This window comes from Miscanthus floridulus, chromosome 9 (assembly GCF_019320115.1).
Source record: "Miscanthus floridulus cultivar M001 chromosome 9, ASM1932011v1, whole genome shotgun sequence".
NCBI classification, from domain to species: Eukaryota; Viridiplantae; Streptophyta; class Magnoliopsida; order Poales; family Poaceae; genus Miscanthus; species Miscanthus floridulus.
Window position 1 is genome coordinate 20,160,209 of NC_089588.1, and position 70,391 is coordinate 20,230,599.

Sequence of the window (70,391 nt, forward strand, 5' to 3'; positions counted from 1 at the left end):
TCCTCCGCTATGAGCTCCAGCACCCGCCCGCACACCTCCCTCACCGCAGCCGTGTACTCCTCCAATGCCGCTTTGCATGCTCATGCATCCAGTCCGCTGAGTGAGTCGACCCAGGTGTGTGTGCATGGCGAAGACGAAGCAAGATCAACAGCTAGCTAGCTTACCGGAGCGAGGGAGGCAGGGAGGAGACCTTGACAGTGTTGGCGCTGACGGAGAGGAGGAGGTACTCCAGCCACCCGACGTCGCCGTTGGAGCCGATGCTCTTGCTGTCGTACCCCATGGGGCGGCCGGCGCCGGACATGTCCAGCTTCTCCTGCGTAGGCAGCGCGAAGAACGCCATCGCGCGGGCCTCCAACGCCTCGGTGACAGGCGCCTTGAAGAAGCCCACGCTGCGGCACGCGTCGGCCACCACCGCGGCCGCGCCCGGCGCTGACAGGTCCAGATGGCCGCAGCGCCCGCCTGCTGGATTTACTGTTCTACCCTTGATTAAAAAAAATAACTACGAAAAAGGAATTGTCACTCTTTTATTTGAAGTCATAATCCTCTTAACTTTGGAGGTGTTGGGAGGCGTTACGGCGCATATGGGCCCACCGACCATAGACACATCCAACGTCTCCCTCATTGACGCATCTCAACGCCTTCCCTCATATAGGCCCACCAATCATTGACACAGCTAACACTTCCTGACGCCTCCGCAACCATAGTAAAAAAGTTCATTTTTTATATATAATTAGTCAAACTTAAGACATTTTATTGTATTTTCCAGATGAAGGGAGTACCTTACTAGGAGAAAATGAACTGCTTGTCCTAGTCTCTAGGACTCTCTCTGTCCTGGAAAAAATACAACTCCGATTGCATTCTCAATTTAAGTGTTTAAAGTTTGACCAAATATATAGATAAAAATATCAATATTTTTTATATGATTAAATAAATATATTATGAAAAGTATATCTGATAACAAATCTAATGATATTTATTTGATATCATAATTATCTATATTGTTTTATATATAATTGGTGAAACTTTACATACTAAAATATAAAATGTACGAGAATTGCAGTATTTCTAGGACCGAAGGAGTACGTACTAATGCAGAGCACGGATCTTGATTGATCCACTCAGTTCATATATTATCTCGGAAGTATATATATAATATGGTCCTATATCGTCATCCCATTTGTCGTATTCGCGAGACGAGACCGCGTCTCGGTTGCCTTGACTCCTAGTCAACCCCCCAACAGGCCCACACGTCTGGGTTTATTTATTGGCCTTTTCATAGTTTGGCATGCATGCAGAACCGCGTTAAGCAAAACGTCCCAACCTTTTTCTCGATCACCATCACATAACTAAACTCGTCCTTCTTATAAGTACATCCAAGACTAAGCGGCCGGATACATAGATCTCAAACGAAGTCACAATGGTGTCTTGTTATTGACATTGACACACACGTCGTTGTCTATTACTGAAATAACAATACAAATAAATCCTAAAACAAATTCAAAAAATTACGAGCAGCATTCACTTTAAATCAAGAAGTTAACATTGATAGACCACATTCCATCATAAGCAATCTAACCAACAATTAAGCTACACTTATTTCGCCAAATGGTCGCTATTTAATAATCATCGCTGAGCATGGACAGATTAGTTTTGGCATAATGAAAGCCATACCATAGTACATCTACCTTATACTTTTATTATTAGTTAAAGATAAGAGAAATTCCACGTTAACTCTCACGAAGAAAGATAAACCTCAAAAAATCCTCACAATAGTAAAAGGCATATGTCTTTTGATTTGGTAGACTTTGATATCATCTCGTCAACAATAACTAGATCTTTTCAAACAAAAACTAATATTTCAATAATAGCGCATGACAGTGAAAATTAATACAAACATGCCATATATATTGGTGTGACTAAATAGACGTGTTGGCATTGTCACCGTGACCACTCGCCTTGAATTATTATTGTGAGTCAGATTATTTTCGATGGTGTAAAAATTTCTTTCTTGTTGATTCAAACGAAGTATCTTGGGACCTCCAAAGATCTTGAAATTTTCTACACTGATACTAAAATCAACGGCGACCCATTTTGTTTCGATTTGGTATCATAGATTTTATAGTTTTGAAACTAAAATTGTTTCTGAAATGCTATATTTTACCTTTCGGTGAAGCTATTTTTTTGTTGATCCAGCATGAAGGACCTAGGGACATCCAAAAATCCTATATTTTTCTCAATTAGATGCTAAAAGTCAAGTACGGCCTCATTCTGCTTAGATCCTGTGACATAGATTTTGTAGTTCGAAACTAAAATCCATTTTGGAATGCTATATTTGAGTTTTCAGTTAAATTGTTTTGGCCTAAAATGGTTTTAAAAATCACTACTACACAAACTTTACTGGAGGCGGGCGTTTTCGGTTTTCCGTGGCGGGCAAAGCCGTCCGCCGCGGCCTAGAGGCCACGGTAAATCGTGGCTTAACCGCGGCGGGCGGCTTTGCCCAACGCGGTTAACCGATTTACCGCGGCGGGCGGTGTAACGTGCCCGCTGCGGTAAATATACTTTTACCACGGCGGGCACGTTACACCGCCCGCCGCGGTAAATTATTTTACCGCGGCGGACACCTTTTGTGGCCCGCCGCGGTTATGTTCATTAGCCGTGGCGGGCTTTATTATTTGCCCGCCTCGGTAAATTATTTCCTGAATTAAAAAAATACAGCAGGCATATAAATTCAAATTCAAATCACATCCAGATTTCACAGATTAAACTTAAAAAGTATGCAGGCATTACACAAGAGATAATATACATATATATATACATTCACTTAGTCGTTCTTGTCATCGTTAATTCATTACATTTACATATTAAAGTCGTTATACATGCGCTAAGGTGTAATCCTGCGGACGCATCATCGTGGGCCATTTCCTCAGCCTCTCGTACTTCGATAAAATCGTTAGTGGGCTGTTCTCATTGAAGAACATGGCCCTTCAAGCACGCATTTGTCTAAGACAAACTTACATATGTCCGCCTTTGTCTGCTTGAAGCTGCTCTGCACGTCTCTCGACCAGTTCAATCCATTCTTGAGCATCCTCCAACTGCTGTTGTACTGCTTGCACACCCTCAAGAACTCACAGGCGTAGAAGCCACAGGTTTGTGATCCTACCGGTTGTTTGGCACACTGCATGATCGATACACAAGCATTACAACACAGGCATTAGAACGCATATGAACGGAAAGCACAATTAAACCTTTCAAATACTTACCGGAAAGTTGCGTCTGATTTTGATGCGGTTCTTATGCTTAGCCTTAAAATTCTCTGTTCTTCGATCATAGCATTCAGGATCCTTCATATACTCCTTATAAGCGCTATACAAAATGTACTAGTATTAGGCAGGGCATTAGAACGCGTATGAGAAGACAATTCAGTCACTTACACTCTAAGGCAATCTTCAAAGGCCTTATACCCTTTTAAGTTTGGCACTGTCAACGAATCAAATACGCAGGCCCTACCATCCTGAGGGTAGATGATAAATGCAACCCAGTGACCCTCGAGGCCTTGGCTGCGCCATTGAAACAAAATACAGGTTACGACGATAAATAATAATACTAGCTAGCTACCCACTTATCTCTACAGGCATGTCTTCGACTTACCCAAAGTGGTAGGCAGCTAGGATACACCCATTTCCCCTGATCTTCTTCATTGCTCCTAGTATGTACCTTGAAATGTTCAACTTCTCATTGTCCATCAGTTTCTTCCTGTGCGCCTCTCTCTGTCGCTTGGTCAAGTCTTTCATGGTTGGATGATTGTCATCTAGGTGGTAACCAATTATGATTCTTTGAGAAATATGCATTGGAGATAGATAGATAACATCAAGTTTTAGTTCCTTGGATATATAGGCCATCAACCTGCAAGGACAAGCCATTGTGGCATATATAACTAGTCTTGACCGATTCAAAGGCAGGTGATATATGAAACTCACAATTCATCACTTACATAGAGAACAAGGTGACTTGGGTGATGTCAAGGTCTTGTTCCCACGGTAGTCTGTACATGTCGTGAAAGTCCACGAGGAGTTCTACATCGTTGCCGGGCAAGTGGAAGTACTCCACCACAACCTTGACTAGAAAACCATGAAGGCCATCTTTTGCCGCTTCCATGTACTAGAGATGAAACCTCCTTGTCTCCCACCTTTCCTCGTCGACGAGTTAGGCCTTGGTTATCATGAACTTCCCATGCTCGTAATGGCCGGGGCAGTCATCCGATTCAGGAAATAGATGGAAAGGTGATCTCGGCCTGGGATAGAAATGTTAGTACCATATTATGGCAAAGAAAAGTTATTAGCAAATTATGCTCGCCGCTACCATACCTTTCAAACTCAAGTGAGTATGTGAGCTACCCTTGGTCGCCTTTAGTCTTCGCCGGCGGTGGAGGACAGTGGCTTGTGCTCGCAATGGCAGCAGGCGGTGTCTTTGCCCCCGGTTCCTCCATGCCTCCCGGTCCTTTGCTCGTGCCCTTAGACAGACTGTCGGGAGCTGGAGGTGGACTTGTTGTTGGAGGAGGAGAACGAGGGTGAGGGCTTGTGCCTCCTGGTCCTTTGCTCGTGCCCTTAGACGAACTATTGGGAGGTGGAGGTGGACTTGTTGTTGGAGGAGGAGAACGAGGGTGAGGGCTTGTGCCTCCCGGTCCTTTGCTCGTGCCCTTAGATGGACTACCGGGAGGTGGAGGTGGACTTGTTGTTGGAGGAGGAGAACGAGGGTGAGGGCTTGTGCCTCGGGGTGAGTTCCTTCCCTTGTCATCCCCGCCATTGCCTTCGTCATCGCCATCGCCGTGATCCGGATCATCGGGGGGACAAGATCCGGCAACGGATGGTTGTGATGCTGGTGTCGCCGTCAGCATAGAAGTCGGCGTCGAGAGAATGATCTCTATGTCGTCCTTGTTCCACAGGACTTTGGAACCCATGGCAGCTCTAAGGATCGTTACCCCTTCTGCAGTTGGATATTCCATTTCAAATTCTTCGTATTCGGTCGCATACCATGTAAGTATCACGGCAGCATAGTTGGCAGGGATCTGGTTTTGGTTGAAATCTTTGATATCTTCTTTGGGGTGCATGTAACCCTCACCCATGATCAACTTTTTCACCCTGTCGAACGGGATCGTGAGGTGGACGCGCATGGGTTCCCGGATGTCGTCGACGGGGTGCCTTGGGCGATCCTCGATCATCGGCAGTGGCTGCCCTTATGTCTGCCCTTATGGAACTTGAGGCACGGCCATGCCAGCCTGGCGAAGCATCTGTGACCTCATCGACACCATATCTGGGTCATTGCTCGTGAAGGCTTCTTTTATGGACCGACTGATCATTTCGGCCACGCCTTGATCATAGCCCTTCTAAAAGATTCCCTCCTTGTACCTCTGCCTTGATCGGTATGTGGCAGCGTCGGATTGCCATGACTCCACGGACGCGGCCGTGGTGCTTGGGGGTTCCCAGCGCCAGGGTCAGCAAGTCCTGGCCCCTGCGAACCTCGAAGCTATCCTTGGATTTAGCGGCCTCGATGAGAGCCCTCTCCACCTCCTCGAACTTGGGCTCGTTGAACTTGCTCGCGCCCTCCTTGAGCTTCTTTGGCTTGTGGGCATAGATGAAGTCCTTAGCCCTCAAGTCTACACCGTTGTACGGATCGGGAAGCCTGGCGACAGCTCTAGCCCTTTCTTCCTCCCGCCACTGGGGCCTCTTACCAGCAAACCCAGTCATGCCCAAGTGGTGGGGGTGCAGGTTCTTCTTCGCGAGTGCGCTGAACTTGGCGCTCTTTGCCTTTGCTTCTTCTGTTGTTCTTTGTTTGCAGAACTCTTTCCAGTGATGTTCCTTCACCATAGTGTATTTGACACAGGGTGACTTGCCTAGCTTTAGGTAGTACTGGTCAGCATGGACTTAAAGTTTCTAAAGGCTCTTCTTGCCACGTGCATGACCCACTCCCTGCACTTGTTCAGATCGGCGTCCTCGGGATAATGGAAGCTCTTCGTCACCTCACCCCAGATATGTGTCTTGTAGTCAACTGGGACATTGTTCCACTCCTCCCAAGTGATCTCCACCTTGTCCTTGACTATACATGCCACCTGGTTGCTGAACTTGGCAAGGACTGTGGGTGGCGACAATGGGTTTCCCTCTGGTCCCACCTCATGGATCACATGGACTTCATCGTGGGTTTCCCTCCGGTGCCTCCCATGTTCCCCCTTCTTAGCTTTGTCCTCTGACCCCTAGAGTTGCCTGAAGTGGTTGGAGATGGAGCGGGGGGTTCTTTATCCCTGACTTGTTCCTCCTCGAAATTTAATTCTTGAGGCTCCACCGGCATCTGTTCAGGGTTTGGAGACCGCGCACTTTCAACTTCGTCGTCCCTCGGTTGGTAGGTCAGATCATCTTCGTCCTCTGTACGACGTTTCTTTGTTGGCCTTGGGGTCACGGACACTTGGCTCTCGAGGCTAGTTGATGATGATGCACTAGGGGTAGGGTCGCTCCATTCGCTTATCGGTTCCTCCACCATTGGAAAGCTACAATGAATACATAATTCAGTTGTATAGACACGGTTATAGAGTAGTAAAGTAGAGTAGTACTAGAGTAGTAAAGTAGAGTAGTACTAGAGTAGTAAAGTAGTAGTAGTTGGCTTAGATTTGCCCCATTGTCATCACATCGCTTTTAAACTGGTTGCTTGTATCTGGTATACAAGCCATCCTAGTTTAGCGGGGGCACTCGATCATCATCGCCGCTGCCTCAGCATAAAAGGGTTCACATCATTGCATATGCCACTGCCTCAGCTTAGAAGTGTGAAAAGAATCATCATTGCAAATACCAAACAAAAGCCATCAAGATAGTTTCAAAATTCGACCCCAAAGGGCTAAGTCCTTCGGCCATCAAGATAGAGTAGAAGACTAGAGGAGGTGAGAGTAGAGTAGAGTAGAGTAAGAGGAGTAGAGTAAGAGCTGTACAGCTCAAAAGTTTGTTTGGCAACATAGGCAGCAATAAACCCCCATCACAGCTCAATCAAATTTAGTCGGTAAGAGTAAGAGTAGTAGAGGAACTACTCAATTTAGTCAGCAAGAGCATAGTAGAGGAGTAGGCAGTAGAGGAGGAGGGAGTAGAGGAGTAGGCAGTAGAGGAGGAGGGAGTAGAGGAGGAGGGAGTAGTAGTAGGCAGTAGTAGTAGTATACTAGTAGTAGTATACTACTAGAAAGTAGTAGGCAGTAGTAGTATACTACTAGAAAGTAGTATACTAGTAGTAGTATACAATAGTAGTATAGCAGTAGTATAGGAGTAGTATAGGAGGACAGTAGTAGCAGACAGTATAGGAATAGATTAAGTAGAGGAGGAGGGAGTAGAGGAGTAGGCAGTAGAGGAGGAGGGAGTAGAGGAGGAGGGAGTAGTAGTAGGTAGTAGTAGTAGTATACTAGTAGTAGTATACTAGTAGTAGTATACTACTAGAAAGTAGTAGGCAGTAGTAGTAGTAGTATACTACTAGAAAGTAGTATACTAGTAGTAGTATACTAGTAGTAGTATACAACAGTAGTATAGCAGTAGTATAGGAGTAGTATAGGAGGATAGTAGTAGCAGACAGTATAGGAATAGATTAAGTAGAGAAATAGGTAGCACCACCACCAAAATTATATCAAATTTGGCAAAATTGCAGTAGAGTGACCAATTCATCTCAAAATTCTCACAAATTTAGCATGTGATCAGTTTAAAGGCAAGGTGCATCATAGGCAGTGGCATATGCTTAGAATTTTGTCACAAATTTCTTTGGCATCATAGGCAGCAAAAAGAATTGAATTCAAATGCTACGGTTCACCAAAAGCATCATAGATCAGTAGTATAGCGGTTCAAAATTCACCAAGTGTAGTATAGCAGTTCAGTTGAATTCAGAGTAGCAGCAGCAGTAGTAAGACAACAGTGGTAGAGAGAAATAGGTAGTAGGTAATACAAGTATGCCTGATAATAATAGCAGGGGCGACGGCGGCCCTCGGTGTCGGCGGCCGGCGCTAGGGTTCCGGGGATGGGGCCCAGCGCGGAGGAGCTCGGCGGCCGGAGCGAGGGTTCCGGGGATGGGGCCCAGCGCGGAGGAGCTCGGTGGTGGCGCGAGACTTCTCAGTGGTCGGCGCTAGGGTTCTAGGGACGGGGCGCGTGGAGGAGCATGGGGGCAGGGCGCGGGCAAGGGAGAGGAGGACGGGGGCGGGGCACGGGCATGGGGGAGGAGGACGAGGGCGGAGTAGCGGCACATATATAGGCACAGATTAACCGCGGCGGCAATATAAGCCGCCCACAGCGGTAAATGTTTACTGCAGCAGGCACCTTAGACTGCCTGCCGCGATTAATCGATTAACCGCGGCGGGCGCTATTACGTGCCCACCACGGTTAATATTTCTAATCCAACACTGATATTTGTTATTAATCTAAAACTGATATTATCAATCTAAAACTTATTAATCTAAAATTTATTATTAATCTAAAACTTTTATACTGCAGCAGCCACTGATATTTATTATTAGTAGAGAGTAGTAGTGTGTAAGTAGAGAGTAGTGTTGTGTAGTAGTAGAGTACATGTGAGTAGTAGAGAGTAGTATTAGTACAATAGACAGTAGTAGTATTCTATAGTAGTAGTAGGTTGAGTAGTACTAGTAGAGTAGTATTGTATAGTAGTAGTAGTAGATTTAGTAGTACTAGTAGAGTAGTATGGTTCCATGATATTAATAATAAGTTACAAAACTTGTCTTCAATAGATTGAGCTCTATATTATTACATATATGTCTCTAGGATACATATATCATTTTGGTGTAGGTGCTTTCACCGTCCTCTTCTCACCATCGGGGTGGGCCCACGGCATCATCCTGGACTTGTTGAATCGGTCCTCAACGGCCTTGATCTTCTTTGGATGATCGATAAAAAGCTCGAGCTCTGCGTAGTTGTTGTATTGTTCGGGACTCTGCACCCCATCAGCTCCCACAATTCGCTGCTTTCCGGACACAACCACATGCCTTTTTGGGTCCTCTACATATATATAGTAGGCCACTTGCGCAACATTGGTTGCTAGTACCCATGGTTCATCTTTGTAGCCAATACTTTTTAGGTCCACGGTGGTTAGCCCATAATTGTCCACTGCAACCGCATTCGGTTTGACCCACTGGCAACGGAAGACGGTTATGCGTAGGTTTTGGCCATAGTCAAGTTCCCACATTTCTTCGACTTGCCCATAGTATTGCCTCCTCTGGCCCATGGACTCTTCTTCGCCCTCGTATCGACACCACAGTTCTGTGCCGAGCTCTTCTTGTCCTTGTCTTTCGTGTGGAACCTATAGCCCTGGATGTCATACCCTTGCCACGTGGTGATTTGGCTGGATGGGCCTAACATAAGCCTCTTAATGGTCTTCGTATCTTCATCAGGGCATCCTTTAAGGGGTATGTGTTGCTCTTTGAGCCACTCTATGAAATTGCTCTTGTGATGGTTCTGGACCCATGCCTCCGTGCGCTGTCCGTCATTAGCGGCGCGGATCTCTTCCAGGTGCTTTTCAATGTATTTCTCCATGCTCACTAAATGATGAAGGATGCTATAATGAGCTTCTTGCACCATTCGGTTTGCCACATCGGTGCGTACTTTTTGGCCTATGCACCCCATCCCTGAGGTTTTGCCTTTGTGGTGATGGACAGGCAGCCCAATCACCCTCCCATCTCTTATGTACCTCATACACCAGTTCATGGCCTCCTCCGTTGTGTATACCTCGATCATAGAGCCCTCCGGGTAAGCGCGGTTATGGACGTATCTGTTGAGGGTGGACATGAACCACTCGTACGTCCACATCTGGTGTAGGTACATGGGGCCCAGTTGATGGATCTGATCAACCATATGCATCATTAGGTGTGGCATAATATCAAAGTAAGATGGTGGAAAGCACATCTCGAGCTGGCAAAGGGTCTCCGCGATGAACTCCTTCAGGGTAGGCAGCTCAGCCTTATCAATGACCTTCTGGGTGATGTGGTTAAAGAAGTATGACATCCGTGTGATGACCATCTTCATGTACTCTGGACGGATAACCCTAATCGCAATTGGTAGGAACACCGTCAGCATGACGTGGCAGTCATGTGAGTTGTAGCCGGTCATTATGAGGTCTTTCATGGAGACCAGGCTCTTGATGTTGGAAGAGAAACCAGTCGGCACCTTGATACCCCTAAGCAACTTAAGAAAAGTCATCCTCTCGTCTTGCGTTAGGTTGTAGGCCACACCCGGGATATCGACTTTACCGTTCTGAAGCGGTCCCGGGTGAAGGTCCGGCCTAATGCCCAGATTGATAAGATCCGTCCGTGACTTGATACCATCCTTTGTCTTGCCCTTGATGTCCAGCAGGACACCGATCGTGCTTTCGAAGACATTTTTCTCTAGGTGCATGCAGTCAATGGCATGGGTTGTATTCAGTGTTTTCCAATACGTCAGGTACTTGAAGAAAATTGACTTCTTCTTGAAAGGAACGGCGGTGGGGACTTCCTCCGTCTGGTCCCGCTTTCGCTTCCTTGTCTGCTTGGTCCCCTCTTCAGACGGCTTCTTCTTCTTTCCAAACTCCACCTGATCCATGTCCTTGACCATCTCATACACCTTTGTCCCCCAACTAGTCTGCGTCGGTTGATCACGCTGCGGCTCGTCCTGATTGTCAAAGTATTTGTTCATAATACTTCTTCTATACCTATGATTTTTGGTGAGGAACCATTTGTGCCTCGTGTACACCATCTTATTGGATCCCTTAAGGTAAGTGTAGTAGGTCCCGTCGATGCAAATTACGTAGCCGGTCTTCCCTTTGATCTGCCCCGACAGTGAGAAGAGACCGGGGTAATCGGTGATGGTGACAAAGATGATTGCTTTTAGTGTGAACTTCTCCTTGCGGGATGCATCCACCATCTGGACCCCAACATCAAATAGTATCTTCATTTCCTCCATGAATGGCTCTAGGAACACATCTATATCGTTGCCGGGCTGCTTCGGTCTGGAGATAAGCATGGTTAGCATAAGGTACCTACGTGAAAGGTCCTAATATGGCTAGAGGGGGGTGAATAGCCTATTTAAAAATCTATAAATCAACTAGAGCAATTTGATTAGTATGACAAATAGCGTAATGCAAACTTGCTCTAGCTCTACAAGGGTTGCAAGCCACCTATCCAACAATTCTAGTTGCAATGAATACTTAGGCACACAAACTAGCTATGTAATTACTCACTAAGAGCTCTCAACCTTGCTACTCTAAAGAGCTCAACTAGATGAATGTAAATAATAAAGCAAGCTCTCAATTCTAATTACACTAAAGAGCTTGTATCAACTAGTTTGCAAGAATGTAAATGAGTGAGTAGAGTGATTATACCGACATGTAGGGGATGAACCAATCACAAGATGAATATATAGCCAATCACCGGGAGAATGCCAAAGAAGAGAGACAATCGATTTTCTCCCGAGGTTCACGTGCTTGCCAACACGCTACGTCCCCGTTGTGTCGACCAACACTTGGTGGTTCGGCGGCTAAGAGGTGTTTCACAAACCTCGTCCACACGATTGGACACCGCAAGAACCGACCCACAAGTGAGGTAACTCAATGACACGAGCAATTTACTAGAGTTACCTTTCGGCGCTCCACCGGGGAAGGTACAACTCCCCTCACAATCACCGAAGGCGGCCACGAACAATCACCAACTCGTGCCGATCCTTCACCACTGCTCCAACCGTCTAGGTGGTGGCAACCACCAACAGAAACAAGCGAAATCCGCAGCGCAACACGAATACCAAGTGCCACTAGATGCAATCACTCAAGCAATGCACTTGGATTCTCTCCCAATCTCACAAAGATGATGGATCAATGATGGAGATGAGTGGGAGGGCTTTGGCTAAGCTCACAAGGTTGCTATGTCAATGAAAATGTGCAAGAGTGCTCCCTTGAGCCGGCCATGGGGCTATAAATAGAGCCCCAATCAAATAGAGCCGTTATACCCCTTCACTGGGCAAAACGCGCTCTGACCGGACGCTCCGGTCATATTGACCGGACACTGGCCCTCAGCGTCCGGTCGCCCGATGGACGCCACGTGTCACCAGCTTCAAATGTTGTTCGTCAGATTTCAACGGCTACGAAGCTGACCGGACGCTCCGGTAAAACTGACCAGACGCTGAAGCCCCAGCGTCCGGTCGTTTCCAGTAAGCTCCCCGAGGCATATTTTTTCGACCGGACGCGTCCGGTCCACCTTGACCGGACACAGACCAGCGTCCGGTGCTCAACCCTAGCCACTGTGCTGTCTGACAGCTCGACCGGACGCAGCCTTTCAGCGTCCGGTCGCTGAGTGACCCAGCATCCGGTCAGAAGAACGACGCCAGCATCATTTCGACCAACTCCATTTCAACTCTAACTTCTTCACCCTTGCTCCAATGTGCCAACCACAAGAATGTGCATCCGGCGCAATAGAAAATAGGCATTTCATTTTCCCAAAAGCGTCGAACCCATCTCAACCCTGCAAACACCACCTCCTTTGTAGATATGCCAACACCACCAAGTGTATCACCTTGTGCACAAGTGTTAGCATGTTTTCACAAACATTTTCAAGGGTGTTAGCACTCCACTAGATCCTAAATGCATATGCAATGAGTTAGAGCATCTAGTGGCACTTTGATAACCGCATTCCGATACGAGTTTCACTCCTCTTAATAGTACGGCTATCTATCCTAAATGTGATCACACTCACTAAGTGTCTTGATCACTAAAACAAAATGGCTCCTACATTTTATACCTTTGCCTTGAGCCTTTTGTTTTTCTCTTTCTTCTTTTCCAAGTTTAAGCATTTGACCATCACCATTGTCATGATCTTCGTCATTGCTTCATCACTTGGAGTAGTGCTACCTATCTCATAATCATCTTGATACACTAGGTTAGCACTTAGGGTTTCATCAATTAACCAAAACCAAACTAGAGCTTTCAATACCTACGCTTCTGACATAGATGGGGAGGTAGGTTGTACATGGTGAGCATGACGGGCCAAGTGCTGTGCGAGCTGCTAAGCTCACCGAACGGGTTCATCCCGTCGGTACTCAGCGCGAACCTAACATGCCTGGGCTCCTTGCCAAACTCTGGGTAGGCCTCGTCGAAATCCTTCCACTGCTTGCCATCGGATGGGTGTCGTAGCTTGCCATCGTCTTTCAGGCGGTCAGCTGATGCATGCCAGGACATGAGCTTGGCATCATCTAGGTTCCCGAATATTGCACGTAGGCGATCGGTCACGGGCAGGTACCACACCGATAGTGTTGGACTTTTCCTGTGCGTGTAACCCTCTTCTTCATCGTCCTGCTGAGCCGAGATCTGTTTGGCCGCACTGCTCTTCTTTGCCCCCTTCTTGTTCTTCTTCCGACCACCCCGCAAGCCTCCCTCGTCTTCTGCATCCACGCGACAACCAGCATTTTTCTTGTACCGACTAAAGCCACAGTGCGAACAACTCGTCAAATTCTCATACTCATTGCCCCGATACAGGATGTAGTGGTTAGGGCATGCATCAAACTTTCTAAGCTTCATCGCCACTGGCCGGATCAGCTTCTTGGCCCGATAAGTATTGGCGGGCACCTTGTTAGCCGGTGGGTACATGGTGGCAAGGTAGCTTAACAACTCATTGAAGCTAGTGTCAGACCAACCATGATGAGCCTTCAACATCAACATATGGAGGTTAAAACAGAGCGCCATGCACTCCTTCGGACAATCGCCGCCGTCCTTATAGAGAGGATCAACTGCCGCCTGCTTCAACTCTCTAAAATTCTCCAACCACTTTGGGCAACCCAACACAACGTCATCTTCATCAAAGTGTTTGACTAGATCTTCAACAAGTTGCACATCCTCGGGTTGGCTCATAGTATCCTGACCATCCCCACCGTCGCCGGCTTCGTCGGCCATGTCTTGCATTAGATCATCCACCATGATGTAATCACGACAACTGTTGTCACTGTCGGCTAGCATAGCTGCTGCTGAAGATGATGAGGAGCCGGGTGCTCCTAAAGGATCTTTATTCACTGGTGGTGCTGTCGTCGGCGGCGTCGAAGAGCTCACTCCAGATGCACCGCCACTCGCACTAACTCTTTTGCCATGAAATGTCCAGACTGTGTAGCCCTCGACGAAACCATACATGATTAAATGAGTTTGCACCTCGCTGTCTCGGTGGGCTTTCAGGTTCTTGCAACGAGAACATGGACATATGGTTGTCATCTGCTTCAGTCTCTCATGGTGAGCTTTACCAGCAGCAATAAACTTCCTTAATTCAAAGAGGTATCACGGATCATTCACTCTATCGATCCGGTACATCCATTCCGACCTATCCATCATACCTATGAACATTATCCGTCACAATCAACATTAAATAAAGAAGAATTAGGAGAAATTGATGATTTTTACGTCCAAAATCATGAAAAAGAGAGGAAATGACGATGTGAAAGATGAAGCATGCATCTATGATGAATCTAAAGTTAAAGAAATACATGACATCATTTTTTCCATTAAAATTGATCTAGATCTAGATCTAGATCTAGAGAGAACTCTAGGTGATGGAAATAGAGAGAGAGGATGGAAGGAGAGAGGGAGAGCCTTTATGAACCGCTTATGATGTCCTCCTCCCTCAAATCCAAGCCCTTCAACTCAAATCAAAAGTTTCCTCAAATTTTAGGGCAAAGCCTCCCCCCATGAGTTTGAGAGAGGAAGACCCGTGGAGAAGATGAAGGGGTGGTGCTGTGTATTTGTACAGGCTTTACCGCGGCGGGCAAGATAAAGTGCCCGCCTCGGTAAATCAACTCTTTACCACGGCGGGCAGTTTAAAGAGCCCGCCACGGTAAATCGTATTAACCGCGGCGGGTGATTCATACCGCCCGCCGCGGTAAATAACGATTTCCTGCGGCGGGCAAGTAAGGTGGCCCACCGTGGTAAACCCTTTTCCCGCAGCGGACGCCTCGGTGGCCGGCCTCGCTGGCCGACCACCGGTTAACCGTGGCGGGCAAAAGAGGTGCCCGCCACAGAGCCCATTTTATCCACGCTGCTCAAATTGATTCCTGTAGTAGTGAATTCTGAAACAAATCGTCCAAATTCTTGGTATGAAATTTAGTATTTTGTCATATAATTTCTCAGCATATGTGCTCAAGCGAAATAATCCAAAATTGCTTAACAAAGCACGTGCTCCAATTAGATTTTAGTCTAAAATCAAATTTAGCATTCACAACACGCTCTAGATTTTTTATGTGGGACCACTTGATTATTAAAAGTCCTAGTTCGGTTTTGGTAATTGAGTGACAACTAGTGAACTAACTTGTGTGCTTAAGTGTTGATAAGCTAGGTCTAGTCCACACCAAGTGTTGAGCAAGAGGAGGCCACCATGGACGAGATGATGATGACCCAAGTGGATCAAGTGCTCAACATTGAAAGATGAAAACAAGCCCGAAGACAAAGGTATATGCTAGGGGGTTTTATTTCTACAGCTAAGGTACAATAGAATGGATGATCAGGTTTAAAATAGATAGGCATACTATTAAGAGGGGAACTCTAAAGCAAATGCAGTTGTCTACTGCCACTAGTTCTTGATTAACTTGCATATGCATTGGACCTAGCGACATGGTGAGAAGCAAACGAAAATGTTTTTGAAAACACTTTGAAAAATGCTAACTTAGTGCTTCAATGTTTAGAAAAACATGTTGAAGATAGCACCCGTGCAAGCTGGGTGAGAAGAGCTTCTATGTTGAGTTTTTACACTCACCAAACTCACTAAAATTGTCCGATGGGGCCACCAGAGAGATCCTACAGAGAGCTTTGCACTGCTATGTGGGGGCCAATGGAACTATTTGTGGGGTCATCGAAGCCCCCACTGAAGCTTCAGTTGACCGAGGTAACTATAGAAAATCTCTTGTCTACCACCTTAACGTCAGGTGCTCACTAGAGGTGATGCATCAGAGATGTGCACACTGAACAACTTGAACACAATATTTTCAAAAGGGGTCACTAGATCTATCTAGTGGGGGCTAGGATTGCTTGTCTAGCTAGGCAGCACCGGCTAAACACACCCCCACCGTCTCACCTCTCCCTCTAAGTATATAGGACGTCAAGTGGCCACACCAAAGGTCTGTGAAAGCAATATGTTTGGTTTTGTTAATTGAGACAATAGGTGGACTAACCTCTACTCTAGTGTTATGATTGAGATAGGTTAGGTCAACACCAAGGGTGAGCAAAGAAGGCACTCATGGAGGAGATGGTGGTGACATAAATGGTGATCAAGTGCTCAATTCTTTGAAAAAAAGAGAAAAACAAAACCCTATAGGCTCAAGGCAAAGGTATAAGTGTTTATTTTGCCTATCAAGACGCAAGTATGTGATCAGGTTTAGGATAGATAGTCGTACAATTAAGAGGAGAACTTAAAGTTCAAAATGGTTATCTAAGTGCCACTATAGGTGGATTGACTCCTTGCATGTGCATTAGACTTAGTGGGGACATGAAAAAACCTTTGAAAATGATTGTAAAAATGCTAACTCACTTGCACTAGTGGATGAAAGCTTAGTTTGGTTTTGGTGAATTGATGAAACCCTAAGTGCTAACCTAGTTTATCAAGTGATCATGAGATAGGTAGCACATTCCAAGTGGTGAAGAAAATGAAGATCATGACATGATGATGGTGATGCCATGGTGATGATCAAGTGCTTGGACTTGAAAAGAAGAAAGAGAAAAACAAAAGGCTCAAGGCAAAGGTATAAATGGTAGGAGCCATTTTGTTTTGGTGATATAGACACTTAGCGAGTGTGATCACATTTAGGTTCGATAGCCGTACTATTAAGAGGGGTGAAACTCGTATCGAAATGCAGTTATCAAAGTGCCACTAGATGCTCTAACTCATTGCATATGCATTTAGGATCTAGTGGAGTGCTAACACCCTTGAAAAATGTTTGTGAAAATATGCTAACACATGTGCATAAGGTGATATACTTGGTGGTTGGCACATTTGAGCAAGGGTTAGGAACTTCACCGGTGGAGTGTCCGCCCGTAGAGTGTGGACGTGGCAGTGGACAGAGGAGTCGCCGAGTGACCGGACGCTGGGTGTGTCCGGTCGAGCTTGACCGGACATGTCCGATCATGAAAAGTCATCTCTGGATGCTTACTGGAAATGACCGGACACTAGGGTTCAACGTCCGGTCACTTTGAGCTGCTACGTCTGGTCGTCACTTGACCGTTGAGATCGGGCGATCAACATTTAAAGAGAGGGGACACGTGGCACGCATCGCGTGACCGGACGCTGAGGTCCAGCGTCCGATCGATATGACCGTAGCGTCCGGTCACCCCGTGTTGTGCCCAGTGAAGGGGTACAACGGCTCTATTTCATGGGGGCTTCTATTTAAGCCCCATAGCTAGCTCAAGCTCACCCTCTTGGCCATTTGCATTGACATAGCAACCTTGTGAGCTTAGCCAAAGCCCTCCCACTCATCTCCATCATTGATTCATCATCTTTGTGAGATTGGGAGAGAATCCAATTGCATTGCTTGAGTGTTTGCATCTAGAGGCACTTGGTGTTCGTGTTTCGCTGCGGGATTCACTTGTTACGATTGGTGGTTGCCGCCACCTAGATGGCTTGGAGCAGCGAGGATCATCGAGCGGAGGGTGGTGATTGTCTCCGGCTCCAATCGTGGTGATTATGAGGGGTTCTTGACCTTTCCCCGGCAGAGAGCCAAAAGGTACTCTAGTGGATTACTCGTGGCTTGTGTGATCCTCATCTTGTGTTGGTTGTGCGGCACCCTATTGAGGGTTTGACGTGTGATGCCAATTAGCTCGTGAACCTCCAAGTGAGTGAATCGCCACAACGAGGAGTAGCTTGCCGGCAAGCAAGTTAACCTCGGTAAAAAATCTTTGTGTTCATCATTTGATTCTGAGGTGATTGGTCTTCATTTGTATTCATTCTTGTGATTGATTGGCTCCTTCTTTGACACGGCGGTATAAATAAATTGCCCACTCTCTTTACATTACCGCAAACTAGTTGTCAAGCTCTTTAGTGTAGCTAGTTGTGAGAGCTTGTTAGTTTGGTTAGTGTGGCTCTTTAGTTAGCTTTTGAGAGCACACTAACTTAGTGTAGTGTCAGAGCTATTGTGTGGATAGAAACTATATAAACTAGAATTGTGGTAGGTGGCTTGTATTTTTAGTAGGCTAGCGCAACACTTACTTCGTCTCATAATTGTCTAACCGGTTTGTTAAGTGTTGTTGTAGAAATTTTTAATAGGCTATTCACCCCCCTCTAGCCCTTAGGACCTTTCAGTGGAGAAACACTTTTGGAGTTAGCACTTGCGAAGAAGGGTGGAAGAATCGAGCTAAGGACGACCACTAGGGGCCGTCGGACCCTAACAGAGGCGTCAGAGCAGCATAGGCTGAGTCCAACGACTAACCCTAGCTAAGCGCATTCAGGTCACACTAGACCATGGACTTTGGTCCATCGGTTCCGGCTAGCCACATCGGACAGTGCGTTAGCGCTTTTGCTCAGCCTAGCCCACTTTTAGCGCTAGGGTGTGCTTTAGAGAGGGTCATCGGATCCTAGTCCGGCGAAAGGCATCGGATCAGTCCTGTGCCCAAAACACGTTCCTAGAACCTTTCTATTTCTCACCGGACCGTGGTCGCCGTCGATCCGATGGGCATCAGACCTAGGGGTAGTGGACCATGTGACATAGTGAACATTGGGTGCCAATGGATCTTTTTAAACAGTAACATCCACATGGCAGTAGCACAGAGCATTGGACCCATCGCCATTGGTTCGACCAGTGTCATAGGACGGTCCGACACCCCAAAATTCCTGCAGTGAGTGGGTAACGGCTAGTGTGGCTCTTTGGGGGTTATAAATAGACTTTGGTTGGCTCATGACCGGCTCTCTTGGCACCCTAACCTGTTGAACACCCTTGTGAGCCTAAGAAAATACCTCCCACTCATCTCTTTGTCCATTGCTTGATCCAAGTTGAGATTGGGAGTGATTCTAGTGTATTTGCATTGAGTTGTTGCATCTAGTTGCACTAGTGATCGAGTTTAGCTACAGAATTATTGTGGTTGCCGCCACCTAGACGGCTTGGAGGCAGAGGAGGTAACACTTCACCGCAAGGGAAGCCGACCATTAACGGAGGTGGCAGTCTAATGTGCCCTCCTCCGTTAATGCTTGGGCACTGTCTTGCGAAATATTTTCTATAGTAGTGTGCTGGCGGTAAATATTGTCACTAATCTAATGGTGTTTGGGCTGCATGGAGTCGGTGCGTGTTGCAAATATGACATGTAACTAAGTTATCATCATCAAACATAATGGCCATTATATTATATTGCCTCTTGTATCTCTTTCTACCTCGGCAAGGTCCGATCTAGCGTCAGCGAAGGACATGAGAGTTTGTTTGTTGGTTCTTTTCGGTTCTATTCTACGGCTAAGTTTGGCTTCTTGAACACTCTATTTTGGTGGTAAAGGATTGTAACTCTAAGACGCGTTGGCTGCCGAGGGGTTGCGCAATGGCTGGGCGAGCGCTGCGGCTAGCGCGAATGGCCGAGTGAGAGTCACGGTGGGGAAGAAGATGAGAGAGAGAGAGAGAGAGAGAGAGAGAGAGAAGAAATGAACCATTTTCTTTGTAACCAGTGGCATGGTGGTAATTTTGGTCAACTCAGGAATCCATGAGTTTTCACTTTTCAGAGTACCCCTTGAGGTGCTCCATGAAACCCATGGATCTCGACCCCAGATCTAAATTCCATGGAGGAGATGTGTTTGGGTAAAAAAATGATATCAGGAGCTGTTTTTGTTGTAGCTGGAGCACTTGGAGCTTTGCCAAACAAGACCTTAAATCAAGAAAAGCTATGTTTTCATGTCTTCAGTTTGTGGACGAAAACAATTTCGACTCCACCGTTTTAGCTCAACTTTAATTTTAGAGTAATGCTATCCAACAACCGAATGTTGGAACACTCAATTTCTCCTCGCCCGCGCACCCTCTCTCTCCGATCTCTCCTTCTCTTCTTCTCCAAATCCGACGGTTTTAGAAGTGGAAATCGGGGGAGGCCGGCCGGCCAGGCGGTGGGGACGGCGGGAGGGAGGTGTTCGGGTTTCATTGGAGCTCCGCGGCTGTGGAGCTTCAGCGAAACCCTAGCGTGGCCGTGGCGAGCGGTGGGTGGGGGAAGAAGCGGAGATGAAGAACAGTTAGAGAAAAGAAATCGAGTGTTCAGCCCCTCTGCAAGAGGGACTCTAATGTTATAAGTTGTTTTTGTGGGTGCACGTTTGAAGAGTTTTTTATAACCACTATCCAGAAGACCTAAAAGCCGGCCGGTCCTCTTTTTTTTTTTTTTGTCCTTGTACACTATAGTGGCCACGTATCGGCAACCCTTGAAAACGCAAGACTGTCTGATACGTATTGTATATATTTCCATCTGGCTGCGTACGTAGTGCTAGTACACTAGAGACCCAAAACAAGAATGCCGGCGAGAAGCAAATTAGAGTAGATCGAGTCGTCGTTCTCCCATTTTATTCTCTCTCGGTCCAGGTCCACGTCAACGCGGAAACACGGCCATGGCTACGTGTTGTAATTTTCTTCATCAATCTTCTCTCTGAATCGTACTTGTACGTGATGGAGAGCTACCTAAGCAAGCAACAGGTACCAAACTGCTGGCTCGACCGGCCGCTCTATAAATGCTGCTCTCTCCCAGCCGTGCTCGCTCCGTCTCCTCATCAGGAACTATTTAGTTAGCAGCAATCCATCGATCGTCAGCGTGCGAACGGACCACGACAGGAGCGGCGATAATGGAAAGTGGTGGTACGGGTGGCAGCAGTGATCCATTGCTGGCGCCGGGATTCCGGTTCTACCCGACGGAGGAGGAGCTGCTGACGTTCTACCTTCGGCACCGGCTCGCCGGCACCAGGCCCGTCGTCGACCACCTTATCCCCGTCGTCGACATCTACAGCTACCACCCTTCCGAGCTCCAGGCGCTGGCCGGCGCGGCGAACGTGGGCGACACGGAGCAGTGGTTCTTCTTCCGCCCGCGCGCGGAGCGGGAGCTCCACGGCGGCCGGCCCGCGCGCACCACGCCGTCGGGATACTGGAAGGCCACGGGGTCGCCGTCGTACGTCTACTCCTCCTCCTCACCCACCAATAATAACCGGGTCATCGGGGAGAAGCGCACCATGGTCTTCTACGAGGGCCGCGCGCCCACCGGCAAAAAGACCGGGTGGAAGATGAACGAGTACAAGGCCGTCGTCGCCGACGACGCACCTGCAGGGGCGCCCATCATGGTACGTCCTTCCGTTTCGTCCTTGTGCATGGGATCTAGCTAGTACCACACTGTAGTTAATTGGACTATGTATATTTTGCATTTAATGATGACTTTGATCGTGTCGTACAGCAAGTATTAATGATGCAACTGCTAGTATTCAGTAGTATCTGCCATGTCTGCATGCAGCTGCGGAACGAGTTCAGCGTCTGCCGGGTGTACATCAGCACCGGCACGCTGAGGTCCTTCGACCGCCGGCCGCTCAACCCGCCGGGTGGCCTCGCCGCCGCCGCTCAACAAGCCGTCCACTGCGGCTACCAACAGCAACAGCTACAACAGCCACTACTGCCACTACCGCCGGCGGTGAAGACGACGAGCCACCAGCAGCAGCAGCAGATGCTTGCCGCGGTCGTCGACGACGCCGCGGCCGACAACAACGGACGACGACATGGGGCAGCGGCGGCGGAGAACTCTCACGAAAGCTCGTCGTCGGGGTCGCGAGGCGGCGGCGGGGTCGTGGACGGAGGGGAAGACGCCGCCACGGCCATCGACTGGGACTCGCTCATCCCTCCCGTGGATGATCTCGCCTTCAGCGGCGTCGATGACTTGATCCGTGTCATTTGGCCCCATAATTGACGGCAGTCGCATCTCCTGCCGTGTGCTTATTACAGTCAATTATTCCTGAGAATGTAAGATGATTAGTGCTTACCAGATTAGTGGCGTAGCTGACAAGGTATGTAGTAGAGCAGGTACGTGATAAGCTGCAAGGAAATGAGGTAGAAATTCACTATAGCTAGCAGGTCGGTGCTGGTGCTATATATTTTACCATGCGTTGATTAGTCTAGTCTAGACAAGAAAGCACACAGTAATTAGCCTGTTTTCAGCATGGGTTCAAATCAGCAGGAGGTACAATTATAGGATACATAATTATTAGAAAGTTTGTACTTACGACTAATCATAATCACTTTCTTTGTGCTGTCTTTTGTTTTTTTACATATAGTTTTTTCTATCTATATCGATTATAAGGACTTATTAGTTATCACTCGATATATTTTTTTATCTATATACATATAGTTTTTTTTCCTCGTCTAGTAAAAATCACGGTAATTTTCTTGCCGTCCTTTTGGAAAAAGTATCTTCGACAAACGTTAATTAGTTTAAGTTATAGAGGCTCATATTGCAACCTATGTCTCGTGGTATCATAAATCTAGATTTTGACTTCCAAATTTTCATTGAATTAGTTGCTACAGCTATATTTTCATTAAAAAAAGTGGGTCATGTTTTAAGAAACAAATTTGACTCAATTGGTATTATTATCACCAGTGATTACAGTCCACAGTGATGATGGCTAGACCTTTCTAATATTTATGAGAATTTTAAGAATTTAACTTTCTTTCTAACTTGTGACTTGTGAGAATTAACGTGAACTTTCCATTAATAATAATAATAATAATAAAATTAAAAATGAATAAGACTAAGATGCTGAACCAACCGATGCTCAAAGGAAATACAATTTCATATGTTTTCTTTGAGAGGAAGAATTCTTAAGTTATTAGAAACACGAACTTTGGGGACTACGCGATTTTGGGCTCTTATTGCAGTGTGATGGGCCGTTCAAGCTGACTCCTGCGGGCCGGTGGCTCGGCTACGCCTGACTGGAGCCCACGTTCATGTCATTACTGCTTCTGTACTAAGGCCCACCCAACCCCTCAATTGATCTGCCACAGTTCTTGTTTAGAGGCGCAATAAAGAAGGCATTTTAACTTTTTACCACTTTCAAATTACTTTAATGTTTTACCGTCCGTCACTTCAAAAGTTTGCTCACCCAATTACTACATCCGTCGGTCCAAAATTACGCGGATCAAACTTTAAGTTTAACTAGCTATGTAAAACATTTATATCTTCAAATAAATTTATTACAAAAATATATTTAACAATTTATCTCACAGTACCGATTGTACACCACAAGTTAATATTCTCTATATATTTTTGGTTAAAATTAAAAATATCTGACTCCTCAGAAACGGCACTCTTTATGTGTCAGTATTTTTGGTCTTATTAGAAGATTGACCAAAACCATAGCCACCAAAACAACAAAATAAAGTTAAGAAGACGACCCGATGAGTTAGACTAGAGTTTTCAATATCAGAAATTTTCTTTGACACCTCTAAAATTACCGAAACTTAGCTGAAACTACCCAAATTTTTCGAGACTAAACATGTTGTATGATTCTCTAAAAAGTTTAGATCTTAACAAAATATTAGCATCATTTATAGCTACACATCAATTCAGCAAAAGAACATGCAACATATACATTAGTGTAATATGAAATTTTGAAATTTTCTTTTGGTCACCATAGATTACCAGAAATTCGCAAAACATTGACGAAGTTTTAAACCCGAGACTAGGCAATAATAGGCATCCACTACTACACAAATCCTTTGCGCAGCGTTTGCAAATAGGTCTCGAAGATGGGCAGGCTTTTAAACCGTCTGGGTTAATGCTTGGATTAACCGAGGCGGTTATTTTTTATTAACTGAGGTGGTTAACCTAAAATCTATTAACCATGGTGGGCCTTATAAGATGCTCGCCTGGGAAAACCAGATCATTTTCCTAGACGGGCCTCTTATAAGGCCCGCCTCGGTTAATATGGCCAAGCACACTCTGAATTAGAAAAGCCCAGCTCAGCCCGCTTTATCCCACAGAGTATATATATGGGACTCTAGGGTTTCACTCCCTCATTCACTCTCATCCTCTCCTCCCTCTCCCTCAGCCCGTTAGTGGACCGCACCCCTCCTCGCTCCCACTGATCGACGCCTCTCTCTCACACACACACCAGTCACACCTCCCTCTCCCTCCAACAACGCCGGCGCCCCTCCTCGCTCCCACCATGACGGCGCCACTCCTCCCTCCCACCATGCCGCCGCCCCTCCTCCCTCTCCCTCCCACCACGGCGGCGAGCGAGGCCCGTCTCACCCGGCGGCACGCGGGGGGGGGGGGGGGCACGGATCCGCCCCCCTCCTCCTCCCCGACGGCAGATCCGGCCCCCACCTCCTCCTCGGCGGCATATGCGGCCCCCACCTCGTCCCCCGCATCGGATCCGGCCCCCACCTCGTCCCCAGCGGTGGATTTTGCCCCCACCTTGTCCCCGGTGGCGGATTCGGTCCCCCACTGTGGATCCGGGCCCCTCCTCATCCCCTGCGGCGGATTTGGCATCCTCCTCCTCCCCGACGGCGGATCCGGCCCCACCTCCTCCCTAGCAGTGGATCCGGCACCCTCCTCCCCGACGGCGCTCCCGGTGCCCAGATGTGGTTGAGGAGGCGAGCGGCGTGGATCCGACGGCGGCAGATCCCAACGAGCGAGATCCAACGATGTGGATGGGCTCATTGGGCTTGTCCATGGTTTTGTTTTTTTGTTTTTTTATTTGATTAACCGAGGCGGGCATTCGAACTGTCTCGGTATAGCCACTATTAACCATGACCTTTCCACCAAGGCGGTTCGAAAAACTGCCCGGATAATACTATTTGCCCGTCATGGTTAAATTTTTCGGTAGTAGTGATCAACAATGGCAGTTGCTTACTTGCTTTTCGGTTATTTCAGGGGCACGAAAGGTGATTCTGTTAGTCGGATTAACTGAAATTAAAGGACGTTTGCCAGCTGAATTGAGGGCTGTTTAGCAACACGGTCTTTCGTCCTGTTCGCTTAAACTTATCAGCCCACTTTATCAGTTATAATATAGTGTTTTTCTCACAATAAAATAATATCAACCAACTTATCCGCCGTAAAAACCATCCGCGTGAGGTGCTAGGCGTGCTGGAGCTCAGCTCATTTATACCCCTACAAGTACAATGGAGATCATCGGACACTGGATAACGATGCCTTGCTCAGACAAAGCTGCATGGCAAGACTCCAGCCAAATATAGGCTGACCATTGAGAGAACACGTCGCCAAGGTTACACTGACTAATCACATCATTGCTTCGTAAATCCTAAGCCAAGTTGAGAGATCAACTGAAACGTCTTGTTGTACTAGAAAATGAAATATATAAAGTAAAAAAAAAAGAAAATGAAATATATGAGAAACTCATGTATTACTCTTGGAAGAGACATTATATTAATACTGTCTTAAATCTTGCTTGCTGGTAGTATAAAAACAAAGAATTGTTTAATTCCTTCAGTTACATATTGCAGCAAAGAATACTAAAGAAAAAACAGAAAACATTTCCTCGAAATCTGAAATCCTTGGGGGCGCTTCTGAAGCTGAACCTGAACCTGACCAAAATGCATTTGCATGCAAAGCCTTCTTCCTGCCTCTACCTAGTAGTAGAGCAAATAAACCAATGGATTCAAAGAAGAGATCACGAAGCTGATTAGTTCGCCGCCGACAAGAAAAAACAATGGAGTCACCACCATCACCACCTCACCAGTGCCGTGCATGCCCCGCTGGCCGCCTCTGCCTAACACTGCTCGCCGCCGGGGCTGGCGGCGGCGTGCATGTGCTTGAGCTTGGTGAGCTCCTTCCTCCGCTTCCTCGCCTCCGCCGCCGTGGCCGCCTTGTCCCTGTCGCTCTGCGCTCCCGCGCCGCCGCCGCCGCCGGGCCCCGCGGGGAAGATGCTGACGGGCGCGCTCAGCTTGTCGACGACGTCGAGGCCGAGCGTGAGCGAGCAGGGGTCGTGGTCCGTGTCCTCCTCGGCCGTCGCACCGCCACCGCCGGCCGGGCTGCCCACGGGCTCAGCCGCTGCAACGGCGCCGCGCGGGTCCTGGAATGCCCCCGCCGGCTGCGGCTGCTGCTGCTGCGCGTACGCGGGCGCGGCGGACGACGGCGACCCGCGCGGGTCCGCCGCCACGACCGGGTAGTACCACGCGCAGGGCTGCAGGCAGAGCGCCGGCGGGCCCGGCGGGTTGCCGTGGTGGTGGTGCTCATACCCGGCGGGGTCGGGGGCGGCGCCCGGCGGCCAGGAGCTCCATACGTAAGGCACCGGCACCACCGGCGCCGGCGCCGCCGCGGTGTACAGGAACCCCGGCCGCGGCGGCGTCGCCGGCGGGGACGCCGTAGACGCCGCCGCCAGGGATTCCGCCTGCTGTTGCTGCGCCGGCATCGCCGCGGTCACCGCCGCCGGCGCCTTCCTCGTCGCCACCTGCGCGCAGAAAATTGAATGAGCACACGTCCGTCTCAGCGTGACGCCAAGACCCGTAGTAACTCCGCGAAGACGACGACAGAATCCGCCGACGTGGTCACGCACGCAGGCACGCGCGACCGAACAACGAGACACCAGGAGCTCGGAATTGCACGGGTGGTAGTAGGCTAGCTGCTGAACCGACTGGAAGAAATGGGCACCATGCGCGGAGGATCGGACTGATCCCAATCCCATCCCCGATGCAGCCAGCGTCGGCATTGCACTTGCACCGAGCAAGCCTGCCGGCAAGCCTGCTGATTTTAATTTGGCGTAAGAGAAAAATACTATTAATCGAAGCTGAAACTCACGAACAGGCTGATTATCCAAAGAGGAGGACATCTCTGTCGGCGTGGCATGCGTACAAGAACACGACATGAGTAGTAGTACACCGTAGTAGAAGTGGGCAGAAAAGTGCAGTGCAGGGTCATGCATATGTATCCTGGTTTGAGGGGAACAAGTGGAGGCTTTGGAACGTCCTAGATTCCTATCTGCCTAACAATAATGGCAACGTCATCATTTATTGGATAACACTCGTACTTAAATCAGAGGTGATGCTACGTCATCTGTCCGAGTGAAGTACAGGATCACGTAGAGATTTTAGTTGACGAACGAAAAGGGAGGAACGAAAGCGATGGGTGGTGATCTGCCTGTTCTTTGAGCTGCTTGTTGGCCTCCTTGAGCAACAGGTACTCCTGCATCACCATGTCCTTCTCCTGCACCAACAGGCAACCGGTGTGTCGTCGTCGGCTCATCAGTCATCACTAATAAACTCAAGAGTGTGACGACGACACATAGCAGACGTCAGTTGACGCCGGCGAGCTAGTATGTCAGGCGGCACGAAACGAGTACGTACCTTCTTCATGTTCTCGTTCTGCGACGAGAGGTCGGCGACCTTCCTGGAGAGCTCGTCCCGGATGGCCTGGCGGCGGAGGATGGTCTGGCGGGCGGACTCCCGGTTGGCCAGCACGCGCCGCAGCCGCTTCGCCTCCTTCTCGGCCTGCCACGTCACGCACGCTGGTGAAGACGGGTCACGCTCACGGAATCGCGAGCGCGGAGCACGAGTAGGTTACCTCGGTGAGCGCGTGCCGGGGCCGTGGCCCGGAGCCGGTCGCCGGCGCCGCCGCCGTGGCGGGCACCGGCTGCTGCTGGTACGCCTGGTGGTGGTGCGCATGATGCGGCGGGTGCCCGCCGCCGCCGGCGCTGGAGCTGCTGGAGCACGGGGACGCCTGGATGCCCACCTTCCCCAGCTCCAGGCTCAGCCGCGTGCTCGCCAGCTCCTCCTCGTCCTCCTATCGTCGTCGTCGTCGATCATGAAGAAATAATTGTTAGTATATGAGAGCGAATCAGCGCAGCAACGGCGGTTGTAATCATTCACCTGAGTAGTAGGAGGAGGGGGAGGAGGAGGCGCGTGCCGCACCGGCGGCGGCTGCTGCTCGCCGGCCGGCCCGACCCCGGCCATGTCGGCGAGCGCCATGGCGGCGTCGAGCTCCACGTCGACGGTGACGCCCCGGCGGCATTGCCGCTGCCCGTCGCTATCGTCAGACATGGCGCGCGCGGCGAGCGGAGTGGAGAGCCGGACGGAGCGACCTGCTAGATGCCGGAGCCTCGCATGGATGGATCACGGGGAGAAACAAATAGAGGTGTGGGAGAAGAGAAGAAGAGGGTTCGACTTCGTCTTCGAGTTCTTCGACGGCGGCGGGGCGGTGCCAAGCGAAAGCGAGCAGGAAGGAGTAGGCCCCCCGGCCGGATTAAATATCTCGCTCGCCGCCTCGCGGGCAGGCGGCCACCCCGGGAGCGCCCGGTGGAGCCCCGTCTCGCCCGTCCCCCGGCCGCCACGTGTCGGAACTGCTCGCCCCGCTCGGGCTCACCTCCACGCAGCAGGCGCTCGGTGGACACGCGGAGGCCGGGCGACCCGGGACCAGCATGCAGGCTGCCGAGAGCGGGCGGGCTCGTGGCCCGAGGCGGCGGGACAGGGGGGCCCGCCTAGTCAGTGAGTCACAGTGTCGGGACGAAGGCGGTGTGGGCTGTGGGCGCCATCCGTTTGAGTTTGTTTAGAGTCGATAACCATGACTGAAAGAATTGTGAGGACGTTGTTCGTTTGAGTTTGTTTATAGTTGATAATTTATGACTAAAAATATTATTGACTGATTTGATACGAGAAAAAATATTATTTATTAATAGATAAATCATGGTTTATAAGTTAAATACCATAAAACGAACAGGATTGGTGGGTTGGATGGACTTTGGAGAGGCGGAGGAGTCTGCGGCGGCGGCCCGCATGTCAGCCCGCGCGACGACGTGCCGCGCCCGCGCCACAGCCGGGTGGCCGCGGATGGACGCCGCCACGCCGGAAGGAAGCGTCTGGAAAACTGGATGGAACACCACGCCGCTCCGCGCAGCGCGCAACCAATCCGGCTCGGCGATGGTGCATGCTTCTGTGTCTGTTGCAGCAGGCAGCAGGGTGATCTCTATCTGATTGGACCTAACCTGATGGTGATGGAGTGACGGGGGAGGGAGAAGCGTGTGTTGACCGCAGATCGCCGAGCTTGTCCGCGTGCTCTGCTCGATCACTGCTCGCCCCCAGGGTGCTCGACCATTGCCAAGCTCAGGCAGGCGGCAGTAGCGGGGATGCCGAGGCGGGCAAGCAAACGAGACTCAACTGCCTGTCGCCTCTCTGCTGTACTGTAGCACTGGATCTGGCATTTCTTTTTTCCTTGAGTATGTGGTGCTCGTCCAACCGGCGAGTATATGCTCCTCGTGCCCTCTCTCCAAAATACAACACCTATTTTAAGTTTGATATCGCTACAAGCAAAGAGTTAATATTTTTATATATTCTCCGCTCATGGATTTGACCCAGATCGGCTGGCACGTTGATCGAAATTGTGGGTCAGTTCATAGATTTGGCCTAACTTTACACTCAAAAACAAGAATATTATTTTTTGAATCATTCAAATTGAATATTCGATGCACCCGCAGTTCAAACCTACATTTTCCGAAAAAATTCCACAAATCGAAATAAAGTGAAAAAATATAGCAAAATGTACTAAAAATATGCCAAATTTGAACATGTTGATCATGGTACTGTAGGAATGCTTCACAACAAAACTGACGGCCAAAATAAAAAAAAACATTTGCCGAGTGCTAGGGCTGGCACTCGGCAAAGAGGTCCTTTGCCGAGTGCCGACCACATGGCACTCGGCAAAGGCGAGCCGGCCTGGTGGCCCCTGAGCCGGCCACGTGGCGGCCCACCACAAAACTGACTGCGCACGGCCACACACACCACTCCACACACACGAGCACGCCCGCCGCCGCCGCCGCCGCACGCACCGCCTCGCCCCGGCCCTTTCCGACGCGCCGCCTCGGCCCCGTCCCGGCGCCGCCCCGGTCCGGCCCCGCCGCGCCACCGCCACACCGCGCCCCGGCCATGCCCCGCCGCGCCGCCGCCACACCGCGCCCCGGCCGTGCCCCGCCGCGCCCGCCGACCCCGGCTGCGCCCGCCGCCCGGCCCCGGCCCCGGCCGTGCCCCGCCGCGCCGCCCGGCCCTGCCCCAGCGCGCCGCCTCAGCCTCGTCCCGGCGCCGCCGCGCCGTCGCGTCGCCACCCCGGTCCGACCTCGCCGCGCCACCGCCCCCGGCCCCCGCCCCTTGCCGCCGTCCCGGGCCCCGGCCCCTTGCCCCGACCGGTCGAAGAAGAGGAGGAAGGAGAGGAAGAAGGAAGAGGGGGAAGAAGGAGAAGGAGAAGGAGAAGGAGAGGAGGAGGAGGAAAAGGAGGAGGAGGAGGAGGAGGAAGCGCCGCCAACCAACCCATCCCCGACGCCCAGCCATCCTCGCACATCGTCGACCACACCTCGCTCGGCGGCCCACCAGTCCGTCCACGCCGTCCTAGGTACACTCTCTTTTCTCCTTTTTCCTTTCTCGTAGTAGTGTAGCCGTGTGTTGTGTTGTGTTGTGTTGTGTTGTGGTGGTGATGGTGGTGGAGGTGGTGGTGTGGTTGTGGTGGAGTAAATGGAGGTGTTTGTGGAGGTGGAAGTGGTGGTGGGGTTGTGGTGGTAGTGGTGATGGAGGTGGATGTAGAGTTGGAGGTGGAGGAGGTTTTACGGCTTCATAATTAAAGTATATGGTTGTGATGTATGCTTGTGGTGTTAAATGTGTACTTGTGGATGTTTGTGTGGTTGCCGGCCATCGTGCCGATGATTTTTTGCAGGTTTTGGGAACATCACCGTGCAAGGGAGGTTCTGCCGATTTTTTTTGGAAATGACAGTATTTTCTTGTTTTGCAGAGAAGAGCGGATCCAGAGTAGCCCCGCGCCGTGCCGGTCTGCCTACATAGCGTCGCCTCACCACAGCACCGCCACCCTAGGTATAACCCCTGTACCCGTACCTTGGTCGTAGATCTCGTCACCTAGTTAGGCGTCTCCTCAGGTTCGAGCAAGGTCTACTCGCGCGGGCCCTTGTCCCTCCCTTCAGCGCCGCTCGCGCCTTCCCGCCGCCCGGTGATTCGACCCTGCGGTGACAAGTAAGTAACCATTGATGTTTTCACTACTTGTTCATATGACATGTTGAAAATCGTACTTCAGACTAACAATTCTTCTTAATGATTGGTGCAGTAACTGGACGATTGTGAGCGAAGGGGGCAATGCACGCCATGTCAATGGCATCCAGAGCCTCCTGCTTCGGAAGCACTACCCTGGCAGGGTCACCCACGCCGGGGTGACAGGGCCGCCCTGGTCGTGGGAGCACTTTGCCAGCGTCGTGGACCCCAACCACGGCACCCTTGCGACGAGGATCAAGAGGGAGTTCTGGGTGAGTCTTCATCGCACCGCATTGCTCAGTACTACGCATTCGTTGGACGTTCTTGAAATAATGAAATGATACATGATGTCTGTATGTAGGACTACTTCACGTGCGAGGATAGGAAATAGGCCGAGGCGGCGCGAGTGTAGGACAAGGTCTGCAGAGAGCGACTCAAGGACCTGTACCACGAGGGGCGTATCCAGTGCATCATCACCTACAACGCCGACGTGCTTGGCCGGGTGGTGAGGAAGAGGGAAGCCAGGCAGATGATGCTCCAGAGGGAGACCAACCTCACCAGGGAGCAGTACCTCCAGGTAAGTAGGAAACATTCATTCTGATTCCTTCCATGAAAAATAAGTAGGCTTCAATTCATCTTCTGACATGTCAAATACTTGATGTCATGTAGATGTGTCCTGCTTGGTGCTCCAAGTACAAAGACTACTGGGTGGACATCGTGAACAAGTGGGTCTCGGAGGACACGTACACTCAGCGTAGAAGCCGTCGGAGGTGCCGCCTGGAGATGCAAGGGCCGTCACACCACCAAGGGAACCGGCCCCTCCCAGTCTACATGGAAAGATGGGTACGCTTCTGTTGATCTATTTATTTATTTATTCTAGCGCTCAATTGTCATTACTTGTAATCATCTTTGTGTTTTCCTCGCAGTCCCAGTCGCATGGTGGCTAGGAAATCAACGAGTTCATGGGGTACGCCCTGGCTCACAAGGGCCCAGCGACAGCGGCGGACAACGTCTACAACCCGGAGGACGGGGCCGACGCGTACACCAACACGAGCGTCTACCCCAAGCTTGTCGAGTACACCTCGGCGGCTCGCACGCGCCATGGGGAGGACTTCGATCCGGCCACCCAGCCCCTGGATACAGACCTCGTGATGAGGTTGGGAGGAGGGAAGCAGCACAGCCGGTACTCGATGGCCAACAGCGCAATCGAGCCGTCCTCTGTTCCTAGACTGAGCCAGATTCGACAAACCAGCACGAGCTCCTCCGACATCCCCATAGCACCTCGGCAGCCGAGCTCCACGCAGATGATGGCGGCATTTCAGGTAAGTATAGTTTTATTCGTCGTTCACTGGTTTTACACATGTACCTGGCCTTTGCGTTGTTTAAACCTTGCGGGTGTAATATTGCAGGCCCAGCTGGCAGAGTTGCAGGCCCAGCAGATGGCCCAGGCGGAGGCCCATCAGCGGCAGCTAGAGGCTGTCCAGCAGCAGTCGGCACATCAGCTGGAGGCTGTCCAGCAGCACTCGGCGCGTCAGCTGCAGGACATGGCGACCTACTTTTAGGGCCTTCAGATCCCGGGTTTGGTCCTACCTCCGTTGCCTCCCTCGTTGTTCGCTCCACCCCCTCCTCCTAGTCCTATAGGGACTCCGGTGAGTATATATGGTTGTTTATTGCTTTAGCTTGTGCGGCCATCCTACAAGTACTAATGAGATCGCTTCTCCTTTGTGCAGGCATAGTCGGCGGGTTTGAACCCGACTCCTCCAGGTGGCCCTTCTCTACAGCACGGGTGGCCGGTTGGCACGGTTGGCCCGACTCCACAGTACACGTGGCCAGGTGGCGTTCCTCCATCTACGTAGCATGGGTACTCCGGGTGGACAGGCGGCCATCTTCCACCGCCCGGGTGGACGTTCTAGGGTGGCCCTCCGCAGCAAGGGTGGCCTTCGTGGCCATCTAGGAGCTCTTCACACTCTGGGGGCCATGGGGACCAAGGGACGCAGTAGGTACCTCTCATTTCGCTTTTGGACTTGTGATGGTTATGTTGGACTAGTGATGGATTGGCTTCTGTGAGGGTTATGTTGGACTTATGTTGGACTAGTGATGGATTTGTATGGATGTACTTGTGATGGATGGATGGATTTGTTACGGATGAACTTGTGGATGGATTTGTGTTGAATTGTATGGATGGAATGTGATATATGTGATATTGTATGGATTTGTGTTGAATATATGTGATATTGCATGGATGGAATGTGAAAAAAATTGAAAATTTTTTTACCTAGATTTGCCGAGTGCAAACACTCGGCAAAGCTAGGGAAGTTTTTCCCAGCACAACAGCTTTGCCGAGTGCTGACACGGCACTCGGCAAAGTGACCATAAGTTTGCCGAGTGTCAGCACTCGGCAAATATTATTTTTTTAAAAAAATTAAAAACTCTTTGCCGAGTGCCTGCCACGTCAGCACTCGGCAAAGAAACCGGCAGATGACGGTGGACGTTAACTTTGCCGAGTGCTGACATGGCACTCGGCAAAGGCTTTGCCGAGTGCCCGACAGGTGGCACTCGGCAAAGAATTCTTTGCCAACGAATTCTTTGCCGAGTGCTCTTTGCCGAGTGCGGCACTCGGCAAAGCCTTTGCCGAGTGTAAAGCGGGCTTTGTCGAGTGTGGCCTGCACTCGGCAAAGAACCAGAATCCTGTAGTGTTTTGTTGTAAGCTTTTTTAATTCTAACAAATGCAAGAGTTCATTGGGGAATGATGGGTTTAGAGATTAGAGGCATGTCAATGAGAGGTTAAGGGAGCATGAAATTAGTGTTGAGCACATTTCCAATATGACCTCATGGAATCAATTGAGAATTAGGCTGAGGAAACAACAAACAATTGACAAAGAGTAGCAACAACAAATCTCAAAGGAGAAAGAGCGCTTAAGGCTAGTATTATTAAGAATAGTTGCCATTGTGAAATTTCTTGGTAGACGTAATTGGGCTTTTAGAGGATCTAATGAGCAGCTTTACAATGACCAAAATGGGAATTTTTTAGCTTGTTGTGAGATGGTTGCAGAATTTGATTCGGTAACGCAAGACCATCTTAGACGTATTCAAAACAAAGACATTCATTATCATTATCTCAGCAGCAAAATTCAAAATGAGTTGATTTCTCTTATGGCCTCTGATATTACAAATTCTATCATCAAGATTGTTAGAAGAGCCAAATATTTCTCTGTTATTCTTGATTGTACCCCAGATGTTAGTCACCAAGAACAAATGAGTTTATTGGTTCGATGTGTTGACATAGTTGATGGTAAAATTAAAATAGAGGAATACTTTCTTGGTCTCTTGAAGGTAGATGACACATCAGTTTATGGGCTCTTCAATGTTTTGGTTGATGCCATTAAGTCATTTGGTCTTGATATTGATGACGTTAGGGGGACAAGGTTATAATAATGGTTCTAATATGAAAGAAAAACATAAGGGGGTTCAAAGTCGACTGCTTGAAATTAACCCAAGAGACAAATATGTGCCATGTGGCTGTCATAGTCTTAATCTTACTCTTTGTGATATGGCCAAATCTTGCACTAAAGCTGACACTTTTTTTTTAATTGTGCAACAGATATATGTATTATTTGTTGGTTCTACCAAAAGATGGAATTTTTTTGCTTGATCATGTTGATGGCCGAACCGTAAAATCATTATGCAACACACGTTGGGAGAGTCGGATTAAAAGTGTTACAACAATTAGATATCAAGCTCCTCAGCTAAGGGCAGCTTTACTTGCATTAAGTGAAGATCCTGATGTTGAATCAAGGATAGGAGTGATGCAAAGAATTTATTTGATGTTCTTGGCAGCTTTGAATTTATTTTTGGCATGACATTTTATTTGTTGTCAATAAAGTGAGCAAAAAATTGCAATCATCATCTATGTGCATTGATTCTGCCATGCGACAGATAGAAGGCATAATGGATTACTTTGAGACCTACAGGAATAATGGATTTGCTTCTAGTATGGTCATTGCTAAAGAAATTGCATCTGAAATGGGTGTTGAGCCATCATTTCCTATAAAGCGTCGTGCTCTTAGAAAGAAACATTTTGATGAAAATAATAGGGAGGAAGTCATCTTGCAAGCTGAGAAGGATTTTAAAGTTAGTTATTTTCTGGTATTGGTTGATATGGCAAAAATATCATTGAAAAGTAGATTTGACCGACTCGAGTCATTTAATGAGATATTTGGATTTTTAATGAGTTCAACAATCTTGAAGTCTTTGGATGGTCCTGAACTAAATTTGTGTTGCACAACATTGGCAGTAGCTTTCTCTCATAATGGCTCATCTGACATTGATTTGAATGATCTAATTTCTGAGCTAAGGGTTCTGCAATCCGCTTTGCCAGAAAGAGACATGACAGCTATGGAGATTTTTGAGTTTGTTACAGAAGGTGATTGTTATCCTAATACTTCCATTGCTTATCGCATCTTGTTTACTATGCCCGTGACTGTGGCATCAGCTGAAAGAAGCTTCTTAAAATTAAAATTATTGAAGAACTATTTGAGATCTACAATGTCGCAAGAGAGGTTAAATGGATTGGCAACATTATGCATTGAGAAGCGATTGTTGGATGAGATTGATATTGAAACCATCATCGATGACTTCGCATCAAGGAATGTTAGAAGAAATTTTTGAGGTAATTTAATATGTATATAAATTATTTCATATGAACATTGCTTTAGCATTCAGTTAACTTTTTACTTGCAACGTTTTGTAAATGTGTGTGTATATACTATTAATGGGTAGTACCAGTAGTATTATCATGTTATATAAAAAAAGACCCAAAATTTTAGCTTTGTTCTAGATTAAAAAAACGCAGGGCGGCGCCTATCCATGCCGGTGAGGGAGTCCTCTGCGCGGGTGCATTTCGGTAGTGTTTGGATGAAGGGACGAGAGGGGATGGAATGAAATGAGCCTATTTTTCTGAGCGTTCGGTTGGGAGTCATATAGAACTAGGACGTCTCACTCCCACCTAGCATAGATTCGCGGAATATTCGCCGAGAACGGGGGCGAGCGCGTCCCCAGAAAAAAGCCCAGGCAGGGGCGTCCCACTTCGACGCCGTCTTCCCGTTCTCGGCCGAGCCGTCTCTGCGCGATTTCTTCTTTCTCCACCGACGCTGTTCTTCCTCTTCTCCGGCGGGCACCTTCCTCTGTTGCTACTTGAGAGGAGATCGTCCGTCAGTTGAGTTAAGAGTAAAAACGCACGCGCGCACACGGACTGATACAGTGGCCGTCCTGGTCCACGCCATTGCACTGCACTGCAGTGCCTGCCATGCACGCACATGCCGCAGTCGACGGTCAGGCACAGACGGATGCATGCACCAGCGCTCGCTCGCACTGTTGTTGTAGATGCCTTGTTGGTTGGGACGACGACGAGCAGGTCGCGAGCTGGGGACTTGTGCACTGCTGGCCGGGCGGCGGAGCGCAAGTTGCCGTGCGCCGTGCGCGCGCGCAGCCCGGCTCTGCCGTCGTCCCTCGTGGCGTACAGTGTACGTGACCAATGGGACAGCGATCGCCCTGCAAGTCGATGTAGCGCTGCTGCTAGCTCCAACTGTCTGGTCTCTCCGGCCCGGCTTCTCACGCGCCCACCGCCTTGAGATGCTGGCCGATTCGATGGATGATGCCATGAGCGTGAGGTGACTATTCAGGCGGTAGTCAGCAGTCGACACGCATGGCTGGCACCCCGCAGCCCGCAGCCCGCAGGAAACAACAAACAACCCCACCAGCACAAAGCTACGAGCAGTGCTTGATGGTGATGGTCCTCGGAGTTTCATGCATGGTACAGACCGACGTAACCCTTTCAAACGTGCCCTACTCCTTCAACTCCTCGAAAGCATACAATTTTAGCTCTGCACTCTGGTATGCTGTAAAGTTTCATATCTATATTAAAAGGAAAAAGTCTACTTAACTTCCCATCTTTCATACTTGGTCTACTTCACCACCCAACTATGAAACCGTCTGTTTTACCCCCTGAACTTTCTAAAACCGTCTATTTTACCCCTGGGCGGTTTTCAGCGGCGGTTTTGCTACAGTAACAGCAGGCCTGCTACAGCAACAGCGGGTCTGCTACAGTGCCGGTGGTTTTTCATTTTTTACTTTATTTATTTTCGGTGAATTTTTGAAAAATCATAGTAAATCATAAAAAAATCATAAAATGAAAAATCTAATTTTATTGGACTCCACATGAGTAGATCTACATAGTGAATATATAATACGGTATGCTTTAGTATAAATTTTTTTTTGTAGCTTTAGATTAATTGGAAAATCTAATTTTGTTTGTAATTAATTAGAATTTATCTATAACTAAGTTATACATAGTCCAATAAGTACGAAATTTTTACTATAGTTCAAGCATACAATAATTAGCGTACCATAAAAATTTCACCACAATTGGACCATAGAAGCTGCAGCTATGAATTATTCCAATTAATTACAGACAAAATTAGATTTTCTAATTAATCTAAGGCTACAGTAAAATTTTTGTACTAAAGCATACCGTATTATATATTCACTATGTAGATCTACTCATGTGGAGTCCAACAAAATTAGATTTTTTATTTTATGATTTTTCTATGATTTACTGTGATGTTTCAAAGATTCACCGAAAATAAAAAAAGAAAATTCAAACACACCATTACTGTAGCAACCCTACTGTACTGTAGTAAACCGCTGTCAAAAACCACCCGGAGGGTAAAATAGACGGTTTTAGAAAATTCAAGGGATAAAACAGACGATTTCATAGTTGGGGGTGAAGTAGACCATGTATGAAAGGTGGGGGGTTAAGTAGACTTTTTCCCATCCTTTTTGATCTTGGACTCTTGTTTCTGGCACCATTTTTTACGAGAACACGTTCAGATATTGTTTGGACGCTATTGTATCCACCTCAATCTATGTATGCGAGACCCAACATATATGCATTGAGGTGGGTACATGGGCTTCCAAACGAGCCCTTAACATTTTTAGTTAGGTTCTGCTCCCTCTGTGCACAAAATTAAAATGTGTTCACAAATATAAGCTTATCTTGCCTCAACATCTAATTAATGCCAACTTATAGCAACGGGCTGACAGTCCACTACTGGTCGACTATGACGAGGGCCCACTAACGTGCACGTGGGCCGTACATATCTGCGCCCAAACACCTTTACCGCGGGCCGGCCCACCTGGCCATCCCTGTCCTCCACCGCGTCCGATCCGACGTGGTGTGAGTTGTGATTGTTCCGGAGGCATCCTCCGCACCCCACGTCCCCACTCCACGATTGCTGCTGCCTGCTTGGCCTCTGCTGCTCGGCTCTCAGATCCAGCGCCGCCGATGCCGCCGCCGCCGCAGCCGAACGGGGGCAAGGTGACCCCGAACCTGGCGATGGACGCGGGGGCCACGCGGGTGCTCAACCTCACGGTGCTCCAGCGCCTGGACCCCGCCGTCGAGGACATCCTCATCACCGCCGCGCACGTCACGCTCTACGACTTCAACATCGACCTCAACCAGTGGGTGAGCCACCGATTCCCCAACCCCAGGCTCTGTTCCTTACCCCCGATCCGATCCGGCATGGTCTGACGGCGGACTCTCTGGTTGTTGGTTTGTGCCGCGCAGAGCCGGAAGGACGTCGAGGGGTCGCTGTTCGTCGTCAAGAGGTGAGGCCGACGCGTGCGTGTTTCAGGGTTTGGGTTGGGGGTTTCCCTCTCGTATGCGGTCTGATGGTGTCCTGATTGTGCTCGATTGGTCCAGGAACTCGCAGCCCAGGTTCCAGTTCATCGTCATGAACAGGCGCAACACTGGTACGCACTATCTTTGGTTGGACTTTCTGGTTCGCGTCTTGGGTAGTTGGTTTGGTTTTATGATGAACCCACGGGTGACTAGAAGTGTACCAACCAACAGCATCAATCACGATATATAAAAAACATTCACTTCGGATCTTGTTAAATGAAGATCACCTTGTGAGATATCTAAAGGTTAACCAGTGCACTGCAATGACTAGGTCGCTGCGAAATTTAACTGCACATGTGTGCCCTGTGTTACTGTCAAGGTGATCTATCTCGATTTAGAGTGAATCACTGTAGCCTGGGTAGCCATATACTACGGCCTGTTGCTTACTTTGGGAGGTTGATCAGGCCTTATTTAGTTCCTCCCCCTAAAGTTTACTCCTTATCCCATCGAATGTTTGGACACATGCATGGAGTATTAAATATAGACTAAAAAAATAACTAATTGCATAGTTTGCGACTAATTTGCGAGACGAATCTTTTAAGCCTAATTAGTCCATGATTTGACAATGTGGTGCTATGGTAACACGTGCTAATGGCGGATTAATTAGGCTTAATAAATTCGTCTCGCGGATTACTGACGGATTCCGTAATTTTTTTTATTAGTATCCGAACACCCTATGCGACACCCCCATGTGACACCCGATGTGTCACCCCAAAACTTTATACCTTGGATTGGATTTAAACAAGGCCAAAAAGTTTTGCTGAAGTATCCGTTATCATTTGTTCAATCATTCATTTGGATCCCCATGATCATGTCCTGTCTGCTCTAGTTGCCAGTGGCGGAGCCTGGCTTGTAATCGCGACTTTGGCCGGGTGGGGGGGGGGGGGGTGCGGGGGTTGTCCATAGGTAATATGATGAAACTACCTCTATCACTAGATTAATTATAGTTTTGTGGGCAGCTAGTACTAATTGCTGGAGATAGATGGCCCATCACATGCACAATTTGCAGGGAAGCAACTTTATCTAGCTCTTTAGATGGACTGTTTAGCTAGACTTGCAAATATGTACATTAACCTTTGTTAGCCGCAGGGGCGGGGGGGGGGGGGGACCCAGTATGGTCTGGACTAGGCTACGCCACTGCTAGTTGCATCATGTTGATGACCTAATGGCATTTGAGCTTTTGACTTTCGAAGAGCGTATAGCTCTGCATGAGACTTGGCCTATTCTTTCTCAATTTGATGCTCTGAGTGACCAGCTAAGCAATAGTTTTTTGTAGTGTCATGTCTTTGGATCAAAGCTGAAAAGGCGGTAACTAACAGAGAACTTGAATTTCAGTATTGCCAAGGGCCACATTGGATCAGTAGGTTCATATGAGGTCCATCTGGTATAATTCTATATAAAAAAGGTCATTTCTTTTTAAATATAGCTGTGTAAAGAATTTAGCTAAGCTCTAGCAAAACTCCACTTTTCTTATGAACCTACTTGGGGAATATGATGGGTGGACCTGTATGGGCAGTTGGGCTACATTAGGACTTAGACTGAGGACACAATTCTAGTTTCCAAGGCATGTTAAATAACTTTATAGAACTTTAGTACCTTTAAGTTTATAATACATGCACAAAGTCAGATGATTCATGTGGTGAATCTTGCATGAGAAGTCCGATGATGTTGCTCTCAACAGATAATCTGGTGGAGGATCTCTTAAGTGATTTTGAATACGAACTTCAACCTCCATATTTGTTGTACCGGAACGCTTCACAAGAAGTAAATGGAATTTGGTTTTACAATCAACATGACTGTGAAGCTGTTGCAAGTCTATTTGGAAGGTAAAGGTTGTTCATGTATTCTCTCCCCATGTTGGAGGTATCTTTCTCTGAATTTGTGTACTCTCCCCGTTCCAAATTGTAAGTTGTTCTGCCTTTTTTGGATACATACCTTTTGCTATGTATCTAGACGTAGTGTATATCTATGTACATAGCAAAAGCTATGTATCGAGAAAAGCCAGATCAACTTACAATTTGGAATGGAAGGAGTAGATTATGAACATTACTGTACCATATTTTAGTAGTTGTTCTGATCTGAAATATGCATGGTTATGTATTTTTCAAGATCCAGTTTGTTGTGGATGAATGAGAAATGCGAAGTCTTACTAAATGTGAGCATTGTTAGCTGGGATCACATTCTCTAAATGAGAAATGTGGCAGGACCTGTGATGACAAAATCTTGAAAATTCTAGCTAAATACTGGCCTACTAATCTTAGTTCTCTCTTTTAGGGCATGAAGTAACTTGCCTTGTTAGCCTGAAGTGTGAGATCCGCTTGTTTTCTAGATTTACTGCATTTGTCAACTACTAAGTGCTGGTGAGATTCCAAATAATTGACAGAAATATTCAGATAACTTTATTTCTAGATTGCAATAAGAAGTAACGACTACTCTACTACATATTGGTGCCCAGAAAAGAGTCAGTTTCCTCCCTATTAATCACAGCTTTGCATGCTAGCAAGTGAAATTCCCAAATTAGGTATAGAGCAAGGATGTGCAGTGTGCTTACAAACTTCTGATACTCTTGGAGATTGTCATGTCATGTTTCCCTGATGCTTCTACAAATACCTAGTATTGCGCTCTATTTAGAATGTATGAACATGGGATTGTGATTATTTTAGCATAACCATTTTCACATCTGTCCCTTTCCAAAAAACAATTGCATCTCAGGATGCCTTTTCTAAAAAAATTGTACCTCAGGATGCCATGGTGATGGCATGTTTCCCTGATACTTCTACAAAATGACCAGTACCACGCTACAGGGCATTATGATCATTTTGGCATAATCTTTGTCACATCTGTTCCTTTTAAAAAAGAACAAATGTATCTCAGGATGCAGTGATGAACCTCTATGTTAGAATCATGTGGGCAGATAGTTTACGGTTTGCTGCTCAATTTTATTTGCAGGATACTGAATGCTTACGCCAAAGTACCTCCAAAATCAAAAGCGCCTTCCACAAAAAGGTCCATTACTTGTTTCCAGTGTCTTGGATTCAACCAATTTCATTCTTTCCTTTGAATTATGTATTATCAATTGTGTTGAAGTTTCTTTCATGGCTACAGTGAGTTTGAGGAACTAGAACCTCCGCCAGCATCTGCTGCTATAGATGGCCCCCTTGAACCTCCGCCAGCATCTGCTGCTGTAGTCCTTGGGACCCCTAAAGAATCATTAATCAATTACTTCAGTGTATGTTAAACTGTCAACTATCAGCTATTTCGTTCTGTTTTTTTTTTTCATGTTGATTGAATGGTATATCCTCATTTATCTGCATTGTGTACTCAATGACCATTATAGCATCTCGGTTGATGTATGTACACAACTGCATTCATGGTTGGATATATGCTGCATTACAAAATATCTGCTGTGTCTAACTATGCTGAGATTATTTTTCCAACATTTCTGCAGGGCGCTGCTAGCATTGGAAGTGTATCAAACACACCACTGTCTGGAAGAGTGCACCCGTCTACTGAGAGCATTCCTTCTTCCCATGTGCCATTGATCATTCCATCTGCTGCTCCAACACATCAACTACCCCCTTCAGGTGCTTCATCAGCTCCACCATTGCCCATCCATGACACTAATGCGCACACTAGCCGGTCAACAAATCTTGTAACACCGGATTTCTTTACTCCTCCACCATCCTCTTCTACACCACTGCCTCCGCCAGGTGCATCCGTGATTCCTACTGCCCCACCTCTTCATCCTACTCCAGCACCTGTTCAGCGTCCTCAATATGGCACCCCGCTGCTCCAACCTTTTCCACCGCCCACTCCACCTCCTTCCCTTAACCCTCCACACAGTGATAGACCTGTTATTACAAGGGATAGAGTCAAGGACGCGCTACAGAGACTTGTTCAGGTAAGTTCCACACTGAAAACATACAGGGTACAATTTTTTGGATTAGTATATTATCTTCTCTAACTCTCACCAAAATGCCCAACAGAGCGACGAGTTCATCGATTTGGTGTATCGGGAATTGCAGAAATCACTTGTATAGGCTGCTTAGTCTTTCCGGAGTTTCTGGTTCATGACAAGAATGCTTGTATTATCTGTTTTGACTTTTTGCATCCTCCCCTTCCCGAACTCTTGTATAGTTGTGTTAGTGTATTGATGTAGAGTACTATAGGAATGGTTGGTAGTATTTGTGGGGTCCCCTCGTTCCAAATAACTGTGTTGGCACTGTCATAAGCATATTTATGTAACTGAAAAGTGGAAGTAAAACTAGGTTTGTTCAAGAACGTTGAAATTTTGATCTATTTCTGTGTGATGTACCGAGAAATTACATTATAGGTGTCAGAGTTCATGTGGCACATATGTTCTGTTTTGTGCAACATTTTCACCTCAGCGATGAGAGCTTTGTAGCACGTCCACTAAAACTGAAATCACGGTGGCTCCGAGCAACTTGTATGATGAAAGGCTTATATAAACAATCATTTATTATGAGATACAGTAGATGCATGTACTTGGCGTGGAAAAATTACGACACTAAATAAGATTCTAGAAGTTTGGATTTTTTTTTTATCTCACAAACCTCGCTTTCTGGAAAAGAAAGTGAATAGCAGAAAAAAAAAGGATATATGATGTTGACTTTCCCTGTTGTACATTTCTTTGACAGCCGACCGTATAACCTACAGCACAATCATATTCACATTCCGTCATTCCCTGAACTACAACTGTACATGTCAACGGCACTCTGTGATTGTGGCTTCGGCGTTGCCCGGCGGGCCGGACGAGGGCTCACCGGAACGTGAGCATGACCAGGAAGCCGAGGAACGCGGCGGCGCCGACGCCGGAGCAGCAGAGCTCAAGGAAGCCCTCGCGCCTGGCCTTCCACTCCTTGCGCGTCCTCTTCCCCCTGACGAAGTCCTCGTACCTTTCCCTGGCCACGCCGTCGCCGCGGCACCCGCGCCGCCTGGGCGCGGCCATGGCGGCGGCGACTGCGGCGAGCCCGTCCCTGCCGCTGACGCCGGCGCCGTCGGCGTCCTCGACGCGCAGGCTGACCTCCCGGATGTGGCCGTACCGCTGGTCGCACGTGACGGCGGCGTCGAGCGCGACGCCTCCCTCGCCGCCGAGCACGACGGCGAAGCGCGCCACGGTGTCCCCCGTGAGCCACTTGCGGTCGACGGCCACGGCGCGGCGGCTGGACGCGTTGAGCGCGCGGCCCGTGGCCGGGTCGAGCAGCACCCAGCTGAGCTCGACGTCTGCGGGGGAGATGGCGGAGGCGGCCGTCGGCGACGTGAAGCCTTCCTGCACCAGCGCGTCGACGCGGAACGGCGCGCCCAGGAACCAGTCCGAGGCGGCGTCCGTCTCCACGACGCGGGAGAGGATGCTGACCCCCGCGTGGCGCAGGTCGACGGCCGACACGAGGCGCGCGGGCAGGGGCTGCTGCGGCGGGGAAGTGGGAGAGGACGGGGACGGGGACGAGCACGGGAACGGGAAGGCGTCGGCGAAGAGCGCCCGGTGGTCGACGCGGCCTAGGCAGGGGAGGAGGTCGAGGACGGAGGGCCACATGGCGAGGCAGAGCGCGCGCCACGTGTCCGGGTCGGTGGCGAGGCCGTGGAGCCCCGAGCTCGCGCACCCGACGGCCGCCAGCGACGCGCCGTCGAGGCGGCGGAGCACGAGGGCCAGGACGTCCGCCGGGAGGTCCTCGATGGTCGTGCTCGTGCCGCCGTCGTCGAAGGCGGCCGGGGAAGAGGCTTCCATGGCGCCAATACCCATGAGAACGATGGCCGGCCGGGAGTGGGTGGTAGTTAGGTGGAGCGAGGAGGACGTGGATAGGAAAGAGAGCTTGTGGCGGTGGTTGCGCGCGCGTGTCTCTGATGGTCTCCGGCGTTGGAGGAGGCAGGCAGGCAGCAGGCTTGGCTAGCTACGTGGCTTGTTCGTTGGTTTATAAATGGGGTAGCTGCCTTGTCTGGGGAGGGAGGGCGAGAAAGCGAGGTGTTTATCACACGGGAGTCAGGACGAACTGATCTGAAGCTTCTCTCTTCTCTGATGACGGCAACGGCTCCCGCCCACCATCTCGATCACACGGCCCGACGTCGCTGGCGCGTGGGCCACGGCGAGGGAGGGGTCGACCGCGGCCAACGTGCGGCGCGCGCCTTTGACCGGCCGGCGCGTCAGCCAGGTAATTGGGGTGGAGGCTGACTGGCTGAGGTCGACGACGAAGCCTGCCTGCCTCTCTTTCCAGTGGTACACTGGTACAGGGAGTGAACCAACCAACCAACCAAGAACCAACCGCGCGCGAGCAGTGGCCGGTGGTCTCCCCGTAACAATAACAAAAAGGCAAAAGATTGCAGGTGCACGCACGCAGCCATGGCGGGCGGCTCGGGCGTCGCCGTCTGCTACAGAGGCAGCAGCAGCCGTCGTCGTCGTCCGGCCCGGCCCAGGCCCCGGCTGTGGTTGTGGCGGCAGATGCACGCTGTGGCAGCAGCAGCCATGCTACGCATGGGAAGGATCGGATCGGAGGCTCCGACCCGCCGTGAGTCCGTGCCCGGCCGACCTGCCGCGACGTGATCCCATTAGGATTTGGCATGTGCGTGTTAGGGCAGTCCCAACAGGGAATTAATTGTGATTTCTTATTGTCAGTGGTGATCTCTTCAGTTCGGCCCGACGGCCGAGTTAGGCGTTGACCTCGCGCCCTGATCGGGAACGTCCAACCCTATATGGTTGGTGGGCCCCTGTCACACTGCGCTATATATAGAGGCGAGGGTCGGCAGTTCAAGTAACGAGGTTTACTGTGAGCAGGTACAGTCGCCCCACCGACATAACCCTAGCCCAATCTAGAGGGTGCGCAGCTAGTGACAGGAAGCTGCCACCGTCTTCTCCGTTGGGACACCACGCCGCAGCTGGACCGCACCACCGGACTCAACAGCAACACCGACATCGCCATGGACGGCTCCAGCTCCTCCGCCAAGCCCTCCGACGGTCGGTGATGTCTCACCTCTCACCCTCTCCTCTCTGTTACTCTATTTCTTCATGTACTAGGATGAACTACATCTTTTATCACAAGTAGAAGATGTTGTACCCGCTAGATCTATGCGTAGTTGATCCTACAGTTTCTATCAATGGTATCAATCGACCCTAATCTAGGTGTAGATCTAGGCATTGGGGTAGAAAAGAAGAAGAAATTAGAAGGAGGTGATTCGATTTTTGATCTGGATGAAACCCTAATCCTAACCCTAAAGGGGAAAGGATGGAGAAGGGGAGGAACCTACCTGGGTTTTCTTGCCTCCGTCGACACCGCCATTTGCGCGAGAAGAAGACCGCGCCGTCGCTTCGCTGGGTCACGGGAAGGGAGCCGCCGGAGGGCGTGGCCTCGCCGCCATGTGTACCCTACCGGGATTGGGCTCAGGGCACCGCAGCAAGACCGCTCGATGGCGGCGCGCCCACCCTCGGGTGAACGCGCGCGTCGGTGAGGGGACCTGCGGCGGCGCCACCGACCTCCTTCCTCCGGCTGCGCTGCGGGGTGGCCGCCGTCGCTGCTCTGCTTCGCGCTAAGAGAGGGAGAGGGAAGAAAATGACTAGGGTTAAAGGGGAGGTGCGGCCGGGGCGGGTTTTGTGCCGTCGATTCGCGCGGACGGCCGTCGTTCGCGATCCGATGGCCGGCAGCATCTCGGGCCAGATTGAGCCCAGGCAGGGAAGTAAATTCCCGGCCTAGGCCCAGGTTGCGGCCTGGGCGCGGGGAGCGCCCGTGCAAGTTGGGCCTGGACTGCGCTGGAGCTGTGCTGGGCTGCACGCGCGTTGTTGGGCTGCGGTTGCCGTACTGGGCCGGGCTACACAATATTCGTTGTTTTAAGTTTTTTATTTAATTTTCAGAATCAATTTGATGATTTTCGCTAAGCTTTGATGATCAATCTCTGTCAAAATTTGAACCAATGAAATAATTTTTTCAGATAGTAGAAAAGTACAGTAAAATGCTTCTGAAAAGTAGATAAATTTATCTTTCATGTTTTCGTTGCAAATGATGATGTTTATGATCTTCTAATTAAATTGAACCAACGGGAGGTTTTAATTTTGAGGAGTAGTTATAATTTTCAGTAAATTATGATATTGTTATTTTTCTGACCAACGTTGATAATAGCAATATCATAATATTTATTCATTAGTTTTTCCATGCATTAGTTCTATTTTTGTCCAACGGTGACGTAGAATTAATGTAGAATTAATGCATTAGTTCTGTATATTTTAATTTTAACCAACGTTAAATTAAGGCATGCAATTATTATGTTAATATTTTCTCACTATCTCTGACGGTGTTTTTAGGACTCAACCCAATACTTTTATCTCACACATACCGCCTCTTGAAGGGGTATGGCGAGAGAAGTATGAACTAGCACTTGCGCTGTCTGAAAATGACCTAGCGCTTACCTCCCCGTGTCCGACTGAGCCAGTGGACCCGGTGAGGGAAGATGATGAGACTGATGCTGATTTTACTGCTCGACAGCGAGATTATGCAGAAGTGTGGATGAAATATGATCTAGAACGTAAGAAATGGGACATTTCAAATCACAAGTGCTTGATGGTGGCTAAGTCCACAATTTTAGATGCTATAAGGGGGTTTATCCCAGATTGTGATACCGCCATAGAGTATCTTAAGAAATTGGAGAGTCAATTCACTGGCTCTTCATAGGCTTATGCCAGTACTTTGATCAAGAAATTGTTCAATGAGAAATACACTGGTAGCAGTATCAGAGAGCACATACTAAAGATGAGCAACACGGCTTCGAAGTTGAAGGCAATGAATTTGGGGCTTAAGGATGAGTTCCTGATTCATTTGTTTTTTGCTTCCTTGCCCAAAGAATATGAAACTTTTATTGTGAACTACAACATGCAGCCCGATAAGTGGGATATAGAGAAGCTCATCGCAATGTGTGTTCAAGAAGAGGAGAGGCTAAAAAGCTCATAGGGTGACTCTGCTAACCTTGTGAAGGACAACAACAAAAATAAGTTCAATAAGAATGCCAAACCACAAGGGAAAGCCCCTCAAAATGACCACCATCCGAAGAACAACAATGCTTAAGTTGAGAAGGATCAATATAAATGGTGCAGAAGCATGGACATTACCAGATGGACTGTCTAGACTTCCTGAAGAGCCTTCTGAAGAGAGGTGAGAATTTCATTACATTCATAGATGAATCCTTGTATTTAAGTTATATAAAATCTACTTGGTGGATTAATTTAGGTGCAACTGTTCATGTTGTAAATTCATTATAGGGATTTCGTACGAGAAGGACCCTGCAAAGAGGAGAAAGAAGAATTAAAGTTGCAAATAGAATTGAAGCTGAAGTTGAGGCCATTGGAGATCTCTCTCTAGAATTAGATGATGACTTTATACTTCAGCTTTTAGATATTCTTTATGTACCCTCTTTACGTAGAAACTTGATAAGTGTCTTACGACTTGACGATGATGGTTATGATTGTTATTTTGGTAATGGCAAATGTCGGATTCTGTATAATAATAAGTGTGTTGGTCTTGCCTTCCGATAAGACAAGCTTTATTTATTATCACTTTCTGAGAATGTGAATGCTGTGAGCACTGAGAATAATAATGTTTCCCCATATATGAATGCAACAAATAAGCGGAAGAGAGTGCATAATGTATCTTCGAAATTATGGCACTGTCGTTTAGGCCATATTTCGAGGGAGAGAATAGAGCGATCGATTAAGAAATTAATTCTTCTGCCTTTAGAATTTTTAGATTTAGAACAATGCATAGATTGCATAAAAGGAAAGTACGTTAAGAAAATAAAGAAAGATGCTAAACGAAGCGTAGGAATTTTAGAAATAGTTCACATAGATATCTGTGGTCCTTTTCCTGTGAAGAGTGTGGATGGTTATGATTTATGTATAACATTTACATATGATTATTCTTGTTTTGGCTATATTTATCTAATTAAGAAAAGATTGGAAGCATTTGATAAATTTAAGATATTTAAGGTTGAAGTAGAAAATCAGCACAACTTAAAGATTAAGATAGTAAGATCCGACCGTGGGAGAGAGTACTAAGGTCGACACACCCCATATGGCCAAGTTCCTGGACCTTTTGCAAGGTTCTTATAGGAAAATGACATAGTTACCCAGTATTCTACACCGAGCGAGCCTCAACAGACTGGAGTAGCTGAAAGGCGCAACCGTACCTTAATGAATGTGGTGAGAAGCATAATAAGTTACTCTACCCTACCGATAAGTTTATGGATGGAGGCATTAAAAACCGTCATTCATATTCTTAATCGAGTGCCAAGCAAGTCGGTGCCCAAAACACCGTATGAGTTATGGATAGGAAATGAACCCTCACTTAACTATTTATGTGTGTGGGGTTGTCCAGCTAAGGCAAAAGTATTTAACCCAAACATAGGGAAGCTAGACTCCAAGACAGTCAGTTGCCATTTCATTGGCTATCATGAAAAGTCAAAAAGTTATCGTTTCTATTGCCCTGACAGACAAATGAAGTTTGCAGAAACAAGACATGCTGCCTTCTTGGAGGATGATATGATCAGGGGGAGCATGGTAGCACGAGAAATTAGTTTTGAAGAGAAGCGGGTATACGTGCCCACTCCTATGGTTTAGGAGCCATTCTTCACGCTACCTGTTGTTGCTATACCAACAGCGCAAGACACTATAGTAACAACACCTGTTGTTAGTTCTCATATGACAACAATGAATGAACATGAGAAACCTGTCCTTTAGGATCCCCTAGAACCCGTTGTCACACATTAGGGAGAGCAACAACAGCCTCATATAGAACAAGCGTCATCTAACGAGGCCTCTAAAAGATCTCAAAGAGTTAGGAGATCAACCATTCCTGATGATTACGAAGTTTATGAATATGAGGAATTTTAAATGGAGGGTGATCCCACCTCATTTGAAAAAGCCATAAGAAGCGCTCACTCATCCAAGTGGCTTGAAGCCATGGAAGATGAAATGAAATCAATAAAAACCAACGGTGTTTGGGACTTAGAAATAATTTCTAAAGGAGCCAAGACAATAGGCTGTAAATGGGTCTACAAAACCAAACATGACTCCAAAGGGAATATAAAAAGATTCAAAGCGTGACTTGTGGCGAAAGACTTCACATAAAGAGAAGGTATAGATTATAATGAGACATTTTCTCCAGTCTCATGTAAGGATTCTTTTAGAATCATATTGGCGCTTGTAGCACATTACGATTTAGAATTACATCAGATGGATGCAAAGACGACGTTCCTAAATGGGGATCTGGAGGAAAATATTTATATGGCACAACCGAAAGGTTTTGTTATGGAAGGAAAAGAACGTATGGGATACCGCCTGAAGAAATCCATTTACGGATTAAAACAAGCTTCAAGACAGTGGTATTTGAAGTTTGATAGTACAATCAGAAAGTTTGGGTTTCAAGAAAACGTAGAGGACAATTGCGTTTATGCAAAATTCAAGAATGGGAAATACATTTTCCTAGTCTTGTATGTGGATGACATCTTGCTCGCTAGCAGTGATGTTAATCTACTACTAGAAATAAATAAGTTCTTGTCCTCGAAGTTTGATATGAAGGGTCTCAATAAAGCTTCATTCGTCCTAGGAATAGAGATTCACCGAGATAGAGAAAATGGGGTTTTAGGATTATCACAAAAGGCATACTTAGAAAAAGTTCTAAAGAAATACAGTATGCAAAATTATAAGTCTTCACCTGCTCCCATAGTCAAGGGTGATAGATATGGGGAATTTCAATGTCCCAGGAACCAATATGAGATCGATCAAATGAAAGCGGTTCCACATAGTTCAGCTGTCGGAAGTTTACAGTATGCTCAAGTATGTACTCACCCTGACTTAGCATTTATTACCAGGTTACTTGGCAGATATCAGAGTAATCCAAGAATAGAACACTAAAAATTAGTAAAGAAAGTTTTGCGTTACCTGCAAGGTATGAAGGGTCTCATGCTAACGTACAGAAGATCTGATTCCCTGCACATAGAAGAGTATACAGATTATGATTATACGGAAGATGACAGAAAATCCACGTCAGGATACATATTCACTCTCGCAGAAGGAGCTATATCGTGGAAAAGCTCAAAGCAAACTATCACTACATAGTCTACAATGTATGCTGAGTTTGTAGCATGTTATAAGGCCACAGAGCAGGTGAATTGGCTGAAGAAATTCATGCCCAGGTTGAAAGTGGTAGACGACATACATAAACCACTCAAGTTATACTGCGATAATAATCCAGCAGTATGTTATGCTCACAACAATAAGTCAAGTGGTGCTGCTAAACACATTAACATAAATTATTATATTGTAAAAGACAAACTCCAGGATCATATAATTAATCTTGAGCATATAAGAAAAGAAAAGATGCTCGTGGATCCGCTTACAAAAGGCTTACCACCCAGTGTGTTCAGAGAACACTTAGCCGACATGGATTTAAGAAAAAACCTATGATTCCTAGATAATAAGGGCTTAGTTGAGAATCTGTTTCAAAACAGAGAAGTGTATTGTAGCTGTTTAATCTAATGGCAACTGACCGTGACGATAAGGCACGCTCTATGCACTTATCTGTGATGGAATAGGAACAAGATAAAGTAAGTAAGTTAAGTATAAGTAATAAGATGGGATCAAGGGGGAGATTGTTAGTGGTGACCTCTCTAGCTTGGCCCAACCGCCAAGTTGGGCCTTGACCTCATGCCCTGATCGGGGGCGCCCAACCCTATATGGTTGGTGGGCCCCCGTCACACTGCACTATATATAGAGTGGGGTCGGCGGCTCAAGTAACGAGGTTCACCGTGAGCAGTTACAGCCGTCCCACCGACATAACCCTAGCCCGATCTAGAGGGTGCGTAGCCAGTGACGGGAAGCCGCCACCGTCTTCTCCACCGGGACACCGCGCCACTGCTGGACCGTACCACCGGACTCCACAGCAACACTGACATCGCCATGGACGGCTCCAGCTCCTCCGCCAATCCTTCCGACGGTCGGTGATGTCTCACCTCTCACCTTTTCCTCTCTGTTACTCTATTTCTGCATGTACGAGGATGAACTACATCTTTTATCACTAGTAGAAGAGGTTGTACCCGCTAGATCTATGCCTAGTTAATCCTACAGTTTCTATCACTTATCTCTATTAAATGGCTTGCCATCTAAGCAAAATATTGACATGGGGTCTAATTAATGAGGAAAGAGAATAAAATAGAGGAAACCGTTTCTTATGAAGGAAACGACATTTGCTCTTGCATCGAGACACCGTTTGGAGGAAACGAGCCGTTTCTATCGCCCGTGATGGCCCGCCGGCTGCCCCGTCGCTCCGCGCGCTCGTTCTGCAGCTCCGCTAGCCGTGAGCTCGCCGACGGCCGCGTGAAGTCGCCCGCATCGCCACGACAGCTCGTCGGCTGTTGGGAGGGCTGGGCGGGCGAGCGCTCACAGGTCGCCACCACACTTGCCGGCGGCGCCGCGAGTGCTGACCGCCAGAGTGCTCCCCTGCGTGGCCGCCGTAGTGCTCCCCCTTTGCCGCTGGAGTGCTCGCCTCGCGCCACTAGAGTGCTCGCCCGTGCCGCGGCATGCGTTCTGCATCGTGTGTGGTCGAGAGAGAAGCAGGGAAGTAGAGGAGAGAGAGAGAGTATCGGAGAGGTAGGGATAAGGGAGAGATAAGTTTAATATTTATTATGAGAAGACACCTCTATTGTGTGCGGTAGTTTCTATAGATGAATTTTTCTAGGGTGGTTTTTGCAGATATCACGCATAGTTTTAATCATTGGGCTGCCCTATATATGTTACGTGGACGCACAGCAGTACGTGCTTAATTGGTCCTGCGCGCCACCGCCATCAATGAGCGGCTCGCGCTAATGGACTAGTACTAGTATGTGTACGGACTTTGATTCTCTCTCTAGCTTATCATCAGCACGTGCGGGATTAGTGTTGATCTCCGTCGGCCGGTCGTCTCGTACTCTCGAGTCTCGTCTTCATGCGTGCCAAAAACGCGCGCGCGCGCTTACAAATCCGTGTGTGCTCTTTGACGGTTTCGACCGACCTCTGTTTGGCTTTGGGGCGGGGGGCGAACATGCGCCTGTTCGTTTAATTTATTAGCTATAATATAGTGTTTTTCTTTTAAAAAAATCAGCGAATAATATTTTTTAATCTGGTTTTTCAGTGAAACGAACAGGGTCATGGTTGCTGACCAGGGTGCCACGCGCTGGCGTTTGACATGTCACACTTGTTAACTTACAATGTTGGACCGTCATGTGAGGCTTATTCCATCATCATCATCTTCATTTCTTGCTGACGATAGCTACAAAAGCGTGGATACCATGATCAGATTTCGGCTTGGTCATCTCTTCGGTCTTTTTTTTTTTTTAAAAAAAAATCGGTCTATGGAAATTAGCGGCCGAGCTGATCGGGGTACCCCAAACTTTTGGGCTGGTTCTTCGGTTCTGACCGAAGCGCTATCAACACACGGGGGTAGAAGAGGGCGGCAAAGAGCTCGAGAAACCAGTCACAGAAACAAACAACTATCAACACGTACAGGCAAAATGAGAGGCTCCATCGTAAAAAAATTACACATTGATTTTTTTTTTAAAAAAATTGCAACATGAAGAGAAACCAGTCACAGAAAGAGCTCGGAGAGGGTGTTCGGCTGGCTGGCCGGCCAGCCAACTCACGTGAACAGTGTTTTCAGATAGAACAGTATTTTCTCTCACAACAATCAGCCGGAACAATATTTTGACTTATTTTTCAGTCCTGCCGAACAGCAGCTGGTGCTAACAGCGATGCCGTTCCAAAGGTGTTGTGCGAAGGCCGGATGAGTGGCCATTTCAGCGACCAAACTGACGCGTCGTTTTGTACTCAGATAAGCCATAAGTAGTACTTGGTCCAATCGTACAACCTGTTCGGTTGGCTGGTTCGTATCGTTGCTGGTTCGTGAAGAAGTACTGTTGGCTGGTTTGTGTGAGAGAAAAATACTGTTCCGGCTGGAAATTTACGATCGTTTACGACAGGCCACAGCCAAACGAACAGGCTGTGTTAGGAGCATTGCACAACTAATTAAAGCAAACTTAAGCCTAGTTTTAATTCCCTTCATCATTGTAGGATCCCCGGCCTACTGATCTAATTGCTGCGCCTGTTAGTGCAGTTACTAGACTGTGGCGCAATACTATCGATCGCTTGGGCACGACGCAAATCCGCACCTCCTCGTCAGCTAGACGCTGCTGTTCTGTTCTGTTCGTATATTCAGACTGTTCACATATAGGAGTAGTGTGTATCTTTTCCTTGTGGTACCATCGGTCATTATATTGACACAAAGTGGATCTCCCTGCTTCTAGAATTAATAATCGCTATCGTCAACCATTTGCACGGTCAAGTTTGACACATCCATCGCCTTCTCCCATCCAAACATTTGACCGCTCTGAACTTGGCCAAGTTGCTTTGTTAATAATATATGTTTTTATTATTATCGCGGCGGTTTGGCACGCACGGCTACGTGGTGGGCGGAAGAAACGGTCACGTCAAACTTCTTCCCTTCGCAAAACATTTTTTTTTTGAAAAACGGTGTTTTTGCCCCCTCTCGAGAAGTTCAATCCTGATTTTACTCTTACTTTTTCAACTTTGTGATTTTACTCATGTTATTTTGAAACGAAGGAACAGTTTGCCCCTGGTTTGGATGTTCTAAATTTATAAACGATTTAAAAAAATAAAACACATAAAATCAGATGTGAAATGACTGAAATGCCCTTATCACAGTTATCCCATCCGCATCGTGTTTACCGGTGCCTATTGGGCAGGGTGCGCGACATCGACGCGGAGGCATGACCGACGGGCTCGCGGTGCGGCGAGCGCGGCAAGGCAGGCACTGCGGTGGGTGCGGCGGCTGCGACGGGGGCGCGGCTGGGCGGGCGCTGCGAACGTGCAAGCTCGCGGTGCAGCGGGTGCCACTGGGCGGGCGTCGCGGCATGGCCGGCGGGCGCGTTGCACGGCGGGTGCGCGGGCGCGCAGATGGGCGGGCGCGGGCGCTGCGGTGGGTGCGGCGACCGTGTCGGGGGCACGGCGGGGCGGGCGCTGCGGCCGTGCGAGCTCGCGGCGCGACGGGTGCCGCTGGGCGGGCGCGCTGCGCTGCGGGTGCGTAGGAGCGCAGCTGGGCGGACGTCGCGGCATCGGCAGCGGGCGCGCAGCCGGACGTGACGGGCGGGCGGTCGAGCGGCCGCGTGCAAGGAAGGCGCCGCGGTCTCGTGCGGGGCTGGAACAGCCAGCAGGGTGTTCGCCGGAATTGGCAAGTAGCACAGGCTGCAGGTAAGGTGTTCGCCGAATGTAACAATGGACTTGACTTGCTGATTTCGTTTGTTATGTTGCTCCTAACTTTTTTGGTATCATAGTCAGGACAGGACTACTATAGACACCCAACATGTGATTTGTGAATAATTTTTTAATATTAAATCTGAATTGACCAAATATAATAACAATTTTTGTTTCAAAATACAGTATATGTGTTTTATTCCAAGTTAGGGGTACAATCACAAATAGCCCTAAAAACCAGGGGCAAAATCACAAGGGCATATTTGTCCTTTGGTACAAAAGTTAACACCATTAGGGGAGGATAACGGAATATGGATAAAGTGGTGCTTCATTTTGAATAAGCAGGGGCAAATTCATAAAGTCAAAAAAAAAAACAAGAGTAAAATCACAATATCGATATAAAATAGGGGTATGGATGCAAGAGCCTTTTTTTTTTTGCCTAGCTTCTCCTCTTCTCCTGTATTTTTTTAAGAATTACACGGTACGACGTAGAAGCCCACCACATACACGTACACCCAACTCTACTAACACACTTACGTATGCTCTACCCTTATGAGCACATCTGAAAGACTGACCCGATAGATCTCGAGATTCACATCATAGGTGACTCGTGTCGAGGAAACGTCGCCTACCACTAAAAATATAGCGCATTAAATTCTAGATTAAATCTAGAAAAATATGAGCACCCGTGTCGAGTCAAGCCGTCGCTGCCGCCGTCGTCGCCTACCGGCAGCGGTTTCAAAACCGTCGTTGAGAATCCATTTTGTCCGCGTGCAAAAACTGTTTACGTTGTGGCAATGGTAATTCTTAGAACTTGAGAACGCCAAGCATGAAAGAAGTTTAGAATTGCTAACCCATAACCTGTTGTTTTTTTCTCTCCAATAACCGCCTGCTCCGCCGTGCCCCCAGGCCGGCCGCCGCTCGCCGCGCCCCTAGCACGCGCTGCCTTCATGCCGCTGCTCGCGAGCCCATCACGCCGGCACCGAGAGCAGGCCACCTCTAATCGCCGCTCCACCACACGAATCTGCCCATGGCGGCACAACACCATGCCACTCCACGTGCGCAAGCCCACCCCGTCCGATGCTCCTTGTTGCCGCCCTCAACGCCGACGCGGCTACCTCACGAAGCACGCAAGGCACGAGGCCTCCAGCCCTCCCCGCGCCACAGGCGTCCCCGGTGTGGGCGGTGTCCCCGTCGGGCCTGTACGGGAAGGGAAGGGATAAGGTTGGGAGGGTGGATCCCACCGTAATTTGAAACAATTTGATTTTTTTTGAAATTTGTGAATAATTTATGAATAATTTGACATATATTTCTCTGATGTTTGGAATCCATATAAATAATTTGTAATTTTTTAATTTTTTTTACATATATTTGTATTATTCCTAAATTATATCACTCTGTCCAATAAATTACACTAAAAAACTCATTATAAATATATTAATAAGACGATGTAAATATAGCTATAAGACAGTTTAAGAGCATGAAAAAAATCTGATTGTTGGGAGGGGCTAAAACAACCCATCGTTGGCTAGACAGTTCCAAGAAATTTTTGAAGTGGCCAAATATTATTAGGCATAACAGTATTATTTAGTATAGGTAGATAGATGAAAAAGATAGAACCGTGCCCATTCAAAAAGAAGGCTTTGAAGCGATGTGCAACCGATCGATCGTTACGCACACGCACCTCTCCCTCTTTCTCTCTGCACTCTGGGTGAGTGATCGTGCCACGAACCTACTAGCTACTACCACACCAAAAGGCAATCGGCGTGCGTGCGTGGGTCTTCTCGGCCACGGCGACGTGACGACGACGACGACGACGACGCGTACTTGCACTGCACCGTCATCAGGCGTTGTTGGCGCGTCGCTCTCTCCGGCGGTTTCCAGCTGCGCCTGCGTGCACACACAGGCGCCGGTGCGCCGGCCACGTCGTCTCTGCACGTCCGGCGGCACTGGCTGCCGACGAGCCGTCGCCGCCGCTCCACTAGGCCACGACTTGGGCGCACGTACGGTACGGGCAACCAGAAGCAGAAGAAGCAAGGGGCGCTGCGTGCATCGCACTCGCTTGAGTATAACAATTAAATATATATATATATTTCGTTTAAATTATTGTCAATTTGGCGAGACTGTGGCGGTTAGGACGTGCTATATACTTCAAATCGAGATCCTGTTTGTTTGAAAAGGAGATGGAGGATGCGTATGGTTCATGCATATATGATGTCAAGAATATATATGCTCATCAGTCATCACTTTGATGATGGGTACGTCGTCCGAGCGCAACTTGATGATGGGTACGTCGTCCGAGCGCAACTTGTCAAGAACGGTTCATGCATGTGTCGTCATTTTTTCTTCCTTCCTTATTTATTGTCTTAGAAAGCACAACTCAAATGGTCACACATCCGCACACTGATCACACTCACACGTTTATTTGTGAATGTTAGAGGGCGGAATGGTATATTGCTTAGACGAAGATAGGCCGCGACCGGCCGCGCGCCCTTCCTCCTCCACTCCTGCCCCCCTCCCCCTCCGCTCCCGCCAGCAGTACACGCGCCGCCCACCTCCCGCCACCGCCTACACCACCGGCGGCCAGCGGCAAGCCACCTCACTCACCACCCACAACCCGCCCCGCCCCTTGGCCCACCCTAACCTCAGAAGCTCATCGCGCGAGCACCACCGCGACTCCCCCGCTGTCAACCGTGCCTAATCGGTTGTCCCACGCCGTCTCGCTTGCCGCCTTTCAACCCGCCACCACCGCCGTGTCGTGGCCGCCTCCCCCGAACTCCCTTCAAGAGCCGGTGGGAACTCCCTAACCCTAACTTTGGTGAGGCGCGAGCACAGGCACGGGCGCGTGGGAGAGGGAGAGGGTGAGCGGGGTCACGTGGGAGAGGGAGAGGAGAGCGGGGTCCCGCGGTCTCCTAAGAGCGCGACGGTCACGTGTTTAACTTTGTAATATTGCTTAATTAAAAAAACCACGCACATACCTACAGCTATGAACATCCAAGAATAGTGGGCACCTTATAATCACATTTAACTGTCACTAAATAAATAGCTACGTATATAAACGAGAAATAGAGAATGCCATACCTAGGGCCTATATGGGATTACATTTGGACGTACTATTATAATCTGGATTATGAATATGATTATTGTAGTCTTCTGATTTGTTTGGATTCGTAGCTAGATCTACCTGTTCGGCTTACCCCATATTCGGCTTGTTCGGCTTCTTTTTTCAGCCGGAACAGTATTTTTTTCTCACAACAATTCAGCCGGAACGGTGTTTTCAGTCAGTTTCAGTCAAGTTTCAGACCAGCGAACGGGGCCAATCTCCTATTCATAGGTTCGAGATGCTCCCTCCGTCCTATAATATAGTGCAATGAAAAATTGTACCTAAATATAAGAAGTTTTAAGGACAAGAGATAGTTTTGCATTAAACCGTAGCACAAATTTGGTAGTTATTATATTGTTACTTGTCGTTTATCAAAAAATCTCCATTAATAATGCTGATGATAGCATTTGATTAGGAAATAAAGTAAGGATATTTGTGTTATTTTTATTCTCCCTTAATTTGTACTAAAATATCTAGAATACACTATATTATAGGACACGGGAATATATTATATATATAGGATCGATTACAATGATATGTTAGTTAGATTATTATAATCCGATCCATAATGTGTAAGGATCACGTAGAGGTTGATCCTTAGTGGCCTTAACCCCTAGAGTTTGATATGTTTTTTTAGAGTTTTTAGAGTTTGATCTTTAGTGGAGAGAGTACAGCCACCTCGCTCCCAACTCAACGGATGCTCGGTTCTCTTAAAAGACTTGACAGGCACGGAGCATGGTCTTAAAATAGTCTCATCACTCAAGTTCAACCGCAAGCTACTGTTCTAAAGCCCACCTGTGATGCTCATATATAGCTAGCTCTCCCTTGATACTAACTAGTGTTGCTGATTGTGTGACTACATTAAATATACATATATTTGAGTAATAGACGATGGCACTACTACATCTATGACTTTTAGGGCGGCTAAAGACCATTTCTAGCAACAGTTTTGCCAGCCGTCCTTGCCGAACCGTTGATAGAAATGGCCGATACGTAGGGGCATCCGGGGAGGCCCCCACCGGTCTGCCACACGTCGCGCTCCCGCAAACCGCAAGTCGCACATTTTTTCACGTGCTTCGCAGACGCCGGGGTTCAAACCCACGGCCTCGGGCTCGCGCCTTCCCTCCTCCAACCACTCTGCCCAACACTCATTTGTGTCTATAATTGATTTTATTTCTCCACATATATCCTAGGCAGAGTTTAAATTGATTTTTTGAGGCCCTAAACGAATTCAAATGAAAAAGTTGTCAACTACAAAGCTGTATAAATTTTCGAGATCTACAACTTTTATTATGGTAGTTCCTCCATCCGAGGTCGTTTACAAAATTTAAATTTTAAATTTAAGAAATTCAAATGTTGTTTTCCTTGACAAGATGATTTCAAATCAAAAAGTTGTCAACTACAAGGTTGTATAACTTTTCAAGATCTACAACTTTCATTTTGATTGTTTTACTTTCAAGGTCGCTTGAAAAATTCAAATTTTAAATTTAAGAAATTCAAACCTAATTTTTCTTGACAAAATGATCTCAAATGATAAAGTTGTCAACTACAAACTTTTATAACTTCTCGAGATATACAACTTCCATTTTTGTTGTTTCTCCATCTGAGGTCGTTTGAAAAATTCAAATTTTAAAATTGAGAAATTCAAACGTAGTTTTTCTTGATAAGATAATCTTAAATGAAAAAGTTGTCAACTGCAAACTTCTATAACTTTTCAAGATCTACGACTTTTATTTTGATCATCTTTTCATGTAACTTTGTTTAAATAATTCAAAATTCAAATTTTAAAAAATGACTACTTCAAACAATATTTTGAACCAGTAAATGATTTTAGATGAAAAAACCATCAACAACAAAGTTGTAGAATTCATCAAGATCTACAACTTTTATTTAGGTCATTTATTCATCCGATAAATTAATAGCATATATTGTTCACAAATTTACATCTCTCCTATAGTTTATAAAACTATACGGGAGATATGTAAATTTGTGAACAACTTTATCATCACTTGCTCGAATGAAGAAATGAACAAAATCAAAGATGTAGATCGTGATGAGTTCTACAGCTTTGTTGTTGATGACTTTTTCATTTGAAATCATTTACTCCTTCAAAATGTTGATTCAAGTTGTTATTTTTTTAAATTCAAATTTTGTATTGATAAAATAAAGTCACATGAAAATATAGTCAAAATAATAACTGTAACAACACAATAAATTGATAGAGCATAATTTTAGAAAATTTTAGGAAAAAATAATCAAATTTGAAGTTCGTATGAGGGAGAAATACTAGTTACAAGTTTTAGACAGAGATTAAAAAGAGAAATCAGCGTTCTTCTGCAATTCAAAAATCAAATTTCTAACAGCCTTTTGAAACAGTAGATGATTTCAAATGGAAATGTTGTAAAGAACAAAGTTCTTTAAATTTTTGAGATCTACAACTTTTATTTTGGTCATTTCTCCATCCAAGGTTGTTTGAACAAATTCAAATTTTAGTGACTTAATTTTTACTATCCGCGTCTATTTGTAGGGGCGGCTCTATATCCAACCGCCACTACAAGTCAAATTTATAGGGGCGGCTAATAACACCAGCCGCTCCTACAAATGGATTTATAGGGGCGGCTCGTTTCGTAACCATTTGTAGAGGTGGCTCAATATAGAGCCGCTCAAAAAAAAAAAAAGAGACGTTGCTACAAATCGTTTTTAGTAGTGTGGTTAGATTCAAATCAAAACTGAAAAGAGAGCGTGGAGGAAAGGCACGCAGATGCCTTGGCTTGACAAGTAAACAAAAGTTTCTGAGGCTTTCAGACGAGTCAGCTTCATAACCTGCAACCACCAGCAATACAAATACACATACGCTATTGCAATTGCAAGTGGCGAAGGCAACGCAGGAGGAGTTTTGCTTGGATTCGAAGCACGCACGCAGGCCATGCAAGCATGATATATCGTAACCCCTTTGGATTTGGATTGGAAGAAAGTTGAGCGTGAGGCCTTTTTCGCTTGGCAACGTCCCATTTAGTGCCGTGACAAGTGACACGCAATGGTGAAGCGATGGCCATTTCTTTCAGAGCTGGTTGCTGCTGCTTCGATATGGGCAGCGAGCTAGCAGCCGGAGATGTTTGCACTTTTTAGTATTTGTTTACACGCTGCTAATGACGTCCATCTCTTTTATTTATATACAGTACTATATATTATACGGGATGAATGGGACAGCGACATCTTATCAACAAGAATCTGTTTGCTTTTGATGCTGAAGACTAGAGTCCAAACAAAACAAAGATGGATAAATAAATAAATATCGCGCAATCCAAGCCCACCCACTGGTCATAAGGCCAGACCCGCTCACCCAGTCAGGCCCACCAGCTTTGATTTGGCCCAGCCTACACGACGGGTAGTTCCTTCCTATAAACTGTTTTCCCAAAAAAAGAGAGTTCCTATAAACTGTTATATATACTTCGGCCATTTCTATTGCTACTGGGCTGGGCTACTTGCTTACTGGGCCTCTGTGCAAAGCTTCAGTTTCCTCTGTTTGTTAGGTTAGCCGAGGGTTGAGACTGATGAAATAACAGAACTTATTTTGATTACTACTAGTAAGAAGCTAACCAAAGGTTCAAAAGAAAAAAAAGAAGCTAACCAATTTTTTCAGTTCCAGTTATTTCGGTTTGGGTCTCAGTAAATTTGGTTCAGTTTTCGGTCTTAGATTTATTTTCCCAAGCTTTAGTAGTAAGCAAGCCAAAATGGTCCACTTCCAAAGAATTGCTTGCATAGGCCTATAACATGCTAATATATAAGAAGACCCGTGATGGCGCACGGGTATAGGTGTCGTGGTCGGCGCCGAAGGCTGTGACGCCAAGATCTACGGCGCCAATGCCTGGCCACGTATGTAAGCGCCACGGAGGCCACCATGGTGTAGCGAGCCACGAAGCTTGGTGCCATACCCCCACGGCGCCGAGAGCCACGGCGCTGACCCATGGGTCCAAACCCGGATATGAGACACCTAGAGGTATAAATGTAAATACTGTTGAAAAATCTTTAAAAATAAAAAATTCGTGTTGTTTGGAGATGCCTAATTAAGTACTACAATGCTATATTAGTACTATATATAGTAGTCTAGTGCATACATAAACACATGCATGTGTCGACAGTCAAAACTGTGCCTGAACGATTATTATTGACCGCAACCAATTTTTTTAGCTCCTAATACGTTCGGCCTGTCGATCAAACATGGAGTACGGAACTGTGACTGTCAGCAGGAAAGCAAAGCCGGTTGTTGTCGTGGGAGGAAGGTTTCTGCTTTTCAGTTCAGTCATCCCCTTGTCTATCCTCATACCAGTGCTCTCCCCATTTCTTCATTACATCTGTCGTCCATTCAGGTTCAGATCGAGAAGCCTAGTGTTTTGCTGCATTTCTTTCAACAACACCAATAATCATTTCAGCTCGGATTAGTAGATTCAGATAGAAGTCGCGGAAGTAGATTAGAGCTAGCCCAGTGCAGATCCTTGGAAACAAGTTGGACACTGTCTCTCTCAGTGTCTTGAATGCGATCACATCGCAGCTAAATGGCGTATATATGTGAGTATACATACTCTACTCAAGGGTGCATTATCGAGGCAGGGATAAAGCGATTTTTTTTATTGTTTTAGCCTTTTTTTTTTGAATTTTTTTCACAAATATACTCCTGAAGGAAAGATTTCAAAGTCTGGATCCTTATCTCAGCGCCATCGCTGTTAGCGCCGAGCTAACACGTCTCGGTGCCAGCGTCTGTCGACGAAATATGGTCGGCAGTCTACCTAGGGGTATGCCCAAGGTAGTAGATTATCGGCAGACAGATGCGCAAGCCCCAAACAAGACGGTGACGCAAGACAGACACGAGGTTTTATCCAGGTTCGGCCGCCAAGAAGGCGTAATACCTACGTCCTGCGTCTGATTTTTATTGCTGTATGTCAATGAGAGAGATGTTTTTTAGAGGGGTCCCCTGCCCGCCTTATATAGTCCGGGGGGCAGGGTTACAGATCTGGAAACTAATCCTAGTCAGTTACAATTGTCATATGTGGTCGGATAAGGATTCATATTCTAACCGACCAGGATCCTGCTTGGTCGCCAAATCCGTCTTGATTCCTTGTGCGGGACTCCGATCAGGTTAACTGGGCCGCACGTCGCCTTTCGGGTGGACTGAACCCATCGATCCGGGCCAGCCCAAGCTTAGCCGTAAGGGTATAGGGGTTAATACCCCCACAGCTAGTCCCCGAGCATCATGCATTATGTTGCGACACGCCATTTTAACCTTCTCCGACAAGCGAGGCTTGAATCCTTGACGCCTCCGACCACCATCATCATCGGAGAAGTAGGTTGTCCGAAGAATGTATGGTGCTCTTTAAGAAAAAAGAAAAAGATTTCTGTCCTGAGAAGTGTGCCCACTTGTATTTCTGATAAGAAATGTAAGTGGTCTTGAAGCATAACGTCCTTGAACATCAGAAGCGTAGGGGTCGGAAAACAAACACATTCATCGTAAGGTGAAGTGTGCCCACTTAGTCCCCGAGCCTGGTAGTAGGTGACTTAGGCACGTGGTGCCAGGGTCTAAAAAGAATTCCCAGTTAAATTGAGAACCCAATCGTCGTACAGGCGATATGAAATGCACCAACAGGTGCATCGTACCGATGTAGTCCCCGAGCTTGCTGGAAGGCGAGGTATGAGCCTTGTAGCAAGGTCTAAAGAAATGTCTCTTAACTGTATGTGAGTATAAATCACATGTAGCCAAGGAGAACCATTATTCAAGTAGTGGTCGGGGCAGTCCCCGAGCATATTAATAATCCTTATAATAATTCAGAGCACAGGGGTCGATTTAAACAAACACATTCACCGCAAGGTGAAGTGTGCCCACTTAGTCCCCGAGCTTGCTGGAAGGCGAAGTATAAGCCTTGTAGCAAGGTCTAAATAAATGTCTCTCAACTGTATGTGAGTACAAATCACATGTAGCTGAGGAGAGCAAAACTATAAGAAGTGGTCGGGAGAGTCCCCGAGCATGGCGGTGGTCATAGTAGTTCCTGGGCACGGCCGTGGTCGGAGCAGTCCCCGAGCACAAAAAGTGGTCTGGGAAGTATCCAAGCACAGTAGTGGTCTGGGCAAATCCACGATCACTTGCGCTGCTTGTACTATTATTTGGTGTACTTATTTTTCTATTCTTTGCCAAGTCCAGTCTGACACGTCTGGTCAAAAAAGTAAATAGGTGTAGTACGTCATTCTGTCTCTTTTTTTTTGCAAACAGTCGGTTGACACCTGTATTGAGGTGTGTCAGTGTGGGCCCTCTTACACCATCAACGAAGAGGCGCGTACACTGTTAACGAAGGAGCGCGTTTATTGGCGCAGATTTCGAGGTTGTGTGAACAACCGTCTGCGGCGCGTGCGCACGACTCCCAATATTCTCGGGCGGACGAAACGACGGTGCTCTTTGTTTTATATAATGTAGATCTGGTAAGTTACTCACACCGTACCCCATTGCCATCCGCCGCCACAACCTTCTTCTTCCTCCTGCCGAAACCCTATTCCCCCAAAAATCATCGCCAATCCCCTCGGTCTTCCGCATCCACCCACTTAGTAAGGACGAACTAATGGCGAAGAGAGACGCCCAGAAGAAAGGCGGGGTCATGGCGAAGGAATGGTGAAAGTCGCGGAGCAACGAGCAGACCATCGAGGACCTCATCGCCATGGGAGTGCTCCACAACAAGGCACTTGCGGGATGGCGTGCGCCGGAAGGAGAAAGCTTCCTCGATCCACAACCAGGTGAGATTGTGGTCTTTGAAGACTTCTTCAAACGGGGTTTTGGGATTCCAGTGCACCCTTTCCTTCAGGGTCTCTGCTTGTACTATGAGATTGGGATTTGCAATCTGCATCCCAACTCGATTCTTCTTGTCTCTACCTTCATCCATCTCTGCGAGGGTTATGGTGGCTTCCAGCCCCATTTCGACCTCTTTCGCCACCTGTTCTGTCTTCGGAAGAAAGGAAGCGGTGGCTCGAAGATCGCCGGAGGCGTCTACCTGAACCTGCGTGACGGCATGAAGGCTCAATACCTGCACTGCCCCTGGAACACCTCATTGGACGAGTGGTACAAGAAATGGTTCTACATCCGTGAAGAGCCGAACACCATCACTCTGTGCGATGTGGGGCTGATTCCAGAGAAGAAAAGTAGCTGGTCGGAGAAGCCCGAAAACTTGGAGCAGATCGCCGAACTGCTCGACATGATCCCATGGGGAAGGCTTGATGGCCCGAGCGTGGTCAGTAACTTCATCAGCCGAAGAATTTAACCCTGCCAGAAAAGGATTCATCCTGGCTTCGAGTACCAAGGAGGCGCTGATCCAACGAGGACCAGGAAGGAGCCGCTCGACAAGATGGAGATCAAGGCCAGGATTGGAGAGCTGTTCAACCTGGCCGATCCCAATTATGTTGCACTGAACGCCATCGAGCACGCCTTCAAGCTGGCTCGTCCTCCCCCAAAGGTAAATGACGCCTCCTTTTAACTGTAGAGTCATGTTGTATCAAGAAAATAACTGTCTTTTCCTTCATTTTATGTCTCAGTGTAATGGCCGTGACCGAGCAGAAGTGTTCGTGTCGCCTCCCCCCGGTGTAGAATGGCTGCAAGCTACCGGCCCAGCCGCCCAGACCAGCGCCAGGACCGACGACGTTCACTGGGCGGTTCTCAAGACCGTAGAGGACACCTCGACCAGAGCCGCTGGCAAGCGTCCGGCTGCCAGCAAACGACGTCAAGCCATCTTCCCCCTGTCGGATGACGAAGCAGAGGATGCGGACATCTTCCGGCTCGTCCCCCGAAAGAGGAGAAGGCAGGTGGGACCGTCGGAGCAAGGTGGCTCCTCTAGGCCAGCAGTGATCATAGCACCAACCACTGCGACACAGAGGAGAGATGAAGGAAACATGCCACATCATACTCCGACGCCCGTACCGGAGGTTGAACAAGTCCCGGTGGAAACTGCCGAGCAAGTGGAGCAGGGGCGGTCGAGGAGACGTTCCTTCGCCACATCCTTCCGCAAGTCGAAACTGTAAGTATCTATATTTTTTATGTAAGCTTTGCATTTTGCATTGGATGCTATTGTCTTCTGAATTTGTCTCTGAATTCATCAGATCGGCTTCCACCGAAAGCCCCGACCAGCTAACTGGGTGTGGAACGTCCTCACCAACAACAGCAGGACAAACTGCTCAGCAACCAGCCGTGGAGGAGCCCATGGCAGGGACTCCGCCTGAGCCTCAGCAGGCGGACGACCAGACGCCAGTCCCCGAGCAGCTGGTCGGGAAGACAACCGAGCAGAATACAAGTGCTCCAAGCACGAAACCTGCTGAGGCGGATACCACGACGCCAAGGAAGCTGGATCTAGCCGAGGGGCAGCAGCCAGAAGTTGCCCAGAACATGGTTGCCGACGCGACGGCCCGTGGGAAAGCCCTGGTGGTCGTGGAGTCTGAGAACTCCAGACCAGTGCCGCCTCCCGAACAGGAGGCTGAAGAGGAAGAAGTGGAAGAAGTCCTGGGCCGTCCCCAAGATAGGCGACAACATATATATGTGTCGCGCTATTGGAACGACGAATGGGTCATGCACGAGGAAATCCCAGAGGTCGAAGAAACCTTAAGAGTCAAACGGGCGGCCAAGCGTCTGGTGACGGAAGTCCAGGTATATTTGGCTTGAGTCCTTTGACCCTATTGTGTAGTCGAACTGTCTGACGTAGCTTGTCTGAATGCAGGACTTGATGAAAACTGCCAGATATCGAAAAAGGTGCTTCGACCAGATAGAAGGAATCACGACGACCAATAAGGAGCTGACGGCTGAAGTGGAACGCCTACGGCACCAACTTGAAGCCGCCGACCAGGAGAGGACAGTCCGAGAAGCACAGAACCAAAACCTGGTCGGCCAGCTCAAAAACAAAGAACAGGAGAAAACAGGTAAGTGTTCACCGTATCATAACAAGTGCGGGACTTGTGTTATTTTGTTCTTGACAGTAATAGCTATAATGTAGGTTTAGAAGCTGAAGTGACCCGCCTCCAGGGGGAGAACAGTCGTGCGCTTGCAGAATGTGGTCGCCTGAAGGAGGACAACGAGAAACTGGCACGCCGCCAGTCGGAACTCCAAGACCACACTAACAGAATGAAGGACGACCTGAAAAGTAAGCACTCCAGACCACCTTTCTCATTCAATTGCCCACATTGCCTTATCGTGTCATCACGTTTGATGTCTTGTACTGTTTTCAGTTTTGAAAGTCAATGCCAAGAGGCACCTTGAGGCCATGATCAAGGAGCGTGACGACTGGAAAGCACAATGCCTTAAGGCCACCGAGGAGCGGGACACGTGGAGCAAGCGGTGCCAAGAAATGGCAACTGGCATTGTGCCCGTCCTCGACCTTATCGACCCAGCGCTCACAGAGGAAGAGCTAAGGACGCCTCAGCTCGGACTGGTCGAGAGATGTTAGCAAGCATGGGGATGGTTCCAAGACTTCGTGAAGGAGGCGAGTGAGTACACGGGTGCTCATGTGCTAAGCATGGTGCGTGCTCACTACCCCCTGATCGATCTCAAACGCTTGGAGGCTGGGTACCCGAAGGAGATAGACCCAGACAAGGCCGAAGAGCTTCGGACGGCCCAGCTGGACTTGTCGTCAAAGATAATTGGCGATATTAACCTGTGCGGAGGTGGGACAGCACCTGTGCAGGGTATGCCATCGACAAGCCAACTGGAAATGCCACCAGCTGCAAGCCAACCAACGAAGCCTGCGGTCTCGACCAGCCAGGCACCGGCGGGGCCATCCCCTTTAGCTTGACTAGCTCTAGAGTCCCCGAGACTCGAGTAGGGTATCAGAGGCGGCGAGCAGTAAATGCCATGCGCCCCGACCAGCCAATGTAATAGGCTTAGAGCTGTAGAAGGAGGACATAGTTGTGTTATTGTAAACTTGAGCCTTTTCAGGCAAGCTTGTAATAACGTAACTGTATATCATTATAAGCTTGTTTGTTTTATACAAAACGCACTTTAAGCTTGAAATTTTTTGTTGGTGTAACTAAGTGGGAACGTGTTAACGTTCTGTTTAGTTGTACCGTTTTGCTCGACACGTCATCCTGAAAAGTTTGTGCGGCCCTAGTCTGGCATGTGGTCGGAGTATGAGGTACTATGACCTGTGCACACGTGGACACAGACAAGTCAAACCAGGGGGACCTGCCGATCACCCGCAACGTAGAGAGCGGATCCCATGCACGTGTTGGGAGGAACCGGAGACAGGGCCTGCTCCGAAAACCGTAGAAGGAGTGGTGGTCGGCTTGTACTGGCTTAAGTTAGAATAACCATAAAATTCGGAGTGACACATTAGAGTGGTCGGAGAAATCATAGTTGCTTTAGTAAAGTAAATCGAAAATACAAGTAGAGTACATATCTCAGTAGTTAAGCATAGAAGCGTCTAAGCTTGTCGATGTGCCATGAGTTCGGTACGTCCGTGCCGTCTAGATGAGCTAACCTGTAAGACGTTGGACGTGTGACTTCCTTGATCATGAAAGGTCCCTCCCATGGGGTTGCGAGTTTGTGGACATCGGCCTGGTTCGTCTTCCACTTCAGGACTAGGTCCCCGACCACGAAGAAATGCTCTTTAACGGTCTTGTTGTAGTACCTGCGCAAAACAGCAAGGTATTTGGCCGTGCGTACGCAAGAATCAAGCCTTTTCTCTTCTGCGCTGTTAACTTCTAGCTCCCGTACTTCGTTGACCTTGCCTTCGTCGAAGTTTTCTACCCGTGCTGATCTGAAAGCTATATCTGGTGGGAGGACTGCCTCAGCGCCGTAAACCATAAAGTATGGTGAGACGCCGGTGTTACGACTGGGCTGAGTTCGGAGGCCCCAGACAATGGCTGGTAACTCCTTTAGCCATCTTCCAGGAGCTTTATCGTTTTCTCTGTACATCCTCTTCTTCAATGCGTCCAAGATCATGCCATTTGCCCGCTCGACTTGTCCGTTAGCCCTAGGATGCGCCACCGAGACGTATTTTACAACTATGCTCCTTTCATCGCAGAAGTCCCAAAAAGCGTTCCCGGTGAACTGAGTTCCCAGATCAGTAATGATGCTATTGGGCACGCCGAAACGGTGGATGACCTGGTCGAGGAATGTGACAGCTTTCTCTGAAGATGCCTGTACCAGAGGCATGTATTCTATCCACTTAGAAAACTTATCAATTAACACGAAGACGCATGTAAATTTCCTAGGAGCTGGTTTGAAAGGCCCGATCATGTCCAGTCCCCAGCATGCGAAGGGCCAAGAGGCTGGAATCGTCTGGATCTCATGTGCTGGTACATGGATTCTCTTGGAGAAGAACTGACAACCCTCGCAGCGGCGGACTAGCTTCTCTGCGTCGGCCACTGCTGACGGCCAATAGAAACCTGCTCGGAAAGCCTTACCGACCAGTGTTCTTGAGGCCACGTGGTTGCCGCAGGAGCTAGAGTGGATTTGGTCTAGGAGATGCTCGCCCTCCTCCTGGGTTATACACTTCATCAAGATTTCTTCCTTAGCGTTTTTGCGCCATAACTTGCCATCGACGAGCAGATACTGCTTACTACGACGCATCAAGCGCTCATTTTCTGTTCGATCGACATAACCGCTACCATCTGTCAAGTACTTGATGAAAGGCGTTCTCTAGTCTGGCTCATGAGTGGTCGGAAGCGGCTCGGTTGTGGTCGGCGCCGGAACCGTAGCCACTAATTGCTGGTCTGAAACTTTGTCGGTTGTTGAATCTTCGGCTTCAATGGAAGGCGTGAGCAGGTCTTGGACAAATACGCCATGTGGGATTTTGGCTCGGGATGATCCTAACTTTGACAACGCATTCGCTGCCTGGTTCTTGTCCCGGACCACATGTATGTACTCGATGCCATAGAACCTGCCTTCCAGCTTTCTTATCGATTTGCAATATGCGTCCATCTTTTCACTGGTCGTGTCCCAGTCTTTGTTGAGTTGGTTGATGACCAGAGCCAAATCTCCGTAGACATAGAGACGTTTAACTCCAAGCTCAACCGCAATGCGTAGACCATGTAGGCATGCTTCATACTCGGCGGCATTATTAGATGCTGGGAAATAAATCCTGAGGACGTACCGGAGCTGCTCCTTGGATGGTGATACGAAAAGAACTCCTGCTCCCGCACCGTCAATGTTGAGAGAACCGTCGAAGTACATCGTCCAATATTCGTCGGATCCCGGAGAGGCAGGCGTGCTAAAGTCTGTCCACTCGACGATGAAATCGACGAGTGCCTGAGACTTGATTGTAG

The 70,391-nt window shown here is 48.0% G+C and overlaps 6 protein-coding genes across 7 annotated transcripts; 4 read left to right on the forward strand and 2 right to left on the reverse strand.

Annotated features, from left to right (window-relative positions):
• The first annotated feature begins 20,692 nt into the window (after positions 1 to 20,692).
• Positions 20,693 to 22,226, forward strand: LOC136481506 (NAC domain-containing protein 90-like). The gene is made up of 2 exons (XM_066478846.1): positions 20,693 to 21,292; positions 21,460 to 22,226. Exons 1-2 carry the CDS (start codon positions 20,804 to 20,806, stop codon positions 21,904 to 21,906), a joined length of 936 nt encoding a protein of 311 aa, XP_066334943.1. The 5' UTR covers positions 20,693 to 20,803; the 3' UTR covers positions 21,907 to 22,226.
• A 1,934-nt stretch (positions 22,227 to 24,160) lies between these two features.
• On the forward strand, positions 24,161 to 24,586 carry LOC136479393 (lysine-rich arabinogalactan protein 19-like). Its single transcript, XM_066477271.1, has one exon. The coding sequence runs from the start codon at positions 24,161 to 24,163 to the stop codon at positions 24,584 to 24,586; it is 426 nt and encodes a 141-aa protein (XP_066333368.1).
• Positions 24,587 to 25,402: 816 nt separating this feature from the next.
• Positions 25,403 to 28,149, reverse strand: LOC136481507 (uncharacterized). 2 transcript variants are annotated; one of them, XM_066478848.1, is made up of 6 exons: positions 27,822 to 28,149; positions 27,517 to 27,735; positions 27,300 to 27,443; positions 27,094 to 27,159; positions 25,694 to 26,407; positions 25,403 to 25,586 (listed from the first exon to the last, which is right to left on the reverse strand). In XM_066478848.1, exons 1-5 carry the CDS (start codon positions 27,990 to 27,992, stop codon positions 25,727 to 25,729), a joined length of 1,281 nt encoding a protein of 426 aa, XP_066334945.1. In that variant the 5' UTR covers positions 27,993 to 28,149; the 3' UTR covers positions 25,403 to 25,586; positions 25,694 to 25,726. The 2 variants fall into 2 exon arrangements, with proteins under 2 accessions (XP_066334945.1, XP_066334944.1); XM_066478847.1 differs by having other exon boundaries at positions 25,403 to 26,407.
• A 6,752-nt stretch (positions 28,150 to 34,901) lies between these two features.
• Positions 34,902 to 35,642, forward strand: LOC136479394 (uncharacterized). Its single transcript, XM_066477272.1, has one exon. The coding sequence runs from the start codon at positions 34,902 to 34,904 to the stop codon at positions 35,640 to 35,642; it is 741 nt and encodes a 246-aa protein (XP_066333369.1).
• Positions 35,643 to 38,230: 2,588 nt separating this feature from the next.
• On the forward strand, positions 38,231 to 43,011 carry LOC136483521 (mRNA-decapping enzyme-like protein). Its single transcript, XM_066480604.1, has 8 exons — positions 38,231 to 38,496; positions 38,599 to 38,639; positions 38,734 to 38,783; positions 40,394 to 40,538; positions 41,662 to 41,718; positions 41,818 to 41,941; positions 42,161 to 42,613; positions 42,699 to 43,011. Exons 1-8 carry the CDS (start codon positions 38,317 to 38,319, stop codon positions 42,750 to 42,752), a joined length of 1,104 nt encoding a protein of 367 aa, XP_066336701.1. The 5' UTR covers positions 38,231 to 38,316; the 3' UTR covers positions 42,753 to 43,011.
• A 135-nt stretch (positions 43,012 to 43,146) lies between these two features.
• Positions 43,147 to 44,618, reverse strand: LOC136483522 (probable F-box protein At2g36090). Its single transcript, XM_066480605.1, has one exon. It carries the CDS (start codon positions 44,471 to 44,473, stop codon positions 43,493 to 43,495), a length of 981 nt encoding a protein of 326 aa, XP_066336702.1. The 5' UTR covers positions 44,474 to 44,618; the 3' UTR covers positions 43,147 to 43,492.
• Positions 44,619 to 70,391: the final 25,773 nt, after the last annotated feature.

Excerpts from the sequence above, each read along its gene's own strand:
- LOC136481506 (XM_066478846.1), top strand. The coding sequence starts at position 20,804 with ATGGAAAGTGGTGGTACGGGTGGCAGCAGTGATCCATTGCTGGCGCCG. Across the intron at positions 21,293-21,459 it reads CTGCAGGGGCGCCCATCATG|CTGCGGAACGAGTTCAGCGT; the intron begins GTACGTCCTTCC and ends GTCTGCATGCAG.
- LOC136479393 (XM_066477271.1), top strand. The coding sequence starts at position 24,161 with ATGACGGCGCCACTCCTCCCTCCCACCATGCCGCCGCCCCTCCTCCCT.
- LOC136481507 (XM_066478848.1), bottom strand. The coding sequence starts at position 27,992 with ATGTCTGACGATAGCGACGGGCAGCGGCAATGCCGCCGGGGCGTCACC. Across the intron at positions 27,160-27,299 it reads AGAACGAGAACATGAAGAAG|GAGAAGGACATGGTGATGCA; the intron begins GTACGTACTCGT and ends CTGTTGGTGCAG. Across the intron at positions 26,408-27,093 it reads ACAAGCAGCTCAAAGAACAG|GTGGCGACGAGGAAGGCGCC; the intron begins GCAGATCACCAC and ends TTCTGCGCGCAG.
- LOC136479394 (XM_066477272.1), top strand. The coding sequence starts at position 34,902 with ATGCGACAGATAGAAGGCATAATGGATTACTTTGAGACCTACAGGAAT.
- LOC136483521 (XM_066480604.1), top strand. The coding sequence starts at position 38,317 with ATGCCGCCGCCGCCGCAGCCGAACGGGGGCAAGGTGACCCCGAACCTG. Across the intron at positions 38,640-38,733 it reads TCGCTGTTCGTCGTCAAGAG|GAACTCGCAGCCCAGGTTCC; the intron begins GTGAGGCCGACG and ends CGATTGGTCCAG. Across the intron at positions 38,784-40,393 it reads CATGAACAGGCGCAACACTG|ATAATCTGGTGGAGGATCTC; the intron begins GTACGCACTATC and ends TGCTCTCAACAG.
- LOC136483522 (XM_066480605.1), bottom strand. The coding sequence starts at position 44,473 with ATGGGTATTGGCGCCATGGAAGCCTCTTCCCCGGCCGCCTTCGACGAC.